Genomic DNA, 69392 nt, shown 5'->3' with positions numbered 1-69392 from the left:
GGCTCCGTTGTCACCTTTCTGCCCTTGTATCAAAGTGTTATTTACAGTTTCTGTCTCGGCTGAAATGTAAGTCACTGCCAGCAACGTCAGTCCTCAGTGTATGCTTGAATTCACGTTGCTAAGGAACTCTCTCATTTCTCCAAAGAATGGCTGTTTACACTTTGCACAGTAAGAGCACATCTGCCAAGTCCTGTCAGGATGATTTGTCCCAAAGCTCTTTAATGGTTTTCTTTTTGTTTCAAGACTTTTCAGTTAAAAGCAGCCTGACAAAAAAAATAATACACTGTTGTAATTTTTCACTTCCGTGGCTGCTTTCATTTGGCCTATCAGATGAGCTCAGGCTTAAAGTGGGAAAAAACACTGCTTTGGTTAAAATAGCGAGGCAACAATGTAAAAAGACTTAATTTAAGCTAATAAAAAAGTAAAAGTATTTTCTGTGGTGTAGCTGTGTGCCTGCAGATTTTAATTTAATCCCCACTATTCTTTCTAACAAAACAAAGTATATGGCCTGTGTTATAGACTTTAAAAATCATTTTGTGTTCTCACATTGTCTCCCAACCTCTGCTGCTTAACTTCAAGTAGAAAGAATCATTATGAATTTCCTTGAGATATTCCAGAGAGTTGTGTGTATGACCTGCCCTACTCTACGCCTGATTGGCTCAGCCTGATATTCACACCCAACAAGACAACTAAGGCAATTTCAAGTCTAAGCCAGTCACAGGCAGAGAAAGGTGGGGAATGCCATAGCCATTAAAGGAAAACCAAAATGCATCATACTACTGCATGATATTTATTAAAGAAGATTTAGAAGTGGGAATGCTTAATGTATACTGCAAAGAAGTGTGTATGGTGTATCTAAAAAATAGATTATTAGTAAAAGTTCACGTTTTCTTGTGATTTACTTCAGAAAGTTGAATTTCCATCTATTCTTGATTCATCTCATGCAAATTGAAACGTTTCAAGACTTTTTCGTTTAAAATCCATCATCTCAAAATATTAGAATATTGTGCAAAAGTACAATTAACAAAGGTTTCACTCTGGTTCAGTACACTAAACCACAATCATTGGGACAATCACTGACACCCTCAACAAGGGCAGAGTGCTGTGTCAAAGCATATTCATGGGCAGTTGAGGGGGGTGGGGAGGGGGGCTACAAGCAACAGGGATAAGCGCAGCCTTCAGAGGATTCTCAAACAAAGCAGATTCAAGAACTCAAGAGGAGCTTTACAAAGAGCTGACTGAGGCTGCAGTTTGTGTATCAAGTGCCACTACATACCAGTGTTAATTTTGTTGACTAAAACTATGACTAAAAATGTTCGTCGACAGCCTTTTTCCATGACAAAAACTAGACTAAAACTAACAGAAATAGATATGTGATGACTTAAACTGACAAAAAGTAAGTTCAGTTTTCATCAAGATGACTTACACTAGACTAAAATGTAATATATGTTTCGTTTGACATTCAAAATCCGTGATATTTCTTCACTGTGGGTAAATCTGTCAAAATACAATGCAGCTGTAGCTATTCTGCCTTTCAGCTGCATAGAACACACTACCATGATTTGGTACCAGATTTATGCAAGAAAATAAATGCTTGGACTAAAAGTAAAGCCTCAAATGTGAGGACTTTGATGGACTAAAACTAGACTAAAATGTTTTTGAGTTTTCATCGACTAAAACTAGACTAAAACTAAAAATGTAAGAGGATGACTAAAACTAAAATACATTTCATCTTAAGACTAAGGCTATGACTAAAATTGAAAATGGCTGCCAAAATTAACACTGCTACATACAGATGGGTCCAGGAAATGGACTACAAGTGTCATAGTGTTGAGCTATTCCTGAAGCTCCTGAGCTTCTCGCCTGGGCTAAGGAGAGAAAAAACTGGACCACTGCTCAGCAATCTAAAAACCTGCTTTCATATGAAAGCCAATTTTGCATTTCATTTGGAATATCAAGGTCCCAGAATCTGGAGGAAGATCTGAGAGGCACAGAATCCAAGGTGTTTGGAGTTCAGTGTTTTCAGTCTCCACAGTTAGTGGATGGTTTGGGTTTCATGTCATCTGCTGGTGTTGGTGCACTATGCTTTATCAAGTCCAGAGTCAACACTGCCAGCCATCTACAAGGAGATTTAGAGCATGTTGTGTCCATCTGCTCAGAAGCTTTATGGAGATGCTGATTTACCTTTCATTGAAGCCAAAATACCAGAAATAGTTTTGCTGACCATGGCATAACCATGCTTGATTCTGACCTGAACCCTGTAGAGAATGCCTGGGGAAATGTCAAGAGGAAGATGAGAAACACCAGACTCAACAATACAGATTAGCTGAAGGCTGCTTGTCTCAATGACACATTGTGTAAATGCAGTAATTTTTGCAAAAGGAGCTCCAACCACACACTGTATGCATAAATGAGCATAATTTTCCAGAAGGTCAACATTTCTGTGTTTTAAATCCTTTTTGGACTAATATTTGTGATTTTCTTATATTTTGAGATGATGGATTTTTGTGAGCTGTGATTGTAAACAATAAAACAAATAAAAAGGTCATGAAATATTTCACTTTGTATGAGATAATCTGGAATGAAAGTTTGAATTAAATCACAGGGAAAAAAAACTTTTTCTATGATGTTCTAATTTTTGTGAGATGCACCTGTATATACCCGTGTATACATTTCACTACACCACAGAACAGAATATTTGTATCATTGCAAACACAACAAATAAACTGCTTTAAAGCCCCCAAATTAACTGTTAAAGTTTGCATGGGGGCGTACTGTCATTGTTAAATGTTAAATAAATGTTGACTCTAATGTTAAGTATATTTACATTCAGTTTTTTTGGGCTGATGGGATCATAGTTTTTTTTAAATGAGAAATCCATTTTTAAGCAGCTTGTTAGTAATGCAGATGTACAACACCAATGCAAATGAAATAAAATCACTGCTGACAAAACAATATTTTTTATTGATATAAAAAAAATAAAAATTAGGAAATTCTTATGTGACAAAATTATGTTTTTTAAGTGCTTATGTTGCAAAAAAGCATAAAGAGAACAGTTTTATCAAGACTACTAAAAACAGTACAAACTGATTTTACCACAAATATAACCGATGTTACATTATTATTAGATGATGTACATTTAAGAGTCTACTGTAGTTTCAAAAACAAAAGGCTACAGTGTATGAGTTAAAAAAAAGTTAGTCAAAATGCAAATCACAACCTGATAAGAAAACAGGTTTGCACTGTAAAGTTCAGTTTTCTTCCTCTTCATGTTTGCAGTGATCAGACAAACTCCTTCCCTGGTGTTGTTGACTTTGGTGGGGAGTACTTTGCCCCACTGTAGCGGTCTCTTCCTGAGGGGCACTGACAGCAGAGAAGAGCCCCACCGATCAACAGTAGTCCTGATGCTCCCCAGCCCATGTACAAGCACGCACCCAGCTCCCTCCTCTGGGCGTCAGGAACCATGGGGTTATAAAAGTCCTTTATGATCGTATTAGCAGGCAGAGACACAGTCACCAGACACAGAGCCCCACTTAATATGAAGAACACACCAGCAGAGATCGCCACTTTTGCTTTTGCTACTTTGTCTCCAACACATGTGGTGCATTTCCCTCCAACCACTGACAGCAGCAGACCAAACAGAGAGAACAGGATGGCGATGACCACCATAGCCCGAGCTGCCTGGAGGTCCGGAGGCAGTGCCAGCAGGGAGTCGTAAACCTTGCACTGCATCTGGCCGGTGCTCTGCACCACACAGGTCATCCACAGACCTTCCCAGATAGTCTGAGCCACTACAATGTTGTTTCCAATGAAAGCGGACACCTTCCACAGAGGCAGCATGCAGATCAGTATGTTTCCAATCCAACCCAGCACCGCCAGCGCCACACCAAGAATTTGTAGCCCCAAAGATGCCATCTCTTTTAGCTCCTGCTCCTTCTTCTTTTAGTTCTAAACTGAACTGCCAACTAAAACCTCTCCCACTGGGGGAAGTTTTATATGACCTGCAAATGTCCCTGAGTAGCCCCCTCCTCTGCTAAGATATAAACATCCATCAAGCTGCCTCAGAGTTCAGAGGTGTTTCTTTTACACAAAGAGGCCCTCTGGTGCCCCAGCAGAGCTCTGTGGGAGAAAAGAAGATGAAACCAGTGTGGTTCAGTTTAGGTCTGAACTTATCAAAGCTTCAACAGTTAAATTAAGATTTAAAAAAAGAAAAAGTTATCTCTGGAATATTTGTATTGTTTAGAGTACTCAAAGCTCTTGCAAAGCAAATATGGTTGACAGTAGTACTGAAATAAAAAGTCTTCAGGGTTCCCCCTCTGGATATGTGTTTACCCTATTTAGACCCTGCATGCACCTATGAGGCCATTTCTGCTATTAAAAATGATTTAAGTTATTTTAAAGAATTTTCATAGAAGTTAAAATAATTTGAATGTTAAGGAAAATTGCTTTTAAATTGTCAGGAATTTTCGTGAAAACTTTTGAGGGTGTGTTTGCATATTTTAGAGTATTTTATGTGAGGAACTGGATGGATTAGCGCTTAAAGTTTTAGGTGTTTTGATGGAAAATTGGGGGATTTACTTGTAGATATTTGGAAATTTGATTAGAAATTTTGGGGGTGGGAGTATTGTTTTGACATTTTCCAAAATTTCCATGGAAATTTCAGAGAATTTGTATGTAAATTCTTGGCAAATTGTTAGGAAATTCTGGTTTGAAATTTTGGGAAATTTTCATGGAATTTTCATGAAGTTTATATTTTAACCTTTTAGAAAGTAGGCCAGAATCCTTTGGAAAATAATTTACTTAGTTTTTTATTTGTGGTATTTAAAAAAAGAAGTTAAGGAATTTTTACAGAAATGTTTGTCAATGTCTTGGAAGTTTGCAGGGATTATTATGTTCTGAAATCTCTGGTAATTTTAAAGGAAATTTTCCAAGACCTCCAGAACATTCAGTGGAAATTTAGTCCATACTTGGCCTGAATAAGTTCTTGTGGTCCATCATCAGAAAAATGGCACCACCATTTTTTAAATTAATTTTTTTTTTCTTTTTTGTGAAAATGACTTCCTACAGGCAAAGAAATAATATTTTTTGTGTTATACGTCTCAGGTACTCCAGCCAAATAAGTAGACAAAACTAAAAATGCATTCCAAACAGAAGACCGGGTCTCAGGAGGTTAGGCCATGATCAATAACAGAGTACGCACTCTTCTCCTCTCTACTTCTTTTGCACTTAATGTATTTTGACCTAAAATGATGAACACCATTCTTTAAATAAAAGTTAACCATAATATTAGGAATCCGTACAGTTTTTCTCATGTTCATTTTCTTTTTTTCAGCAAAAAAGTCAAAATAGAATCGTGGTTAATGTCTTTAGTGTTGCTGATCAAACAGCAATCTTCATATAAGTATCATAAAAGTAAGGGGCCAATCTGTGTAAGTTTGATTTTTGAGTTTTATTGGGTCGGCATGAGCAACTAGATAAAAATTATATGAAAGTCGCAATTGGATATAAAATTACAGATAGATACATGCAGGGATAAACCCCCAGCAAAAACATATAGACTAAAGCTTCAGCTTGTTACACCAGAAATGCACAATGCATAACCTTTAAGGCAATCTTTTAGCAACACACCACAAAGCAAAGCAGAGTTATATGCCAAATATTTCATATTAAAATAAATTAATAAAAGGGTACATTTTAAAGCATTTCATACTTAAACATGTAAGAATAAGAACAAGACATAGTGCTACATTCAACCTTTCACAAATACTTTGCAAAATACAATTCAGGCAGATTCACAATTTTGCAAGATTTTCTTTTCTTTGTTTTTGGCTTCTAGTGATGTGTTGTTTATGAACGAGCTGGTACAAAAAGCCAACTCATTTACAGGAACATTAAGATCCGATCCCGTTTAGGCATTTTATATTCTTCTTCTTATTATTATCATTATAATTATTGTAAGTATCATTACATTTTTTGTGTATGTCTGTGTGTTGTTTGATTGATTAGTAGGGACACGAGCTTGATGAAGTGACATTGTTTTATATCTGGCATGTCATACAGCCCAGCCAGTGAGCAGAATTCATCTGACTCATATGTATTTTCAGGAGACAACATGTTTTGAAAAATAGTTGCGTGATATTTTCATTAATCAAAAGATAAATGTAACTGGAGTGAAACATCAGCAAAAATATCAATCATAGTTCTTGCAAAATTTGGCAAGTCAAAGGAGGCAAAGCTGACACCCAAATGAACAGCTGATTGACAGCAGAAAGAGCCGACTCTTCTTGGTGACTTGAGCAAAATGACACAGATCACTATAAAGAGCTGTAATTCCCATCATTAGACTTTTTACCCAGAAGTCTGCACTGACTTTATATTTTGATATTAAGCATGCCTGTGAAGTCATATATGTTCTTTTCAGAATTGTATTAATGCATGGTATAGTTGCTGATTTTCTTTCAACAAAGATATGTTTGACAAACCAGTCTAGTCATCCATTCAGCTTCAGCTGCTGCATCACCAAGTAGCAGCAGTTTTACTGAAGAATGAAAGGAAAAAGGTCTTCATATTATCAGCTCATAAAGAATAACCTAAATTAATAAAAGCAGTTCAACTGTACACATGTAAAAACTTACTTAAACCACTGAAAACCTCCAAATATTCAATCTAGTATATTTAAATAGATTTAGTTTAAAAAAACTGCAGCAGTCAGAGGAAGAGTTCAAAGTTTGCAAAACACGTGTAAAAAATGATGGAGGTGTTTATAAAGGACCTTTTCAGGTAAATCTGAGATGAAAGCAGGAGACAATGTCTGATCTTATGATCCCAAAATACTTGAAGTGTTAAGTGCAAACATATAAAAAGAGCTAAATTTACATAGTTAACATGTAAATAATGCAATCCATCCCTGTGAGGTCTAATTTACAACATTAACCCACTGTGAATATGCTTCTTGAAACCGTTTTTATGTTTATTTGTTTATTTTGATGTGGACTTTGGGCCAGCGTTCAACTAACAAGCAGTGCAAACAGATCAGCTTGGGTTCACTGGCCAATTAAAACAGCTGAAATCAATCAGCTTGATTGCTACACAGCTAACAGAACATGAAAAAAAGCAGTGAACAGACTGTCAGTAGAGTACCATCTTCATTTATTATCATATGTGGCAAAATGAGAAAAAAAGAAAATGTTAAATGTGCTTCTTCATATTGAGAATTGTGGCTTTTACTCATTCAAATTTTAAACATTAGTTGTATGTGAAAATGAACCAGTGACATATGAATATGTTTCTAAATTTTCTTTATCTTAATCTCCATAAAAGTGTCAGAAAACAAGACTCAAATTATTAGAAAATGTAAATAACACTTAAGAACTGATAAGGAAACACGATTGTTTGGTTAATATTTGGACTAAATAAAAGTCAAAAGTACAGAGTATATCAGCTTAAAGTAAAAGACAGAAAAGAAGATCAGCCCCTTCCTTGCCATTAGGAGTCTAAATAAACCCTGTAAATGTACCAATGTGTGGTCATCACAGTGTGACTGGGTTAATGACAACAGGTGTTCCCAGTTGACCAATTTGGAACAACCAATCAGGAGAAACCACACCCACCATGTTGGTATTAAACTGCTGGTCACAAACTTTAGCTAGTATTGCACTGTGGTAGCAGCTGATTGTTTGCACTGGTTCTGCTCTTCGTCTAACAACCATGGCGTCTGCAGGCCTCCAGATTTTTGGCATCTTCCTGGCCTCCATTGGCTTTCTGGGAGACATCATCATCTGCGCCCTGCCCATGTGGAAGGTCTCTGCTTTCATCGGAAACAACATTGTGACAGCGCAGATCTTCTGGGAAGGCCTGTGGATGAACTGTGTGAAGCAGAGCACTGGACAGATGCAGTGTAAGGTCTATGACTCAATGCTGGCTCTACCTCGTGACCTGCAGGCGGCCCGGGCCCTGGTGGTCATCTCCATCTTGGTTGTTTTTATGGGAATCCTGTTTGCTGTCGCTGGGGGAAAGTGCACCAACTGCATTGAAGACGAGCTGGCGAAGAGCAGGGTGGCCATTGCTGCGGGGGTGCTGTTCATCATTGGTGGGATTCTGTGTATCATCCCCGTGTCCTGGTCTGCTCACGCTGTCATCAGGGACTTCTACAACCCTATCGTGAGTGACGCACAGAGAAGGGAGCTCGGAGCGTCGTTGTTCATTGGATGGGGATCTGCAGGACTCCTGCTCATCGGGGGAGCTCTTCTCTGCTGCTCTTGCCATGAACGTAAGGATAGCAGATACTCTGTGAAATATTCTGCCCCTCGTTCAGCAGCTAGTGGAGGAGCCTATGTTTGAATCCCAGCATGCCTAACATGCACTAACAAACTGAACTTAAGTCACATTTTAATGGTTCAAGTGTATGTATTTTACTGATTATTTTAATAAAACCTTTTATTCCTGACAAACTATTCTTGGTATTTGTGTTAGAATCAAATCTTACCTCTGAGGATGTTTTTTTTAAATGGGTCTTTATGATTTCACTGAGGCCTGTTAATTTTTGAGATGCTTTTACATCCAGCAGCAACTCTTTTGCTGTACATTTTTAGCTTAATTCAGTGCCAATGTTTAAATTGAAGGGATTTAGAGGGAGAGGTACTTGCATGTGTCTTAAACTTTAGCAAATGTTTTTCTGATGCAGTCTTTGCAAATGATTCAGCCTGAAAGTTCTTTAATGTAACTTATTGCAGATGTTTAAAGTGACCACACCAAAAAGGCTCAGCGCTACGAAACTAAAATGTAGTGCCTGAGTGCACCATTCATTGGCTATTTGCAATGACATTTAAGATCACTAATGAGACGAGTTGTAGTTGCCTCCTAAATGAACTGACTGATTTTGAGGCTTTTATTTCAACTAAACTTGTGCCCAAGCTATAACTGGTATCTTCATGGAAAACATTTCAGCGCTAATTAAAAGCCCCGTGCATAATGTTATTTAAAACCAGAGAAGTAATCTAACTGAACACTGAAATGAAATCTAACCCTAGTATATTTCTACAAATCTGCTTTAGCTCATTACAGACACAAATGGCTCAAATTGTTAAATGTGGCAACAGAATCTGAAACTAAAAATGTTTATTCCGTACTGCATTAGTTCTTTAACCACTAAGGTTCATAACAAACTCCTTATTCTAAAGTGATACCCAAAGTTTGTTTTCTGTGAAAATAAGTGAGTCTAAGTCAGGCGTGTCCAAACTATTGCCTGGGGGCCAGATGCGTCCCGTGGTTCATTTTTGATTGGCCCTGAGCAAATTCTCTAGATAAAATCAAACATGGCCCATATCATAGCATAAAAATAAAGTGTGTGCTCAAATGTATTGTACTGGTTAGATTCAGCACATGCTAATTCTGTAGACAAACATTTTGACAAGTCAGATTTAATGATGTTTTTGGGACTAAATTAGGACAACACTGTAAATAGTAAACATATTGTCAACCAAAATGATATCTTGATTTATAAAGCCATGATGAATGATGGCAGCAAATAGCAATACCAATGGCATTCAAGGGGTAGAGCCAGTGATGGCTGGGGCCAACCAGGGCCCACTAAAATGTGGCTGGACCTCTCAAAACCCGTAAAACTATTGTCTATTTGCATTTTCAGCCATTAACTAGTCCTTTAAGCATACCGAAGATATATTTTTGGGGGTTGTATGACTTTATTTTATAGAAGAGAACAGTTGATAGAGGCAGAAACAGGGATGAGAGAGCTGGGAAAAGAGGCCACATGCCAGACTTGAACCTGGGCTGCAGACGTACATTGGGGCACGACCTAACAGCTGGGCTATCTGTGCCCCACTGAGCATGTCCTACTTAGATTTACTTTAATACTTCAAGGCAAGGTATATGAAAGTGGCCTCACGATCCTCATATCTGTATTTGGCCCTCAGTGACAAAAGTTTGGATGCCCCTGATCCAAGTAAAAAAAAAGAAAAAAAAAAAATCATATTCTTTAAGACTGCATAAAAAAACAAGAACAGCTTAAAAAAGCCAAATAGGGAATTGTAAAAATTCAAAATATAAAACAGGATTAACTATAGAAATTACTCTACAGTTTGAATTAGCAGATTAGTACACTGGAGGTTTGGATTAAATACAAAATTACCACAGATTTGGTTATCTCCATGGACATTGGTAAGCCTTTCTTTGGGGAGGCTAGGGCTGAAGCCCCCCCAAAAGTTCCTAAGTCCCCCAACAATAATTACAGTCAAAGAATGGACTAAATTAATTAAGGAATGCACCACAGCAAAGAGCTGCATGTGGGTCTTCAGAGACCAGTTATGGTTCTTTTGAGGCTTACCTGGAAAAAAATAAAATCCGCCTAAAAACTTTTATAAAGATTAACACCGTCATCAGTAAAGATTAATTGCACATATCAGTAGATTTATTTCCTACACAAAGATGGCAGGCTTTCATTGGCAAATTTAAATGAAAACGTGTATTTTTAAATCTATATATTCCACAAGAGAAAGAGTAGAGGAAGTCCGCTGGTGGTGTGTCTCTGCAAAAAAGCTTATAATTGACGTTTGTAGTTTCATGTTCAAGTTGAAGCTTATGTCTGCATTTTAACAGTTTTCTTAAGTCACTTCATCCTGATGCTTTCCCACACTCATATTCATTGATGATTATTGTGATGCACATCATCAATGAACCTCACACACACGGATCATACGTCACATCTTGTGAAACTTGTCCAAATGTGTTTTATTTGATCTCTAAAGCACAACTAATTAAAAAAATGTCAAAAGAGTAGAAACATAAAGCCAGCTCCAAAGTGTGGCAGAGTGGATTGATGTTTCTGGGAAAGCCGTAGGTGTGAGTCAGGGTCGGTTTTAGTCATTTGAAGGCCCAGGGCAAAGACCAGTATGAGGCCTCTCCTCTTTTAGCTAAAAGCATCAATAATGAGTTGGAAAAATAAAAAGACTTTCTTTTAAGTTATCAGAGCCACAGAACTACAGTAAATGTCCATATCTGAGATTCAGATAATTAGTATATATGCTCATTTTAAGTGACATCTTTTCTTTTGACACTATACAGACATTTTTATGTAACCTATTGCATCCCATTTAACCCCACAATAATCCAACAATTCATCGTTCATATAATTTCAACTATGGATTAAATGATCTTTGGATCTACCTTGCATCCTGGTTTTGAATTGTGGCGCTTGCAAGAGTATTCTTCAGACAATGTGTCTCTGTGGTAGAGTAAGTTTGAGTACCACTGGTATAGACTGTCTTCAGACAGGGAATATCAGTGGTAGGCAGAAATAAAGTAGTTTTATTTGGAAAGCATGGACAGCCTGAAGGCAGAAAGAGAGAAGTTATAAAACTATTCATTTTTAGATATTATATACCACATTTATATTTTACTAAAGGCATTAAATTGATGTTTTCCAACATCTTTTCCATGAGTTCATTCCAAAATAGACTTTTAAGTATCAACGCCTGAACTTGCTCTGACTGTTATTAAAAAAGGAAGACCTCATGGAGGACAGGCAGAGGGTCTACCTAAGAAAGCAGAAAAAGAAAAGAGAGTAAGCAAGATGATAGGCCCTAAAAAATGCCCTACAACTTATAATAACATAAATCAATGAAGCCTTTTAAGAATTGATTTTAAAAAATGGTGCGCACATTATCTGCAATCCTTGGGGCTAAGCCCCCCTGACTTTCAATCCTAGTGACCTCCCTGGTTATCTCTCCTCTTCTGTTTCTTCTCACAAATCAAATTTCTGATTAAATATCTATATTACAGTCATGTTGATCACTTGTTTTCATAAACTACAGAGAGGCACATCACTTTAGTTAAAGTTGGCACAAAATTGTGGGTCAAATTTTTCACACTTTGAAAGGATGTTCTGGTGTATCATTTGCTGAAAGAGATAATAAAGGATGCAGTGATTTCGAGAGTTTGAACAGCTCTTACCATGGGTTTAATGCTTCAGGTTATATAACTCATTTTGTTATCTTAATCACCCAGTTGCATAAAAGTGGCCCTGCACTGATTCCAGCATGAGCCAGATCAATGTCAATCAAGACGTAACAGGCCACCCCCACAATGTCAAACGCGCCACAAGTGGTATGTGACCTGTTTTTTGAACAAGGGTTTCTGATGACTGTCAGTTGATTTTTTTCAATTTGATTTTGTGGATTCTCAATGAGATTATCATGCTGATGTAAAATACAAATCCGCTATTTTCTTTTATTGTTTGTTTGTATTTTCCAGACACTTCACTGTGCAGTAAGTCGGCATGTTCTGCAGGTGAATACCAAACTAGGATGATCAGTATTACAATCAGTCTTGGTTTCATAATGAAAAACAGTTGTGAGCATAAACAGAGCATGTGAGCATGTGTTGTTATTATCTTCCTTGTCCTTGTTTGCAGCTTTTATTTCTTTTTTCTCCTAACCTTAAACAGGTGTTATATAACCTTTAAGGCTGTATCTTGCATAAAGTCTAACTAAAATGTGAGGCAGTATTTTGCTGCAAATGATGAAATGATTCTTCAAACCATTCAAAATGTTTAAGAGAGGCCCTGTTTTCTGGGTCACAAAGCATTTTTTGATACAGAGCTGCTTTTGTTGGCAGCTGTCTCCTCCCACCTATTCATAGTGAGAAGGAATCAGGACAAGCAGGAAACCTGACCTGAAAAGTTGCACAGTCCCCTCCCTGATGCTCTGCCTTCCCACACCTGCTCTGAAAACCATGAAGCAAAACAACCAGCAGCTTTGACAGCCGAGTGAAAGCACTGGGGTAAAAATGATCTCAGTTCAGCTGAAGGTGGATTTTGTCATTGTCTCTGATTTTGTGGCAAACTCAAATACCTGCTGCTGATTTTTTTACTTGGTGCAAAAATGCGAACTCAGCTTGTTGGTGTGTTTTTAGCAGTCGTCGGCTTTCTTGGCACCATCCTCATCTGTGCACTGCCTGCATGGAAGGTGACAGCTTTTATTGGTGCAAACATCATCACAGCTCAAGTCTTCTGGGAAGGTTTGTGGATGAACTGCGTGATCCAGAGCACAGGACACTCACAGTGTAAAGCCTATGACTCTATCCTGGCTTTACAACAGGAGCTGCAGGCTTCTCGAGCTCTGATCTGTGTCTCCATCGCTGTCAGTGTGGTGGCGATCGGGCTCACTGTGGTTGGGGCCCACTGCACCAACTTCTTTCGTGACGACCAGCCGAAAAAAGGTCAGATCGGCGTGGCTGGAGGTGTGGTGTTCATAGTGGCGGGACTGCTATGCATCATTCCTGTTAGCTGGTCAGCTCACAGCATCATCACTGGTTTCTTCAACCCTTTGGCCACCAATGAGAGGAGGGGAGAACTTGGAGCTTCCATATATGTGGGATGGGCGTCTGGAGCTCTGCTCATCATTGGAGGAGTGGTCTTGTGTACCACCTACAGATGCTGAGGAGGACGCTGTGATGGGACCCATGGATCACAGACTGAAGAAAAACATGCATATCAAGAACTTGTTCACTGTGACTTAGTTCAGATTTGGATCAAGACTCTTTCATGAATCTTAGTTTCTTTTGTACTACATATATTTTGTTAAAAAAATTTAATATTGTGGAAAAAAATAGTAGCTTCTTGAAGTGCACATGACCAGGGCATGAATTTGAATAATTGTTTATAAATTGAAGACTTGATAAGCTTTTTGACATATAATGTGAAAGAAATGTTATTTGTTTAAAGCCAAGGTCAGACAACATGATTTTTTTTCAGTAAGCATGGTCAGTGTGTCTGATTAGGCGATCACAGAGCAATGAATTCATGCTTAAAGGACAGACATGACGACACAGAATGACATAATCAGTCGTTGAGACGTTGGAAGGACGAGGGCTGGGTTAGATCAGACCAAGATAAAGGACTGTTAACTAGACTTTTCAATCCTTCAAATAGGAATACTTAAATTTGATAGCAAACCCACATGTATGAACTCATGGTATGTGATTTTTTTGTCAGCGCACTTTCTGACATCACAGAAATAGCCTCAGCAGAAATTGTATCTTCCAAGACCAACTAAAACTTTTAAAAATGTTATTAATTAAGACTAGTTAACAATATAAAAGGCTGTGTTGGACAGTTTGGTGGCACCCGCTGTGACACATTCTTCAGGTTTATCAGTTTTTAAAAATGTATTATCATTACTTTAATACTTATCTTATAACTATGGGCTCTATGCACGAACTGCTTCCGCATTTGGCATTAGACCGCTCCCACACTTCCAGTCGGGAAAAGAGAATGGGGTATGATGGCAAAATCATTGCGGTTTACTCGTTTGCATGAGTTACCTGAGCTGACTGTCAATGACGAGTTAAATTTAGCTGAAGATGTACATTGCAGCACGCAGCAACGATGACCAGAAGTGCTCTTAACCTGTTTTTGAAACATCATTTTAGCATGTTTGGTTGCCCAGCGATGATGGTAGAGTAAACACAAACAGCAATCGAAACAAAAACAAAAAAAAACAACGAAACAGACAAATTAAGGTAGTATAGGAGGGTTTAGATTCCGTTTTGGCCTAGCACTTATCGTTAGGCGGAAGTTGAGAACCGGTCTTATTTTCCACCGGAAATACGCCACCCCCTGCGCCCATAATCATTATCATGATTGTTGTTTTACAAAATAAATGTGGGCCAAAAATTACACTGTAGCCTTTATCACTTAAAGAAATACATAAAAACATATACATTTGTGGTCTTGACAATGATTGACATTTCTACAGACTGATACAGAGAAAGTGAAGGTGGTGCAGTCATGGCGCATAGTGCAATGATGTTCACTGGCAGAACAAAAACAAGACACACTGGTGTTTTATTGATTTTTGTCAGGGCACAAAGCCTGAAAACAGTAATGTCCCAGGTAAATCTGGACTTATATGGTTACCCTACTGTAAACTAACTTGTTGCATTTACTCCACTACTGTAATTCTTTGACTGTTCAAACATTAGCTAGCTTAATGCTAATGCTAACAGCAGTGACTCACCAGTTGCCATTTCTGTCTTTTCAGTCTGCTGTAGTTCCTCAACAACACATTATAAAGGCAGGGATGTTGTTATCAGAGCTTGACAAGCTATTCCACTGTTAAATAGTTTAATCTCACAGCACCAACTCCTTCCCTCTTCTTTCACTCAAATATTTGTTTTGTTTACATTTGGGACTGCTGTATGAACCAAGCACTCTTATTGGTTAACATCACTGATGTCATGGGACAAACTGTAAAATGTGGAGCAAAAATTCAACATGGTAGACTTTGTGCCAGGAGGTCAAGAGGTGTTGAAATGGCAGATTTTCAGGCTGGCAGGCCCCAAAACCTGACAACTGCCAGATCTTGCTGAAAATTTGTAGTCTGACCTCGGCTTTGGTGTGCTCAGCACAAAGAGTGCTGCATGAAGGATTTCAGTCTTAAAAACCTTGGTGTCATGTGAAAGAAAATGTGTTTTAGTATCACAAAAGTTTTTTCTGTACTTAATAATATTTTCTATGAAAAACAGAGAAACGTTAAGGTTATTTTACAAGAATAAAGAAAAATAATTATCCTCACTTCATTCTACAACGTAAGAGTTACATTAGTGATTGAACTGTACAGAAAATCTAATAGAAATAATATCCACAGCACATCATATTAACAATGTTTTTTGTTTCTCTGCACATAAACAAATAAATTCTACATTTAGAATTTTGTGCATAAGTTCTGTTTCTTTTATTGTGTGTTATTAAATAAATTACAAATCACCAGGGCTGAAACTTTGAGACCCTCTGTGTTTGTGCATAAAAGCCTGAAAAACTGGACTTGGCTTTAGCTCAGAGATGTTTGAGCACACTTTGTGTATTTACAGAAAGCTGACAGGATGTTCATCTCTAAAGCACATTTGTGTTTCTGTTGATTTTTGTGTCATCTGACTGTTTAACAAAACAGGAAAACAAAAAGCCTACAAGAGCAGCTCACTCGCTATTTAACAGAAACCACACAAGAGGAATGTCACATATGTCTCTAGCTTCTTTACTTACCCGCCTTTAATTGCCTGTTTTTCTGAAGTCTCAGTGGATATTTTATTTTTCGTCCACTCTGGTGTTGGTTTACTGTTACATAGCTTTTAAATGGGGGGTCAGGGCAAGCAGATCGGGGGCCTGGCTCTGGCGCTGATGGGTGTTTTAGGAGTGTGTGTGACATGTGGACTACCAATGTGGCGGGAGACATCTTTTGTTGGAGCCAATATTGTGACAGCACAATCAGTAAGTTAAATTTTGAAAACACTGATTATTCACCACATTTATCCATGTAAGGCAAAAACAACTCATGCAAAGTATTTTACAAATATTCACCTTTTTTATCCTTATGCTAAACATGATGCACATATAAGATGCTTCTCCACACAAACAACAAACACCACGTCACCTCAGTCATGTGTGGGCTGATTCACTCCATCTGTGCTCCAGGTGTGGGACGGTCTGTGGTTTCACTGTATCCTTCAGGCCACAGGTCAGATGCAGTGCAGGAGACACAACAGCTATGTCACCATGACCTCCGACCTGGAGGCTGGACGTGCCCTCACACTGATCTCCATCATCGCTGGCTTCCTGGGCTTCATCATCACCCTCCTTGGAGGAGGCGTTGTCAATTGTAGTGGTGCCCCACAGGACCCCTACGAGTCACCGTCTAGCATATCCTCCAAAAAGAAGGTGCTGTAGCTGTGCCTAAGTGTCTGTTGTCTGTGTAGATACAGAGAATATCATGGCAGAAAAGGATTTCCGCATTTGTTGCAAAGAATGAGCATTTTGTGAACAGTAACTGGAGTGTCATAGATGAATCTACCTTCAAACCTTGTGGTTATTGGATGAACAAAGAGAACATGTGCTATTTGGACAATATGTTTGGGTTTTGATACATGTTCTACAGAAAGATAGAGCTTCAAAACAATTCTGTATGCCTTACTGTGCCTTTCTGTGAAGTGAAAAAAATTATCATTACAAGTTGCTTGGTGAAAAGATAAAGTAATGTTTACATCAGTCCTGCAACTAAAATTGATCAAATTAAATTAAATCTGCTTGGTAAACATTTAAAACAAAGTGATGCATTCACATTGGACAACAACAAACAGTCATCCACGAAGATTAAGGGAGGGTTCTGGCAGAAGACTGTAAATTTCTGACGGCTCCTCTCACAGACCATTCATCCAGGACACTGTGTATCTCCAAAAGAAAAAGATATCATTTGCTTTAGTTAAAGCCAACATAGCTACCCTAGCTACATAGGAAATGTTACTACATAGGTCAATGTAGCTAAGTAGGTCAACTTTAGCAATGCAAGCTTTAGCAAAAGTAGCTAGATAACTTAGCCATGTAGATAACATACCTACTTGGCTTACATAGCTGCTTTGTGAGTTTACCATTAGCTACATTAGCTACATAGCGTTGTTATCTATAACTAAGCTAGATTTAGCAACGTGAGCTTTAGCAAACTAAGCTAATGCTAACTTATCTCCATAGATAACCTTGACATCCATCTTACGTAGCTGCTTTGTGAGATTAGCTTTAGCTCAGGTAGCTACGTAGCTCCATTTTCTATGTAACTCATGTAGCTAGCAGAGCTAACAGAGCTTCATAAGCTTTGCTGGCTTTCTCAGAATGTTTTCATGAAGGATGAGCTTTGTTCCTGTAATCAGACACTTAACTTCTCTTTATTACCTTCGCCAAGGAGGTTATGTAATCGGGAGGGTTTGTTTGTTTGTTTGTTTGTTAGGAACATAACTCAAAAACTTATGGACAGATTTTGATGAAATTTTCAGGAAATGGCAGAAATGGCATAAGCAAGAACTGATTAGATTTTGGGAGTGATCCAGATCACTCTCTGGATCCACAAATTTTTAAAGGATTCTTTACTATTGGGAGATAGGGCTAATGGTGGAGGTCTGCGCTCTCCGAGTGCTTTTCTAGATATACATTTTATAATCAGGTTTTGCTGGTATCTTTCGGTATCCTAACCGTTAACTTAAACCTAAACAGAACTTTGATCTGATTTATTTTAAAACATTTTAGTAAGTATTTCATGATGAACAGACGTGAAAATGGCCGTCAGAGATGAACGGTCTGCAGCCAGACTGTCTTGAAGATTAAGATAAAGACAGATCATTTTAGATTAAATGTATTTTCACTTTTAAGAGGCCTTTCACCTTGAAACATTCCCAAAACAAGGTATTTTAGGTCTATAACCTCCATAATTCCCTGATGCAAAATAACTTTCATTTTCTTTACTTTAATTGTGGAAAATAGGCCACTGTATAGAGAGGATACATTCTTAAAGGTTTACTGGGAAATATCAAAGATAGGTAGTTGAAATGCCATGTATGTACATAAGAACCTGACAATGCTAATTTAAAAATTTTATCCATAAAATAATTTTCTGTTTGTGTTTTAACTAAAATTCTGGATATTTGTGGTCTAAACAAGACACTTCGAAAACAATTTCTGAAAAAAAAGGTCTTATAATCCAACCTAAGGCTATGAATAGATTTTTAAATGAGGTATAAAAGAAAGAAGTCATAGACAAACTGATTAAGAACCTTTTTGTTGCAGGCATGTCTTGTTGGTGGCGTTCTGTGTATCCTGGCAGGCATCCTGTGCCTGATTTCAGTCAGCTGGTCAGCTGCGGCAACCATTTCTGTTGCCAATGACCCCTTTGTGGCGCCAGCCATGAAGAGAGAGGTGGGTTCCTCTGTCTACATTGGCTTTGCCTCATCTGTGCTGCTCCTGCTTGGTGGTATCCTGATGTGCCTTGTCTGTGGGGAGGAGGAGAAACCCACACCCTCCTACTACTCCTATATGCCGTACACCACCAACTCTCAATACAGCGACACCTCATCCCGTGTGGCTATGCTGAGGCCTGACAATGCAAGACCAAACAGCTTGAGGATGGCTGATCGTCCGGTGTCAAGGGTGATGGAGCACACGGCACAGGTCCACAACAGTAACTCATTCAGGAGAACCCCGAATGAGGTTGGGGTGTATAACGCCTGAAAAAAAAAAAAACTGGGACACTGGGAAAGAGAGGGGGGGTATTCATAGGAAAGTGGCATAATTTATAGTTCTTTAGTTCTTGTTCTTGAGCAGTTTAAGCATACCACTTTGAGTAGGTTTATGACTATCATAATTTCTTTTGCAATAGAAAAATGGACTGGAGATTAGTTTTATACATGGTAGCCCATACGATATTACTGTGAGAAATGAAAGGATAAATCATACTGTAATAAAGATCTGCAATGATTTTTTCTTGACAAGATGTGTCTTACGTGTCATAAAAAAATCAATAATTTTAGCTAATTTTTTGGACATATAATATGTACTTAGTCCAGTTGAGCTTGTCATTGATAAGAACACTTAAAAACTTAACATATGAAACATGTTCAAGCACATTATTATCTATGGCTGGATATTACCTAACAGAGTTTTACATTTTGGATTGAAGATTATGTATGCACATTTTTTTTACATTATGAGATCATTTATTGCACTTGAACCAGTAGTCAATCTTAACTTAAACACTGCTCTCATCTGAGCAATCAACTCATGTCCATCTTTATCTGTGATGTAAATTTTAGCATCATCAGCATAGAAAATAAAAAAGACATCATTTGATCCAGTGGTTGCCATCCCAAAGCAAAGATTGCAAAGATGTAAAAAACAAATACAAGGGCTCAATGCATACTAGGTAAGGAACACGTTTAACAGGTTTTGGGGCTGAGAGGCCATTTAGTAGACAAAACATGTTCAAAGCTAAAAATGTTGAGTTGGCAGAAAACTTTTCCTTTACTTGAGATACACCGTAAATGATTTAAGAAATTTAATACAAATATTTTGGGTTAACTTGTTCAGTTATCAAAAGTCTAACCAACACTGCAGATTTTACTCATCAAACATTAATCTAGTTGGATTTTTTTTTTTTGAAGCTCAACAACACAGACTGCATTTACTAGAAAACCTCCCAAATTATTGTTTCCATTTACAGTAGATGTGAACCATAGATGTGAGTCTAAATATGTCTGTTTTAAAATAGGATGAAAAAAAGAATATTGTAAGAAAAAGTCAGGAAAAAAAAATCAGATACCTAGTATAAAATGTTGTAGAATATTGCACATGTATAGTCATAATGTTGCTTGAGCTTTGAAGACAATGAACATTATAAACTTCAAATAAACTGAAGATGATTAACAACATATGTAACACTAGAAAAGCACTCAGAGAGTGCAGACCTCCGCCATCAGCCCTATCTCCCAATAGTGAAGAATCCTTTAAAAACATTCCTGGATCCAGACAGTGATCTGGATCACTCCCAAAATCTAATTTGCCGATTACTCCCTCCCCGGTGGGGTAGAGACACAGTGAGGCAAAGCATTGGCTTCGCTACGTGTGGACTGTCATGGCAGAAGCACCCATGGTCTCACCGGATGACCGAAAGTCATTGCAGAGTGTGAATATTCCTCTATTCCTCCCAGCATTGTGAGTATTCTCGCTACAATTCACTGTCTTTCTCTCTGTTACGCTCCCACTCGTCTCCTCGACCTGGTGTGTGTCTTTCAAACTCTATAAACTCCAAAACTTTGAATAAGTTACTCATGTCTGCCATCTCCTGGTGTAAAGTGGTAACAGCGCAGACCTCTGCCATTAGAACTATCTCCCAATAGTAAAGAATCCTTTAAAAATTTGTGGATCCAGAGAGTGATCTGGATCACTCCCAAAATCTAATCAGTTCTTGCTTATGCCATTTCTGCCATTTCCTGAAAATTTCATCAAAATCTGTCCATAAGTTTTTGAGTTATGTTCCTAACAAACAAACAAACAAACCCTCCCGATTACATAACCTCCTTGGCGGAGGTAAAAAGTGGTTGAAACTGTGATCAATTTAAAAGCAGAATGCTATATGTTAAAGGGGAATGCAAAAAGATCACAAATACTCCCATTTTACTTCTGAATGATTTAATCTAATTTTTTATGTCTATTTGTATTCTGTAAATTGTTGTCATGGAAAATGTTCATGTGTTATAAGTAAAAATGTTAATGTGTATTTAAAAGCTACACTGGTAGCAGCCATTACTACCTGCATCCAGTGCAACTAAACCCCACCTAGCTATTGCCTCATTCTACTCGACGCTAATTGGTTAGGTCCATTCTCAGCAGTGTTCATTTTGGCAGCTGTTTTTAATTTCAATCTTAGTCTTAGTCATCGGATGAGATGTCTCTTAGTTTTAGTCACATTTTAGTCATTTCTACCCTTTTTAGTTTTAGTCGACAATGACTCAAAAGCATTTTCATCTAGTTTTAGTCCATAAAAAAATCCTCACATTTTATTCCTTACTTTTAGTCAGCATTTATTCTCCTGTCCTAATCTGGTATCAAATCATGGTAGTGTGTTCTATACACTCTGCCAAACCTGGGGTCCCTTTCTACTGCTGAGAGGCACACCATCTATAGATGCATTGTTTTTTGACAGATTTACCCAATGTGGAGAAATATCATGGGTTTTGAATGTCCGGTGAAAACTACTTTACATTTTAGTCTCGTTTTAAGCCTTGTGTGTTTTGAAAACAATCTCCATCTACACAAGAACGCAGGAAACACAATAACGCTGTAGTAACGTGATTTACTGCACAATGAAACTGTCTCTACAACAAGGACAGTACTGCACGTGTACTGGTTTTCATGGGTTTTGATAATACCTAACATTTTTATCATATATGGTGCATGAGAGTAAGTCCTTAGTAAGCCTTTGATTTATTGTGGATTTTCTTAGAAAGTGCAGTGCTTCCTGCTTTTAGCGCAGCAAAAGAATGAAGCCTTTTCAGAACAGTATTTCTACTTCCCCTTTTTCAATTTTATCTGCTTTTTAGAAGCGATGACAGATATCTTTTTGGCCTTCACACAGAAGCTTCAGCCCTGTCTCCTCCATCAGCTGTGCACTGATGTGCAGCTGATGGAGGAGACAGGAGAATCTACGGGCTGAAGTTTCCTTATTAAACCTTTAATAACATAGAAGAGTCTAAATCATTTCCATGAAACAGATATATAGAAAAATATAAATATCATTCTGAAAAAAAGGCTCCAGCTGCGCTTATGAGTAGTGCCACACTTCGTGAGAAAATCCACGAGTATTAAAGGCTGGAACTGAATTTGTCTGTAGGCGATTAATGATTCTCAGCGGATATCTACGTTATGACAAGGCTGATCTAACAAAGATTTTTTTGTGTTAGTATGAGCCGTGAAATTTCTCTGCTGCGCTACGATGATGACTGTAATTATCATGATGATCGATAAAAAAAGGTTAAAATAAGAATTTCCAAAATTAATAGCATGACTTTATCTAAAGACACTGGCACTGATAGCCCTCCAAACAAGAATAATGTGTCCCCTTTTCTAAATCAGCTGTGACTTGACAAGCTGAATCACAGTTAACTACATCAGATGGCTTGGCTTGGCCCGAGCGGCCACAGCTAAGCACGAGTGCTTCAGCATAGTGTGCATGTGCATTTTCAGAAAGTGCCCTTTTCCCTGTTTACACTGAGATGGAGATAGAGACGGGGGCATTTGGAAAAACTTCCACTCTGGAGCCCGTTTCCAAATTGTTCCGTTTTCACCAAAATGCCGTTCTCATGTAAACGGACTGCCAAAACGCTACAAAACTTTTGCGTTTTTACCTGAAAATGTTGTCATGGAAACAGGGCCTTAGTCATCTTGATGAAAACTAAACTTAGTTTTTGTCAGTTTTAGTCATCACAGATCTATTTTTGTTCGTCTTAATCTAGTTTTTGCCATGGAAAAACAGCTGTCAACAAACGTTTTTACTCATAGTTTTAGTCGACGATATCAACACTGGTTGTCAGACCAGGCACAGTCATTTTAGACTGGAGCTTTGTGTAGAACCTGGCTGTAGTGATTTTACCTCATGCTAGATGGAAACGGTAAGTAAATACACCATATGAACAGAGAAAATCAGACAATTGAGACATGTGAGTTAAGACATTTATGGAGTTATGAGGATATTTTTCTTCAGCATTTGTGTCAGAAGATGGTGTAAACTATTTTTTTGCTGGACTGTGTAGCACAGGATTGTTTTTTTTGTTTTGTTTTTTTTTGAGCCATAAATGTTTTGTTTGGATTGTCACTGAATCTCTTGTGAGTTTCATTTGGAATGTAGCATTTAAGCTAGCACTTAGCCACATGCTAACCATGATGTTAACCTATGAGACCACTGTTAAGTTATGTTCCTTACTTTTTTTTCAATACCATTAACCAATCTGAGATATTTCTTTGAAACTGTAGAAGTTGTTTCCTAAGCTTTATTCCAGTTTTGTCATGAGTATTAAAATCAAATGGTGTTTAAAACTGCGTTTACCCTTGTGTAGTCATGTGGCAGATTTGTGATGTAACTGAAAAGTGAATTTTGTCATTCAAAGAAAGTAAATTGTTTAAATGTGAGATAATATACAGTTTAAAGGTACATTTCATGTTAAAAAAGACATTTAATTAATTTTACCAGTAACTTAAATTTAAACTAGGTATTGAGCAAAGGTATTGGTAGTTGCAAAACTGCAGACTGTGGAAACTTGTGATATATCGCCATCGAGCAGAAAGCTGCTTCTTAAGTGCTCACTGCTTTTATATTGTTCTAGCAAAAGAGGATGGGATTATGCTTGGGGCTTAACTCATCAACTTCCCAGCCCCACCCCCCAAAATAAAATACACTCCCCACCAAAAGTATTGGGACACTAAGACCAATTCCTTTATTTTTGCTATAGACTGAAAATATTTGGGTTTGACATCAAAGATGAAAATGAGACAATAGATCAACATTTCAGCTTTTATTTCCAGCTATTTACATCAGGATCTGATATGCAACTCAGAAGATAGCACCTTTTATTTGATCCCACACATTTTCATGTGTGCAAAAGTATTAGAGCATGTGACTGACATGTGACTGATTATTCAAACAGTAAATAATGCTGAATGTCCACGCTCTGTTTCAGATTTGGGTTTTGCCTGTGCAGACTGCATTTATAGTTGAGAGGTGTAAACAACATGAAAACCAGAGAGCTGTCTATGGGTGAAAAACAAGCGACTGTGAGGCTGAGAGAAGATGGAAAATCAATCAGAGGCGTTGCACAAACATTGGCCAAAGCCAGTACAACCATCTGGAAAGCCCAGAAGGTGAAAGAAACCACTAGTGTACTCAGTAACAGATGTGAATGGGTAGACCAAGGAAAACAGCATCAGTTGATGACAGAAACATTGTGAGAACTGTAAAGAAAGACCCTAAAACAACTGTTAGTGACATTAGCAACAACCTCCAGAGGGCAGGAGTGAAGGTATCACCATCTACTGTTCACAGAAGACTTCATGAACAAAAGTACAGAGACTACACCAGAAGATGCAAACCACTCATCAAGAATAGGTAGATCAGGTTGGAATTTGCCAAAAAAGTACAGAGACGAGCTTTAGGCATTCTGGGGCAAAGTTTAATGGACTGATGAGACAAAAATGAACCTTTACCAAAGTGATGGAAAGACTAAAGTTTTGAGAAAGAAAGGATCTGCTCATGATCACAAACATACAAGCTCATCTGTGACACACAGACAAATATTTTGTCTGGTTGAGAGATCCAAAAAACACTGCCAAAACAACAAAGGAGTTGGTCAAGGGCAAGAAGTGGAAGGTTTTAGACTGGCCAAGTCACTCTCCAGACATGAACCCTATAGAGCATTTTACATGCTAAAGACAAGACTGAAGAAAGTAACCCTCCAAAACAAACAACAACTGCAGTGAAATCCTGAAAAAGTGTCACAGAAGAAGAATGGAAAATTTTGGTGATATCAGTGGGCCACAGGCTTGCTGCAGTTACTGTAAGAAAATGATTTCTACTAAATATAAAATCTTATTCACTTTAGTCTATTTTAGGTCTAACTGTTCTAATCATTTTGCTCACCTAATAATTTGGTGTTCAGTTTCAAATAATGCTATCAAATTTGTGTACTAGATCCAGACGTGAATACCTGGGAAAAAAAAGCTGACATGTTGATCTCTAGTCTCATATTCATCTTTTGATGTCAAACCCAAATGTTTTCAGTCTACAGTAAAAATAAAGGAAATGACATTACTGTTCCAGTACATTTGGAGGGGTGTGTTCTTGCCCTACAGTGATGGGGCCACGGTGGCCTAGTGGTTTGAGGCATGCCCCACTTACGTGGGTGGCCGGGGTTCGAATCTGGCCAGAGGTCCTTTGCCGCGTGTCTCTCCCCCACTCTTGTCCCTGTTTCCGACTCTATCCACTGTCCTCCTTCATCAAATAAAGGCACAAAAATGCCAAAAATAAATCTTAACACACAAAAATAATTCTCCAGTAAAAGGCTGGGAACTAAAGTGGGCTGGTCTGAGCCATGAAACTCCAGGGCTGAAAGAGTGTCCCACTCTGGCCCAGGTCTTTTTTACATTAATACCAGAGATACCAGAGTGCTTTTGTTTCAAGTTTTATGTTCAAGAACGCTTAATCTTGAAATGTCTTCTGTGACACAACACGTGATTACATCAAGATTTCTACATCTCTGCAGTGAAGAGGACAAAAGGGAATTTTGCTGCGGGGATATTTTAATGTGTTACAGAGCCGATGGTATCAGCTGGCACGGTGGTCAGTGTGGAGATGACAGAACTATTTCATTGATCTTTGCAACACAGAGAAACACCTGCTCACTGAGATTCATTCTCTAAGACTGTCACACAGATTATGAAGATATTTCATTATGCTTATTAAAAGTTACATGACTTGTTAATCCAGAAATGTATAAGCAATAAAGAACAAAATGGAACAGATAGTAGAGCTGAGGTTACCATAGTGCAGTGACATTGTTTCAGTGTTATTCACTTGGTACAGTATGTCCCTCTTTGCATAGTCAGCATCTAATAAATACCTCACTGCCTTTATAATATGTTTTAAAAATATTTTCACAGTAACAGAACACCAGTGCTCATGCTGATTGTTGATATAAATCTCATGTTCTCTCTAGTTTTTTTCTCTTCAAGTGTTTCTTTGAGTCTGAAACTCTGTTGTCCTGTAAAAGCAAAGTGGTCAGACAACATTTCATCACAAACCAGTTTCAGCTCAGAAAACCCCTCCTCCGACCACAACATAAAACCTATAAGTGGGAAGCCACCTTCAGCTTGTCTTCTGAGAGGGCAATAAAAACCAAAACCTCCTCTTTTGTCTCTCACTTGACTAAATTCTTCCAGCTTTCAGCAGCACACAACCTTTGGAGAGATCCACACTTTCAGCATGGTGTCTGCAGGGAGACAGATGCTGGGTTTAGCTCTGGCCATCATCGGCTTTCTGGGGAGTATCATAATCTGCGCTCTCCCCACGTGGAAAGTCACGGCCTTCATCGGTGCCAACATTGTCACCTCTCAGGTGACCTGGGAGGGTTTGTGGATGAACTGTGTGACCCAGAGCACAGGCCAGATGCAGTGTAAGGTCTACGACTCGCTCCTGGCTTTACCTCAAGACCTGCAGGCTGCCAGAGCTCTCACCGTCATCGCCATCATCGTTGGGGTCTTTGGGATCCTTCTCGGTGTGGTTGGGGGCAAGTGCACCAACTTTGTGGAAGACGAAAGGCAGAAGAGTAAAGTAGCCGTTGCCTCTGGAATCACCTTCATTGTCGCTGGACTGATGGTGCTCATCCCCGTCTGCTGGACTGCCAACACGATAATTCGGGATTTCTACAACCCGATCTTGACCAGCGCTCAGAAGAGGGAGCTGGGGGCCTCGCTCTACATTGGCTGGGGGGCGGCAGGGCTGCTGTTCCTGGGCGGGGGCCTCCTTTGCAGCTCCTGTCCCCCAAGAGATGAGAACGAGTATGATGTGAAGTACTCAAAGGCTCGGTCAATGGAGAGCAGCAAGGCCTACGTTTAGATTTCAGCTGAAAGAAGAAATGGGACAGTACACTTAAAAAAAAGAAGACTGAGAGTTCATCTCAATCTCTATTTTGAGCCATGAAGGTTAATTTCACCTTTAGAATAGATGTGGTCAACTGTAAGTTCAGCAAATGTTGAATGATGCTGGAATGTTCTCAAAACCGTGATATTGATGTATTTTGTTTAATGTGCATTTTTCGTTTCTCTTTGTTTTTACATCCCAAAATGTTTTAAATTCTGCCTCTGTTTTTATTCTATTTTATCTTCTTCTATTTATCATATCACTACTCAGGCTGTTCTCTATGACTTATACTGATAAGGTGTTCAACTTCGAAGCATTATATTTTTTCAGATTTGCCTGATTGGTTATCATTTGCATCTGAGCCCAATACTATGCCTTCTTTCTATTCTACCGATGATTTTTAATATGACTGTACATTACTGATTTAGTTATAAGACTGGAATTGTTTCAGTGTTGGAGCATGTGAGACATATTTCTCTTAAGCCTTTCCCCATTTTGATGGTTTAAGATTGTCAAATGGAGCAACAGCATGACAAATGCCAAAACATTCAGGTTGTGCACCACAATATAACCTTTCAAACAAGTTTTGTAATAATGTGTGTCCTTAATGCCAAAAAACTGGGCTGAATAAATGAACTGAATAATAAAAAATTGTGTTTGTTTTTGTTCTAAGTTGCAGTGAATCCATTTAATCTTTTCATTGCTTACAATAGCTCAGGTGTGAGAGATTTACAGAAATGTATTGCATTCATTTGGGAAATAAAGTTTTGCTTTTTTTTCAGAGTCAGGGACGTCATTATTATATTAAATGATTAAAACATATAAAGATCTGAAATTATCTAGAGTAAGCATAGAAATCTGAAATTTTTGTTTTGTCTTCTAAGACAGCGTTTGTCAAACTTTCCTGTCAAGGTTCCCTTAAAAAAATGTTTAAAATCTCAAGTCACCTATGTCAAAATGTGACAGTGTACATCCCTATGGCTAAGGAGGATTCATGTGATAGAATTTACTAAATAAATTCCTTGGTCACTTTTGCTGAATGGTCGTGTAAAAAAAAAACTTTGACGTGCAGTAGGAAATCACATACACCTTAAAAATGTACTTTGACTCCTAAACCATATTTTTGAACATTGCTTACTAATGTAGGTCTGATTCTGACAGGGTTTCAGAGAAGGGGCAAGTGAGATAAGTCTGACTAATTTTGCCAGGGTAGCCAATGATCTGCATATCACTGGTAGCCTCTCTCCTTATCCTTTTTAGTCCACTGGCATTTTTACCACTTTGTTAATACTTTTCTTTTGACAATATAAACCGCTCAGAAAATGTTTACCATGCTCTTATTTAGTATTATTTTTTTCAGCACAACCTCAACTATATTAAATGAAAACTATTTTTTAACTGTAACAAACTGTATTAGATACAGGATCTCCAAAAACAACCCTCAAAAATGGGTTCATAGAGATTGCTATAAAATGTATATATCAAAATAGCCAAGACTGTCATGCATGTCTGTTACACTGGTTCTGAAAGTGCACTGTAAAAGCGGGGGGTTCTATAACTTTTCAGCCTCCAACCCCCAAAATAAAGGTCCCAGAGACCGAGGAACCCCACCAGACCCAATTGAAGATTAATTGAACACAACTGTGCACATTTAATAATAGTCATGTGCAGACTAACAGTTAGAGGATTTCAGCATAACTCTCACTAAATGACCATTTTTTAAAATTAACATTTAGCTTATTTTATGCGTTTTTCTTAAAAAAAAAAAATAGATAAATAAATATGTATATATATATATATTTGTCGTTTTTTCAGAGGTAGAAAAAGTACAAAAGTATTGTACTCGAGTAAAAGTACAGTTGCACTGGTTAAAACTGACTTAAGTACAAGCAAAAGTATCAGGCTAAATGTATACATGTAAAAGTAAAAAGTATTACATTTAAAGTTTACCTGAAATACTGAACATTGAGTAGCAAATAGGGCCGAACAATATCGGAAAATAATCTAATCTGCAATTTTTTTTTCCCAGTATTGCATTTGTGATTCTATATACAGTTGTTTTCTCAACAAACACATGCAGTAAATCATTCTATAATACAGTATAACCAACACAGTATTTATTAGATTAAACATTAACTGTTCTTTCCTGTAGGCCAGGCAGATATCACAGCAAATCATGAATGTTAATTCAACTCCCATAGTGTTAAGATTTAACAGTTTTTCCTGAGTTTTTAGAATTCTCACAGGTTCTGACTTAAATCTGCACTTTGGAAAGTATTACTCTAGCATTTACAGGGTTGTGGTTTTTCTACACTTTAAAGTACACTTTTAACACAACAAAGTGGCCTTTCCTTTCACTATGGGTGTAGATTTTTAAGGATGAACAATTTAATTATTAATGCAATGCAATGCTCCTTTCATACCTAAGATTGCCAACACCTATGGCAAAGTCACATGTCTGAAAATCAGAACACTACCCCAGCCTGCAGACTCTAGGTGGGCAGTAGCTAACTTGGCGGATAACTTCACTCATGGTGCAAAAGTACCTGAAATCATAAACAACAATAATACAGTAATCACCGTATAACAGGCAACATCTAAACACATGTTAATGACTCTGCCCAAGGACATGATGGGAAAATTCTGCTCTGATTTGAATTGGCGGTGAGCAAAGAAGGAATCAGTTGACTCTCTACAGAGCTGAACTAAAACTGATACTTACTACTGTCAAATAACTCCAACACTAAAGCCACTTAACTCAGGATGGAGTTAAAATTATAATGTGGGAGTTAAAATTAACTCTGAAATGTTTAACACTGAGACTACAACACTACAGTTTTGCTGTGTATGTCAAGATCTAACATGATGCATGAATCAGTATGAATTACATACCTTTAATTACCTACCCTGATCACAGCAGTAAATGTGCTTAACTTAAAGCCATGTAGCAATCATCAGAATGTATTGAATGGAATTAGCATTTAATGTAATTTATTGCTATTTAATCTAAACTACAATTTTACTATTGTGCAGTTTAATATGATCTTTCCTTAGTGGCAGTAACAACTTGAGAACATGGATCTCCAGCCAGGTTGTTCAGGTAAAGTCACTCCTGTGATGTGGAATCATTCTCTTAATATGCTACTGTGTAGTCAAAAGAAGTGGAAAAAGTACATTAGTACTGTACTCAAGTAAAAGTACATTTACTTTGGTCAAAATTTACTTAAGTTAAAGTCTGGAGGTAAACATTTTGAAACTATTCTGTCAGCTGACACACCTCTAGACCATGAAAGATGATGATCCTAGGTTTTACCCAGCGGTCTTGTTTCATGCACTTGCTCAGTAGTTTTAAATGTGCAGCTAATGCATTATTATGAAGTCTTGTTTCCTTTAAATTTTCAATTGTATCACCAAGTGTGAATCTTTCCTGTTAATGCCAGGTTTTATGAAACCACCTCGAGTGGCACCCACCCTGCCGTGGAAATTTAGCCATAAAACAGCGTATTGTATCACCTAAACTTGAGTAGACAGTGGTGTGAGATTGGGAGCTCAGTTTAGCTGTGACATTTTGGAGAAACATAAATGAAAACAAAAGTATCTCTCTGTACTTTATAAGGACGGCAAGATTAGAGATTATTCTGAGCCTAATTGAAGAGTAGGTCTCTCTGTGTGTATCAAACAGGTTTTTCTGCTGGAGGAATGAAACTGGTTTTGGGAGATTGCATTTCACATCCCCCTTTGTTAGTAGAATACACTCTGCATGCACACACCTCCATTCACATGCACATATGCATCGCCAGAGGGTGTGTGTTCACTTAAAACTCTACTCACACAAGAGTTAACCACAGAGTGACATCTTTTTATTAAGAAATATGCAGTCTAATCCATGGTTTCTCAGAAAGATGTCTACAGAATTACAACAACCCTTCTGCACCTCTTGATTATGCATCCTGTAAACAAATTGGATGCCCAGAGGCCTCTCATTCTTCCTGTTTTATCCAAAGCCTATATTGTTTCTAAAATAATCTCTCCTGATGAAGATAATGAGTTAGGGATGAGGTGATGTCACCGTTTCACAGCAACCTCTCTCTCCTTTGTTTTTTCATGTCAACCTCCTCCCCTCTCTTTTTCCCAATAGAGTAGGTGTGGTGCATCTACACCTGACCAGTAGCACTCAGGCAGCCGCTCAGGTGACAGAGAGGAAAGAGCACTCTCAGGTGAAGAAACAAAGAGAGAAGACACAGGTGAGAGAGGCAGAGGGGGGAGGAGAGGACAGCAGTTTGGCGTATGAAAGAGGAGGAGGGCATAGAGGGAAAGTAGGCTGTAAACAAATGAACAGAGGATGAAGTGAGACACGCCTCGAGTCTAAGTATTTGGAAGCTTGACGGACAACAGAAATAGTCAGACAGGATTCAGAAAAGAACGTTGAAACCACAGCAAGAAAAGCTGAAGAAACATGCAAAGATGGAGACACGTGAAACCAGCAGCTGCAATTGTTAAAAGACAGAAGGAAGAAGAGAAGAGACTAGAGGTGAAAGCTACAGGAGAGACTCTACAGAATTGTGTGAGGATTCTTTAACATTGCAGATCTTCCTTCCACCTCTCCATCATGGCCTCCCTGGGGATCCAGATGCTTGCCAGCGCCCTGTGCCTCCTAGGTTGGGCTGGAGTCATCATCAGTTGTGTCCTGCCCATGTGGCGGGTCACGGCCTTTGTGGGCACCACCATCGTCACCTCTCAGACCATCTGGGAGGGGATCTGGATGAACTGTGTGGTCCAGAGCACAGGACAGATAATGTGTAAACCTTATGAGTCTCTCCTTGCTCTCAGCGCAGATTTGCAAGCCGCCAGGGCTCTCACCGTCCTCGCCATCGCCATTGGAGGCATAGGCCTCATTCTGGCCTTTGTTGGAGGAAAATGCACCCGCTTTTTGGATGAAGAAGGAGGCGGGGTTAAAGGAAAGGTGGCTGTAGCAGCAGGGGCAGTGTTGGTTGCCACAGGGCTGCTGTGTTTCATCCCAACGTCGTGGGCAGCTGGAGCAGTTGTGAGGAAGTTCTACAGCGCCTCCAACGATGCCCAGCGGAGAGAGATTGGAGCCAGCCTCTACATCGGATGGGGAGCATCTCTCCTTCTTATGCTTGGAGGGGGGTTGTTCATAAGCTCACATTGCCCTTTGAAAACTCACAATGAAGACAAAAGCCCCTCTGTCCGCTACCTGGTGGTACGCTCCTCCAATGGATCGACCTCCACTGGTCATCACGGCACAGTGCCATCTGCAAAGGCTCAGCCTGTTGGAGCCGTGTTTCCCAGGTCTCAAAGCTATGATGGGGCATCGACAAAGTCTCAGATGTACACAAGGCCCCCCTGGGAGGATGGGCCTGGGTCAGGCTCCAGGTTGCAGTCAGAGAGATCGTGGGCACCGTCAACAAAGTCTCAGATGAAAAAACCTGAATCAACTAAATCTGAAAACAGTGAGGCACCTTCTACAAAGTCTCAGCTGAAACGAGCAGAAATGGAAGATAATTTATCAGTTAAGAGTGACAATGAGGATGCATCCTTGAATCCGGCTAAAACATACCTGTAAGACTCTCCCTCTCTCACACAGCATGTGCACTTAAGCTGATGGATATTTTACTCACTAAGACTCGCTGAAAAGTACAAGTTTGCTTAGTTTGTGTGGGCTTACTGAGTCTGAATACTTAATGAAGTCGATTAAGCATTTATCTGTAGTTATCTTTATACTCCAGCATGTTGATTTGATCAATGGACAGAGGGAAATGGCAAGCTGCTGTCATCAATATGCAGGAGAATAAGAGCTTGCATATGTTTTGCACTAAAAATTAAATACTGCAAAAAAACTGAGTCCAGGTGCAAGTGAAGTGTGCTTTTGTTGTTTTCTCTTTCAGAAATGTACTCTCTAATATGACACTGTGATGAACTACTTTTTTAAACTCTTTATATGCACTGAATGAGGATAAATCCGTCCACTTTACCTCAAACTTTCTTGCTTGTTTGCTACTGCTGGACAAATAGCAACCTTAATCTGAGTGCATTTTTAATGCCTGCTCATATGAGAATCTTTACAGCCTTGAAACTTTGTATTTTTTGTGTGTGTGTGATGAAAAGTTATACTTTTTGGGTCATGCCAGTTGATTTATCAACAGTTGTTTCTTTATGTTTATGTAGGCTTTTCCTGCAACTATGAATGTGATTTTATGTGTACTGTATTTAGATATTATTAAAGATTTGTACTTATTAAACTACTGTGATTTGATTTGGCAAGTTTTTCCTTTATAATTATCTTAAATCTGCTAGCACGTGACACATGAGCTGAAAAGATCCGGTCCTCTAACCTTTACAGCATCCCCCTGGACTCTCAGTCATCTATCTGACAATTAAAACTCACAGGACAAACTGGTTTGACAGAGAGTCAGCTTAAGTAGGAAGCGTGCAGTGTTAGAGGAGGGAGGTATGATGTGTTTGTAAAGGATTCAAACTTAGTTTCAGTCTATCATGTTTACAGGACATGTGTTCCAGCTCAGCTATGTTTGTTCTCATGTGTAGGTTCAGCATTATCCAGACAAAATCTAATTCTCTTGGTTTTCTTAAATGGTAAACATATTTAAGTGCATAAGAACATAAAATATATACTGCAGCAGTTTAACTTTAGAAAACACCTTATTTAGGAAAGCCACATGCACTTAATATTGAAGGCAAACATTTACTAAAGCATTGAAATTTCATAAAATAAAGCAACAGTTAAGTTAATCTTGGTTGGGGGGATTCATCTTTTGTGTTTCCCTTTACTTCAGTGAAACCTTATGAAGTCTTGGGAACTTGCATTTACATAGCAGTAAATATCCAGTTAAATTAAATAAAGCAGGTATTGGATTTGACTCAACTTTAAGTTCTTACAATTTACCCTGGCCAAAAGTATCATAAATAATGATATCATTTTAAAAATGGCAGTGGTTTTACTGCATCAATTTTAAATGTTCTTGGTGACTTATCCATAATTTTTCATGTTTTCCATAAAACTCACGTTTGCTATGTTGATTTATAATATATAGTTCTGTGGATTTGATCAATGTTGATCAGCCCAAGTGGTCCTGTAGTGTGCATTTTTTAGAATTCATGATAATTTTCATCCCAAAATCCTGCGAAACAGTGCTACCTTGTGGCAAAAGGTTTATATGAAATATATACAGTTATATGGACTTGAAAAATCTGAAAAATAGAACAAATAGATAAACTTGAAATTAAAAATCTACATCCAATATAAATTTTCTCACATGGGATCAGTACCTCTGTTTTGCTGCTGCCCTATCTCATCCTGATTAAAATGAGTTAAAGCAGGGTTCATATTTTATGGCTGGATGGATGGATAGATTAACCCCAAGGGAAATTCAGTTTTATTGATATACTGAGAGATTTGGCAGAAATTTTTGTAGCCTTCTCCACATCCCAGATGCCCTGTAAATGTTCAAACTTAAAAAGAAACCTCAAGTTTGGCAACAAAACGTATTCACAGATCCCCTGATAATCAATAGAAACTTTCCATACAACTGAACATCTTCTTTATAAAGCTTAACCATATGCAACCTAAAGTTATTTTATGGATTATGTTAACCTAGGGTGGTGCACTGAAAAATACTTCATAAAGATTGTCACTCTTATGAAGAGTTCAGCTATCTCCTTGGTACCTTTAGAGCTTGCATCACATTGCTGTGTCAGAGCTAAGCATGTAAATCTTCTGCCTATTTTTTTGCCTGTGGTCAAGCTGCAATTTCAGGGTGCAACACTGCCATCTTAAGATCTATGCTGGATCTTACACTTCAGTCCATTGAAAATATATATTTTTTTCAACATTTATATTCATTAATCTGCAAATACAGACAGTAACTTTTTCTTTCTGCTTGGTAGATCACATGATCACATGATCACATGATCATGCTTTGTCTTTGGATTTCATGGAAGCACATATTTGTCAGAGAGAGGGAAAGGATTTATTTGGCATGTTTATTCAGGCATTAACATTTATTGTAAACAGTCAGTTCATTTTCCTTGTTCCATGAGTTGCTTGTATTTTCTTTATCTCTTGTTGAGATTTGTGTTGATATATAACATAACATGGCTACTGTATGGTGTTTTATTCTACAGTTTTTTGTAAAGGTAAATAGATCCAGATATGTAGCTGCCTCCTGCGTCTGTCACTGATCTTGACCAGTTTTTCACCTCAGTTACAGCTACACAACTCCACAGTCCCTCCTCTTCCATCTGCTTATGCTCACGCTCCAGGGCTGCTTTGTATTCCAGATTGTCTTCACCATGTCTGCATGTCATACAGATCAAGCCACCTGAAGAGAACGAGTGACAGTGAGGCAGTGTGAGGCAGAAAACAATGTAAAACTACAACATACATTACAGTATGGATTTAAGCCTCCATTGTGGTATTTTTACCTGGTTTGCAGGCATTGCACAGCTCTCTGATCACACTTATAGCAACATGATCCACCGTCAGGGCTCCACAGATTGTAACCACATCATATGATCCTGCAGGAGAAAGTTAATCTAGTGAAGGTTCACTAAGAAAATTATTTTATTGTATGGCATTATAAAACAGATTTGTTTTTGGTCATGGTAATATTTAAATGAAAAAATGTTATATAGGCTCAAGATACCACTTTGCACTGGAAGAGGCTCTTGCACCAAAATGCATTGCTTCAGCTCTTGGTATAGCTCTTTCTTTTTGGCCTCCTCCAACATTAACGCGCTCCCATCGATGCCCACAAAATGCACAAATCCAGCATGTTTCATCTGTAAACACAGGTTGTGTTAGATACATGTTATGATGAGCACACCATCCTTAATAATCTCTGTTTTTATGAGGCTGCCCTTTGACCTGCTTTGCCACTAGGCCTGTACCACAGGCCACATCCAACACAACAGCAGCTTCACAGTCACCGGTGAAATGGGATGAGATGATGTCTGTTACAAGAGATGGGGCGTGGTAGTCGAGGATGGACAAATCCTTTCAGAGGAAAGAATAAAAGATCAGTTGTTTCTAAACAGCCAATGTGAACCAAACCTCAACACAGATATTGAATTAATTTGTTTACATGCATCCATTTAACAGAGTCCTGCAGTGAGACAAACGCCTATTTGTTGTTGTATTTAAAAGTAAGGAAGAGTTCCTTTGCACCCACTAATGCAGGGCAACTTTTTCTATTTTACTTGCATTTTGACTCTGAAAATATTTTGAAAACCCTCTGACATTTGATCATGTTTCATCAAGTCATGTTTTCATTGATACAGGGGTGTCAAACTCAAGGCCCAGGGGCCAAATCCGGCCCATGGTACCGTTGTACCCGGCCCGCAAGATCATATCATATTTCTATTGTAATTTGCCCGCTGGTATGAGGTCTGCAGATTTACTACAGTATAAACATGTAAACTTAACCTTTGAAAGGTGAAAAAGTAAAAAGTAAGAATATTTAGACAGAAAAGTCAGGAATGTGGGAAAGAAATCAATTTGTTTGAATTTCATATTTTTAATTTTGCATCTCACAATCAAATTCATTGTTTGACTTTTTATTTCATATTTTGACTTTTTAAATTCATAGTTGTGCGTTTAAAGTCATATTTGGACCGTTTAAACTCACTGTGTCAAATTTGATCTCACCTTTTGACATTTCAACTCCTAACTTTGACTTTTAATCCCACATTTTGACCTTTCAGACTCGCAATTCAAAATTTTAACTCATGTTTTTACCTTTCAAACTCATGATTTTGAATTTTATGTAATACTTCCATTCTTAACACTCCCAACTTTGACATTCTCTCTCATACATTTGTCCTTTACAAATCATTATTGTGACTTTGAATTTTGTGTTTTAACCTTTTGAACCAATAAGTTTGACTTCCATCTCAGATTTTGAGCCATTAAACTTCTTTTAAATCTGAAAACCATTCATCATCAGGGCTCAGTTAGTTTAACCCAACGTTTTTTTACTGGTGCAAATGACAGTTTATGGTTAAAAGTTGACCCCAATAGGCTCTCAGGTTAGACCTAAATTCAGAATCCATCCCCTGCTGTGATTGAGTTTGACACCCCCGCATTAATATGTTTGCTTTAAATCTGTCCTTTTTCATCCTTTCTGATTTATTTTACCTTGACTAATACCTTTTCCCATTACAGAAACAGAAAATATACAGAACTCATTCTCTTATTTTATGTTTTATTATCAGCAATTATCTGAACCTCATTGAAGTTAAGTTAACACGGGAATGAGGGGGTTATTAGTGGAATAAGGAATAAACTTTTCCTTTAACAGCGTCATTTATGTTGCAACCATGTAAAGTCAGCCAACCTGCTCGTAGGTGTCTGCCCAGGCATCGTACCGCCTCATTTTTTCACCAGGATTGGTGTTTGCACGAATTGATCTAACCACCTCACTCACAGAGCCAAATGTTTTTTGTGTTGATGACATTTTGTTGTCCAGCTGTAAGAGAAGAGAACAAATCAGATCAATCCGCTGTTATCCACAGGAGAACAGAATCACCGCAAAGAGAAATATCTTGGGGGTGGAAAAAGAGTACAAATCCAAAAGATAAAAGAGGCAAAAGTTTAAGCAATTGGCCAATCCTATCTCAGTATCATCCTGGAAAGGTCATATGTGTGATGCTTCTAGTGCTTGATGGGAAAATCTAATGTACAATCATGAAGTGTTAGGACTAAGGTAACTATGCAGGTGCATCTCAATGAATAAGAAAATCATGGGAAAGTCCATTTATTTCAGTAGATCAATTCAAAAAGAGAAACTCAAATAAATTCAGAAAAAGGTCTTTATTTCTTTTCATTTTGATGATTAAAAAGAATATTACATAAGACCAATAAAAAATGAGTTTCAATTCAGAAATGTTGGCCTTCTTAAAAGTATGTTCATTAACGTGTTCTTGTGGCTTATTGTTGGGGCTCCTTTTGCATGAATTGCTGCATCAGTGCAGTGTGCCAATCAGTCTGTGACACTATAAAGGCGCTATTGAAGTCTGGGTTGCTTTAATAGCAGTCTTCAGCTAGTCCATGTTTTTGGGTCCAGTGTCTCAATCTTCCTCTTGGCAATACACCACAGATTCTCTATGGGGTTCAGATCCATGCACTGGAATATCATGGTCATTTAACCAGCTTGGTACTTTTAGCAGTGTGGCAGGTCCTGCTGGGAAATGAAATCAGCATCTCCTAAAAGCAGGTCAGCAGGAGGAAGCATGAGGTGCTCTAAAATCTCCCTTTTTTTCTTTTTGTCCTGAGCCCAGGTGAGACGCCTCTGATGTGCTTGGATATAGCATTCTGTGAAAAGCCAGCCTCTTTAGCAATAACCTTTTGTAGCTTATTCTCCTTGTGCAGGGTGTCAATGATTGTCTTCGGGACATCAGTAAAGTCAGCAGTCTTCTCCATGATGTGTAGCCTACTGACCCAGACTGAGAGACCATTTAAAGGACCAGGGGTGTCAAACTCAATCACAGCAGGGGCCGGATTCTGGATTCAGGTGTAAGGCTCACCCTTTTAACCATAAACTGTCAATGTCATTTCACTAGTAATAAAATATGGGAAAAAAAAACAGATTTTGAGGTTGAAAAAGTAAAAAAGATAAGTTTAAAGGCTCATAGTCTGAGAAAAGTAAATGTGTTGGTTTAAAAAGGTCAAAACATGAAATTTAAATTGAAAAAATATGTTTTTAAAAGGCAGATATATTAGAAAGAAAGTCAAACTTATGAACTTAAAAGGTCAAAATATGAAATAAAATTTGTAATCATGAAATTGAAAGCTCATACTATGATTCAAAATTTTAAATTGTGAGTCTAAAAGGTTAAACTATGGGATAATGAAGTCAAAGTAAGGAGTTGAAAATATGAGATAAAATACAAAGTAATTAGTTAGAAAGTTCAAAACATGACTTAAATGTTTAAATTATGAATCTAAAAGCCCAAAATATTATATAAGAAATCAAAATTATGAGTTGAAATGCTCAAAGTATGAAATAAAAAGTCAAAATCCCAAGTTTGAGTCCTTATTATGAGATGCAAAATTGAAAATATGAAATTAAAACACAAATCAATTGATTTTCCCATATTCCTGACTTTTCATCTAATCATTTTTACTCCTCACTTTTTAGATTTAATGACTTAACAAAGATATCTTAAATCATCAAGGATAAGTTGACATTTTTATACTTGAATCTGAACTTAAATCTGCATATTGATGGGCCAGTTATGACAGAAATATCATATGATCTTGCGGGCCGGATTTAACTGTTCCACAGGCCGGATTTAGCCCCCGGGCCTTGAGTTTGACACCCCCTGTTTTAAATGGTATTTTGAGTTAATTAGCTGATTAGAGTGTGACACCATTAGTTCACAATATTGAACTTTTTCCTCAATATTTTTTATTTTATGAGATGAGGGTTAGTATTAGCTGTAAACCTTAATCATTACACACAAAAAATAAAGACTTTAGATTTTTATTTCTGTGGAATGATGCATGCAGTCCCTATTCAGAGTGAGCTTTTGGGGCCCCACCTCTGGCCAAGGGGCCCTAAACAGTAGCCTGCCTGCAATGAGTACCTCTGTGTGAACAAGTGAGATGGCATGAAGATGTGTCTGAACAAAGCTCATCAGTGGAATCCCACTTAATTTTGCTGTTATTTGAATACCATCAAAAGCCTTAATGGATTTTTATGTTGGTTGAGATAAGTTAATGAGGATTTGATCATCATGTTTGTTTTAATGGGTCCCCTAGGTCTTCGGCAGATCACTGTTTGTCATCAGTCTGGTGTGGGTCTTCTCTCAAGCAATCAGTAACTGAAGATTTAGGGTAAAACAAGTTATTCTTAAAATCTTAACCATCCAGAGTCTACTCATAAACTGAACAGCAGGGCTCAGGTGACTGCAAATAAAGAAAATGTCAGGCTTATAAGAACGTCTTATCATGCCCTCATTTCTTGATGACAAAAACCTGCCAAACATGTTAGGTGAGAGTTGCTGACAAGATGTCTCTAAACACCCTAGGGTCCTTCTATGTGAAATGACAGATAAGGGTGCAAGACAGCCTGGATTTTAATACCAAACCTGTGAAATGTCTTTGTTCTTGGGTGTGTTTTACTGCTCTGATGGCTACAGCCTTCATGGCTCATCTTCAGAATTGAACAATAAGTTGTTGCTTCGCTAACTTTGTATTAGTAAAACAGCCTGCCTCTATCTCTATACTTGTTTGTGCACACAGAAAATCAGACTATCAGCAGAATTCATTTACAACCTGCATGGTCCATGTGATGATGTTACTATGGGACATTAAAGCTACTGACAATTGAATGTTTAGAAATTCACTAACCGGTATTTTTAATCTATCAGGCACATTCGCCCTCCTAATCGTAGCACGCTGCACCGTTTACACCAATCTTACATATTTTCTAAATCAACCACTCATCTTAAACCATATATATATATATATATACCATATATATACATGTATCCTGATCGTAGAAAAGAGTAAATGGGAACTTACATCTCAGAGGCGCTCCTTTTTGTTTGCTTAAAATAATTGAAAAACAAAACCACTCTATGGTGAAAAGAAAAAACTAAAAACAAAATTAAAATGTCTTACATTTGAGGCTTGCTCAAGAACAGATGTCTATAATGTGATCTTGGGGTTTTACACAGTCATGCTCTGTCTTGTCATTGTTGGCTCTAACTGAACTGCAACATCATCTCAGCCAATAGCTAAAGCTCAAACACTGTTTAGGGGGAGGATACTTTAATGTGAGAACGTGTACTCTTTTACTTAACCCATTAAATCCCAGTTTATTTTTCAGGCATGTTTTCTGCATTGGAGCAACACTCATTTTCTTTGAGATTAAAAAAGCTCTGTCTCTTCTTCAAATCTGTAAAGTAAACTTATTGATCTAATACGTCTCAATTAAAGCTTCTCATAGGGGTTTTAGCAGGTCTGGATACAGATTGTTGTCCCTTTATGAGCCAAAACAAGTCATTGATGACAAGATTGTCAATATAGTTCTTTTAAATGTCTGCTACTGCTAACATGTCAAGCGAGGTATTTACTAAGTTGCTGCAGAAACAGCCACAGGGGTCGCCAAAATCAACATGACTGAGAAATTCCTCACTGGAGTTTTACCAGCTATGTCCACAGGATCTATGTCTGCTGTGATCTGTCCGTGCCACAACTTTGATCCTTTATGGCTTTGTTTCCATGTGTCGTCCTGTTGGGGTGAGAGGGGTCTGGCTGCAGACAGTACATTTCTGACATCCACATTCACAGACCGTTCATCTGAGACATCATATATGTCAGTAAAAGATGCCGTCATTTACCAGTACTATTTCCAGTTTTAGATTTTTTCTTTTAAATTCAACTTTATTCATAAACAAAGTCAGGCAGTCAAATCTGTGAATACCTACATACAGATTACAGACTTAACAACATTTCATAAACATAACAGAGAAAAAGGTCAGAGGTTCAATCCTGTATAAATAGTTTTAGAGGTATTTACATGAGCAGTAGCTTGCTTTAGCTTTGTTAGCTTTAGGTAAAGCTAACATAGCTATGCTGGCTAAATATATAACTTTACTACATAAGCCAAGGTAGGTAAGGTAGCTTTAGCAAAGTGAGCTTTAGCAAACTAAAGCTAATGTCGCTACAAAGATAACATACCTACTAAGATTACATAGCTGTGAGCTTAGCTACATTAGCTAAGTAGCTAAGTTTGTTTTAGCAATGTGAGCTTTAGCAAACATAGCTAAAACTAACTTAGTTACGCTGACAACGTAGGTACATAGCTTACTATGTGAGCTTAGCTTTAGCTCTGTTTAAAATGTAGCTGTTAGTGTTGTTAGCAATGTTTTAATGGAGGATGAGGTTTTTCCCATAAGCAGACTGTTAACCTGGTTTTATTAAACATTTTGTAATCAGGTTTTGCAGGTCAGGTTTTTACGTTTATCCTAACCCTTATTTAAACCCTTATGCTAACACTAACAGGTGTTTAATCTGGTTCCATTTAAAAAGTTTTGGAGTGTATTTCAATTCTGACATATATGGTGTCTTGAGAGTGGCCATCAGAAATGTACAGTCTGGAGAAAAACTGTCTTGGTTTGGGTTGTTTAGCTCTGTGCAAACTGATACATGTTGGCAGACAGCCCCGCTGATAAAAACACAGCAGAGCAGAGTGCAGAGTTCTACCGCGCGCAGGAGACGGATCACAGTGAATTCTGTGGAAACCAAGGATTGACAGGAAAGGGTCCCGAGTGCATGGTGCAGATTAACTGTGTGGACATCAGTGGTTACTCTAATGGGACGTTTTCTAATTGTTGTAATATCATCAATTTTACGGTTGACAGTATCCATGAACTCTTTCACAACATAGTTTTTCTAATCAATGTAAATGTCAGTGTAGAGACAGGCAGCGAACATACAAAGGTTGCATATTCATTTATTACTCATTCGTCATGGCTGAACTGTAATGCTTGTTAACAAAATACCCACATGTAAAACTAATTTCTCAGAGCTGTATTGCTGTGCTTGTTAAAAACACATTTTTGTTCAATGTTCAGATCTCAGGGGTAAATTGTAATGCTTATTAGATGCTTTATTAGAAAAGTAACCAAAAAAAAAAATCTTATTTTTACATCTGAAAATTCAGCTCACAATCTTAAACTTATGAGACATTCAAAACTCTGACACATTCCTTCTGAGGTGTATGGTAATTCATTTGACTGTGTATTACACTGAATAACATTTTTCAGGTGGAATGTCTGATCTTTTGTCCTGAGATGTTCCATCACTATAGTTTCTTATAGAGATAAACAGCACCAGGTATGTAGCCATCCTCCTTCTCTGACACCCCTCTCTCCCATTTTTCCACCTCAGTCACCTCCACACAAGACCAGACCCCCTCTGCCTCCATCTGCTTCAGCTCGCTCACCAGAGCTGCTTTGTAGTCCAGATTCTCTTGGTTACCTCTGGTTGTCATGCAAATGTAGCCACCTAGTGGACGCAGGGTGACAGTGCAGTGATGCGTTACACTCAGATACAGTTTAGAGATGCTGGCTGTCATGACTCCAAATGAAATGGTGGGTAACTAATAAAAAAGATTTCTCACCTGGTTTGGTGGACTTGCACAGCTCTCTGACAACACAAACCGGGACTTGACCAGCACTGAGAGCTCCGATGATCACAACCACATCAAACGAACCTGCTGAGGTTACAAAAAGGATGAAAAAGGGACAAATATTACTCAATATTGACATTTGATAGCCCTAATATTTAGAGAGTTTTTCTCATTTTATTGCAGACATTCAAGATTGACAATAAAACAAACAAAATATGCAACAATAATGACAGTGATGAGTAAGCATGTCATTATCAACCACAGATGGGAAAATGTATAGAAGGTCTATGCTATCTATTGTTGGAACATAAAGCAGAGTAATTCAGCCTGCGGGAAAATCCTAAAGTTCAACAACGCACATAAAACAATCAAGCATCAAAATACCCCACTGGACTGGAAGAGGCTCCTTTCCCAGCACGCACTGCTTCAGTTCTTCATACAGCTCACTCTCTTGAGCCACCTTCATCATCCCCATGCTTCCATCAACACCCACAAAATGTCCAAACCCCTGATTCTTCATCTGTTCAAAAAAGGCAATAAGACTAATCAGTTGTACACAAGGCCGCCCTTAAGTGGGGTAAAGAAGAGAGCTCTCTGGGACACAGCCAAATCAAGGGCCCATGGAGGTCAGGAAAAAATCATGATCCATTGTAAAGTTAGGCTGTGATTACCATATTTTATATTCAACCTGAATAATAACCATTCAAAGCAGCAAAATTTGATTGATTTATTAATTTTTTAGTACAATATAGCCTTTTCAAAATATAAATCCCTTTTCCTTAAACAGAAATAGCTTTTCAGTGGTGATGTGAACAATGTGGATGGCACACTGAGCTAAATGGTTAGAACAGTAATGACAGACATTAAGGGAAAAAAAATCTGAAAAAGACAAAAAGGGTTTAAAGTGTCGAAAATTGGCAGAGAGAAAGTGGTGAGAAGTGGTAATAAAGTGAACAAAACTGGTTCAGGACACAAAAAAATGAATCAAAGGTTCAAAACAGACTATTATCGGCAAAAAGTGGTTTAAAGTGGCAGAAACTTGCAAAAAAATAGACAGACAGACCGATATAGATAGATAAATAGATAGAATCAAAAATGGACAAAAGGCGGTGACAATGGGTGGCTCAAGTAGTGAAATTTGATTAATAAGTAGAAACAATTGGTTAAACAAAGCAAACATGGGTAATTGTGGAAAAATGTGGGGGAAATTGGCAGAAACATTGGTGAAAGGGTTTAAAAGTGGCATGATCAGACAATTTCAAAATCAGACCCAATAAAAGTTTGACATGTTTTTTAGCTCCAAAAAGAATTAACTGTTAGCAAGAATAATGGCACCAATGCTACTGACCCAACACACATGCATTGACATCATAAATAAATCCCAACTGAGGAGGGCCCATTTACTGGGTGTCAGGGGCCCAGACAATTATGTGGGCAGGCCTAGTTGTATATAAAACCAAGGACTGGTGCACAAGGAGTTTGTGCTGTTCTGGTTCATGGGAACGAGAAAGGAGAACAAAGGTATTATACACTAGACTTTAATGGGAATATTTTGTAAATGACATATAACTTAGACGAGACATCCATACAGATTTATTATTCAAACATAATGTACTCTTCCAAGACTGTTAATATCTAACCGCACTTCTTGTTTTAGTGTCCTTTAGCCAGGCTGTCAGCACAGACGTTTGCTCCCTCTCTTGTGAGTTTACCTGCTTGGCCATCAGTCCTGTACCACAGGCCACATCCAACACAACAGCTGCTTCACGGTCACCGCTAAAATGAGAGGAGATCCTGCTTGCTGCCAGACCTGGTGCACGGTAGTCAAGAAGAACAAGATCCTATTCACACAAATTTAAAGGAATTACTAGTGACTAAAAGCATACAGAAAGGGTCCTACTAAACAGATTTTTGCTATAGACTATATAAAAAGGAAACAAACTATGTTTTATCATTGATGTGACTGGATTGCATTTGAATAATTTTCAAACATTAATCACCTTTCTTTAATTTTCAGATACCATATCATGTCCTTATCACCTGTTCATAGTTCTCCGCCCAAGAGTCATAAAATGTGATCTTGTCCTCTAAGGTGGAGCCCTTGTGAGCTGATAAGATTGTCGATCTGACATCGTCTAATGTCTTATTACCAGCTGACATTTTTGACAAATCTGTTGAAAAAGAAAGGCAGACATATGTTTTAATATGCTATCAACTATTTCACTTGTAATCATAAGATGTAGCTATGCATGCAGTGTGACTAAACAACCTCGATATACCATACTAAGTCCTCTAATCCCAGTACACTACTGGTATTCTAACAATCTGGTATTCTAACAAATTTTAATTCTGAAACCTTACTATGTGGTTTTAGGTTGTCCCTACAATGATCTGAAATCAGATTCATATCCAAATCAGTGTTTGATACACTCCAAATCAAATCTGAAAATCGCAGGCATGCTTTTAATAAGTGATGTTAATAAAATATAGAAAATTGATAAATCTGATACTCAGAAACACACTGGTTACTGTTAAACAATGCCATTACATGTCTTCAAAATCAGCACAGGAGTTTCACGTGAGTAACAGGCACATTTACCTACAGCAAAGTCTTTTTTTTCAGATAGTTTCCGTCACAGGGTCACACTGTGATATGTTGCTGGTATCTTGAGCAGTAACTATATTGTGGCATAACCTTTAAAACCTCCTGCACACATAATGGAGCATGGTCATAATGTAAAGACCAGGAAGGAGTACGACGCATTGCTCGATTACTCCCTAAGTAAGGACTTCCAGGGGAAGTAACTTTCATGCACGTTTCTGTTTTATCCTTTATTAGAGTCATATATATATATATATATATTCTCATCTCTCGTAATTTAAATATTGATATACCGACCAGAAAACCCCGCATCAAACGTTTGCGTCTGAGTTGAAGCTACTCTGGGTTTACGGGTTTACGTTCTGTGATTTCAAAAACGTCCTTGAACACAACGTTTCTAACTACCCCTGAAGTCGGCATTTGTGCTTCGAATCATGCGCATGCGCAGTATACGTTATCCAGGCTGCTATTCATGCTCCCACCTGTAGAGCGTCCAGGAGTCAAAACAAAAATCTTCTGGAAAGTCCTCCTCATATTAAACAGCAGAGCTAACAAGCTAAAGCATTTAGCTGTCGATAACGCTTGATAAGTTGTTCTCAAGTTTTTTTTACACAACTTTGTTAGTTACAAAGTCTTTTGCCCGATACATTTCATCATGGATAACCTCCAGAAGTTCCGCTGTTTCTGTAGATTGTTTTGGTCCGTTTTCGTGGCATAGTTTGAAGCTAACGCTTTTAGCCAAGCAGTAGTCTGCTAACAAAAGCCTAGCCTTCTTTGAGCCTTGGACGGCAGAAGTTTGTAACTGTGTCCGCTGGTAATTAAATTTATCTGCATTTCAGATTCCTGTTGCCATTAATCATGCTTGTAGTAATAAAGTACCTGATAACTGCTTGAAAAGTTAGTTTTTTATCGCCTGGTAGCTACGGTTAACTCCCAGATCCAGTAACTCATTAATTATGCATTTATATTTTCACTTGTTAAGTGTCACTGTTTGTGCTAAATGCAGGTATATTGTTCAATACTTATTTTTCCTTTTCCCCGCAGGTTTCCTGATAGCAACTCCACCAAAATGTCAATATTAGGACTGAAAAAGAAACAGCCGAAGACTTTTAAAGTCAAAGTTATCACCATGGATGCTGAGATGGAGTTCAGCTGCGAGGTACTACATTTGATGTCACTTTTTATCCATCCTCATGAAAGAGTCTTATTTTTATGTCCTTATTAATGTTGCTTAGCCATGTGCTGCGTTTGTATGAATGACCATTATTGGCCTACATTAGTTAGATTCCTGTATAAGTATACTGAAAATGGTCTGAAGCATCCTTGCACATAATATAAAACTAGTTTTATCAAAGCATGGCGTACTTTGTAGGGACAGCAGGCATTGGGTTTGTAGTTCTGGCAAGTGGCAAGTTGGAGGGAAAGGAGAAGAGTTGAGCAGGAAACAAACAACAAACGGTATTATACTGAAGTATACATCTTACATTGCCTCTTCTAGCACTTGTCTCGGTATACGTTTAAGTATATGATGATGTATTTTTTGAATAAAATGCCACTGTTCTATTTTTGATACTTTATCTTACCATGTCATTTGCATCTTTTTAGTCTAGGGTTAAAGACATCTTCATTATTGTCAAAGTGACCCAACTCCATTATGACTAACTTAAAAACCCCCGAAATTTAGTCAATGGCTTAAATATTTTCCACCAACCGTTAATTGTATTGTCTGTTTTTCCACCGAAAGCATGTGGTCAGAACAGCAGCTGAAACCTAAACTGTTTTCAATTTCATTTATATCTCTCTTCACCCCTGTCTGATCTTCTCAGGTGAAGTGGAAAGGTAAAGACCTGTTTGACCTGGTGTGTCGCACTGTTGGTTTGAGGGAGACCTGGTTCTTTGGACTCAGGTACACAGTAAAGGACACCTACGCTTGGCTGAAACAAGAGAAACGGGTGAGCGAAGAAGAAGCTTCCTATGGTTAATGATGATTCAAAAACACTCAGGGTTTTTTTTTATTTTATTTGTCAGAGTTACATTAAACAAAGAGAAATAAAGAGTTTGTGTTAATCCTTGTAGATTGACAACTTGACCTAGAAATCTTAATCACATAAATCACATAAATAGATAGTTTGATACAATAGATCATTTAAAGATAATTTGATAACAAATATAAAAACAATCCCAGCATAAATAAGGGAATAATGGTCAAATGAATAAAAGGGCGTGGCGAATAAAAGAGTGTGACACAATTTTCTGATGAAAACTCATCTTAGTTAAAAGCAGAGATGGTCATATAGATCACATGACCTACATGAGCAGTTTTTAAAGATTTTCTATATATAAGTAGTTAACAGTAAGTGTTTTATTATTGACATAAAATTAACATCCATTAAAGGAATGGTTCTGAGTGTGCATGGTACCACCTCTGCCTCAATTTTAACCCAGAAAAAACTCTTGACAACATATGACATTAATTACAACCCAGATACTCTGTGGCTTAAATGTTCTGCACACTGCAGAATATTTTAGGTTGTTTATTGCAATTATGAGGCAAATCCAGCATTACATCTTGGAACATGCTGTTTTATCCAGATCCAAATACGTACATTTAAGGATGAACGGGAGCAGCATTTTTAAATTGGTGTTGGCCAATGTCGACCCTTTTGACATCATTGTTTTAGGCAGAGGAAGTGATGTGTCGGACAAATCTTGATCTGTTTTTGTGGTCAAAGATAGAAGAAAATGTAGACATTGTAGGAGTTTTACATCAAAAGAAGTGATGAAAAATCATTGGCTTGGCCAAATCTTGATCTGTTTTTGTGGTCAAAGATAGAAGAAAATGTAGACATTGTAGGAGTTTTACATCAAAAGAAGTGATGAAAAATCATTGGCTTGGCCCTGATTTTTACACTCAGTATATCTCTAACTTCAATAATGTAAAAGAGGAAAAATCCTCATATCTGAAAGGCCTGAATTTATTTTTATTCCTTGTCTGATAAGTTATCTATTGCAAATTTATCACTGATTAAACACAAGTTAAGTTTTATATTGTGCCACTAATTACAATGATCCTGACTTTACACCACAGTTAAAGTGTGTTTCTGATCAAATTAAGACATTATCATGCCATTTTACTGTTTTATTTTTCACCAAGGTTTTGGATCAGGAGGTTCCCAAGGACTCTCCCATAACATTTCATTTCCTGGCGAAATTCTTCCCAGAAAAAGTCGAAGAAGAGCTGGTCCAAGAAATAACTCAACACCTTTTCTTCTTACAAGTAATTTAGTTGATAACCTCTCTTTGAAAGCATAATTTGGTCTGAAACATCAGATTTTGTTGACAGATGTAAATGCTTTAATTGAGCAAAATGTTGTGTACGATTGAATTAAGAATTTTCCTGTGTTCATATTTTTCTCAGGTGAAGAAACAGATTTTAGATGAAGAGATATTCTGTTCCCCTGAAGCATCTGTTCTGTTGGCATCATATGCTGTTCAAGCCAAGGTGAGAAAAACATTTCATGTGCTGCTGCTGTTTGCTTTTCCTTGCTGTTTATATGAAACATTGAATATGATTTATTTTTAAGTTTTTGTGACATGAAAAATTTACATCCTCATCTCTCACTGTCTTTCTTCTTGTCTTTTTCAACCCTTCCTCCTCATTTCCAACCAACTTTTCTTGTATCTCTCTCACAGTATGGGGACTATGACCCAAATTTTCACAAGCCGGGGTTCTTGGCACAAGATGAGCTTTTGCCAAAAAGAGTGAGTTTACAGTGCTACTTTTTCTTCACATTATACTTTAAGCTAAAGCTGGATATAATGGGCTTTTTTTTCTTCATTGTCTACTATCTTTGCTTTTTCACATGACTGAGCAATGTTTGTATGACTTTGTAATTCAATTTAATATTTTTAAAGGATTTTTCCAGATATATCCAGAATACTGGACCTAAGACCTTACAAGTTGATGAACAACACTTCCAAATACCACTGACAGTGCTTCAAATTATACCTGTCTTCTAAGTACATTTATGGTCACTCATGTAGATTTGCTGACCATTTTCTCTCTGTTGGCGAAAAGAAATAAGGGAATGACACGTGTGAAATGAGCTGTAGGTCTGACTTGATCCCAGACTGCCTGCTTGGGAGGCTTCAGCTTCTGTACAGGACATGAAGACTGGGCACCAGTGGCTTAGTTTTCTCTCTTTTTAATGCCAACTTGTGGACAGTCTGCTCTCTCTTTCCCAAACCCTCTGTGTTATAGCAGGGCTCCTGTGGATCCTTGAAAAGTCTTGAAAAGTCTTAAAGAGTCTTAAGCCCAGTTCAGATCAAAGATTTGCGACATGACGAGACCGCGTTGGAATGTCACTAGCAACAGTCACAGCAGTCTGGACCGATACATTGCAGCTTGAATCAAGCCGTCTGATGTAGTTGCCTGTGACTCACCTTGTTTAGTCGCACACAGCTGGTTTTAGAACTTTGCAGACAGATAAATGTGAAAAAGGGAATCAAAGTATTAATTTTGGAAATGAACACCTATCTTTTTATTTAATTGATCATTATGGTAATCACTTGTCATCATTTCCAAGAAGCAGAGAAGTTTGAAAAGGGAAAATAGAAAGGTTTGAAAAGACTCTCTTTTATCCAGCAGCACTTTATAATATAATACATGAGATATTCAAGACTGTAGGAGCTAAATTTGTGGAAAAGTAATTATTCTGAGCAAAGAGCTTCATTATAATAAGACTGATGCAGCAAAGCATTTTTGTGTTTACATGTGCTGTGAAATTTTTGTGTTTGTGATGACAAGGATTATTTAGTGATGAATCACGCTTGTGCACCTGTGTAGGATTAAAAAAATGTTGCACGTTAGGATGATACAAAAACACAAAAAAGTGAATGTGCAGTACTGTCCCTGTTATAAAGTCAGATTTATTGTGTAGTAACTTCAGAAATAAATCATTTTAAAGTCCGTTGCAGCAGTGTGAACAGCAGGTGTTTACATTGTGACAAAGAGGACCGTTGTAAGCAGTTGAGTTTCTACTCATTGCGTTGCAAATCTGTGAACTGGGCTTTAATTGAAGTTTTGAAATTTAAGGCAATTAAAAGTCTTTAAAAGTCAGATTTTAGATGACACATCTGTAGCCGTTCTTAGTTTTCTACCTACATTTATTGGATTTTCAGCCTTCTTTTTGCCTGTATGCTTGTCTACGTCAAGATTAACAGTATTTAAAACAAGCATTGTTTTCCTTTTTCCATGATTAAACTGTTTAGGATCAACTTTTGACATCAGCTAAAATGTGTCATGATAAATATCAGTATATGACACTGATATAATAGACATTTAATGTGCCAGAAATCTTAGAATGTGGGTGTGTATTAACAAAAAGATTGTTTGTCCTATCCCTTTTGACTAACAGGACATTTAATCAGAAAATTCAGTCTGTGTCCCTGTACCAAGAATCCCAACATGCCTTTAATTTTTGCTGCAAAAAGAGGCTTTGATATTTCTAAGAAAAGATCTTAAAATGTCTTAAATTTAGTTTTTAATAGTGTGTAGCAACCCTGTATAAGAGATCATTAGAGTTTCGATTTAGTTCTTCAGTCCATCCATTTTTTCTGGACTTTTATTTATTTATGATATTGGACATTAAAGATTAGGATTATTTTTTGGAGGACCTTTTGCTTGTAACTGATCGTAAAGCTGAAGAGAGACAGGGAATACAGGGAGAGAGAGATGGGAAAGACATGCACCAAGCATGCGCCGAGACCGTGTATCTACCCACGATCGGCACGCAGAGGACTACAGCTTTAGTGAATGGGAACCTGCTCTACCAACTGAGCCAAACCAAAGCCCTGCTCATCCATTTTCGAACATAAATCATTGTATTTCAAATTTAATTTTTTAAAATGCAAAAATGAAATTTGGAAAACGATTCATGTTCAAAAATGGATGAGCAAAGTTAAAAATTGGTTGATTAAATTTTTTTTAAAGAAGGGAAGTGAAACAAGCTTTGGCCACAAAAAAGAAAAATCTCCTTGTTTTTCAGTTTTGATTTTTTGTTTTGTTTTGTTTTTCAATAAAACAGCAGAAGTATAGAAGGAGTATAGCCCTAGTAAACGGGCGCCAGCTCTACCAACTGAGCTCAACTGTCACCTGGATGCAAAACTCTTTAAGCAGTTGTGTTTGTGGGTGTACTTTATGAATGTCATTATTCTGCTGATGATGAATGTTAATGGAGCATACATCCATGTCAGGTGACCTGGATGTATGCTCTGTTTTTTTAATCATACAAAAAAAATGTGTTATCTAGAGTGTAACCAGAACAAAGTCAGTGGGATCACAGGGAAGGAGTATGATAATAATTTCACTGTGATAATGTGTTTTTCCAGGTATTAATGCAATACCAAATGACAGCTGACATGTGGGAGGAGAAGATTACAGCTTGGTATGCAGAGCATAGAGGCATTGCCAGGTATGACTAACCTATAGGACCTTCTGAAATCTAGCATGTAAAACATTAACACCTTCAAGGAAAGGTGCAATCCTAGATTCAGGATTTGCAGAGCTATAAATGTATCTTGAGTTTGATATATCTGTCTTTCTTGTTTTCTGACATCTACTCAGAGATGAAGCTGAGATGGAATATCTAAAAATTGCTCAAGACCTTGAGATGTATGGGGTCAGCTACTTTGCCATAACTGTGAGTATAAATAAACACCTCCTCATTCTGTCAATCTAGGTCAATTTTACAGACAACTTTGCACATTAGGTTGATTCACAGTGCAGTTTTAGGGCATGATATTTAGTCCCCTGTGATGTTTTGCCTTCACTGTGGACATCGCAGTGGTGTTATCAGGGGCAAAGTGAGAGGCACAGATATTGATACTTCATTCTGATACCCTGCCATTCAATGAGAACCCCTGCCACACCAAATAAAAGGCATCGGTATCAGACAAAACACAAACGATAACCCAACCCTAGACGCAGAATCAATGTGAATATCTTTGGGTGTAATGATGGCAGAGCTTTGTTACAGTAGAAATGCACAGAATATAGAAATGCACTGTGAAAACACCTCTTGGTGTCATGCAGGTTAACAGCCTTGATTTTACACTAACAGCAAAACAAGAGGGACACAGACCTGCTGCTTGGAGTTGATGCCCAGGGCCTTCACATCTACAGCCCCAACAGCAAACTCAACCCAAACAAGTCCTTCCCTTGGAGCGGCATCCGCAACATCTCTTACAGCGAAAAAGAGGTGAGAACAAACAAATGCGACATTCTGAGATTACTTTTATCACTAAACTGTGTAAGAAACGTGTATCACAGTTTGTGGCAACAGCTTTTATTAAGTGTTATACTGGATTAAAATTGTGTAAGTTTTCTGCCCCTATCAGCACCTCAGTTGAGACTCTTCTGTTGTTTGTTATGCCAGCATACAGCCGCCCATGAAACTGACAAATAAAGTATTCAACCTTACTGTGGTAAAAGCATCATGGTGGTTTTGTTGTGTCAGAATGATATGATATGAACTGTGCAGAGATCAGGACAAGTGACCTTTGTTAATTTCCTATGTTTCAGTTCACCATCAAACCCCTGGACAAGAAGAAAGATGTTTTCAAGTTCTACTCATCTCAACTGCGTGTCAACAAACTGGTTGGTTCACCTCTTTGTCCAATCTAAAGATCAGCTCATAAATTTAGTTTCCTAACCACAGATATCTTGCTTGTCAAAAGTCCCGAATGATTAAAAGATGTGGGCTGTCTCTCTCTTAAAGCAGTGGCCTATACTCCCTACTCTCTGCTAGAGTTGCTGAGGTAAAGTTAAGGCGAGTGCCCGATGATACACATTCTTTTTACATCAAATTTTTCACAATAACAGACTCTGCCTCTCATTATCATTGAATACTTTTATTTTGAAAAGCAACATGAACTGGAGTGTATTCAGCAGCAATTCAACAGCTCAAGAGTAAGGGGAAACATGAGTTCACACCACACAGCAAATTAAATATTAGGAAGTCTGAAGTCCTTAAATGCAGAATGAGAAAAATTAAACTCAGACTTTTAAGCACTGAACTTCCTGTCATCACATTGATGTAATTGTGACTCTGGTGGTTTAAACATATAGGTCCAGGAGGACAGACGGATGAGTTTTCCATTTAGGTTGAATTTTTTAAATTTGAGACATGATCATCCACATGATCCTAGAGCAGATATTACAGACTCATTTTTCATGGTTTTGAAACTTAATTTCACACTTAATGATATTTTTCATGGCTGAATTGTGGAAAGATTGCTATTAACAGCCTCCTGTAATACAACAAACATAAAATAAATAAATTGTTTACTGAGATTTTAAATTCAGCTAAAATCAGGATTTACAAGAAAATAGCTAACTTATGCTGCATTTTGTGTTTCCCAAACTAACTTTTACGAAATTAAGTCAAACACGAAATGTTCATAGTTTTAGTCTCTGACAAAAGCATACAGAGTTACACATCTTAATTTGTCTGATCAGTGATTTACCATTTTGATGAGCTAGTTAACTACAAGTTAAATCTTTTTGTTCACCTGCAGACTATAATAAGGCTGCTCTTATTATGCAAAAATAGCGTCCTGTTTTATGTTATGTCTTAAATTGTATTTCTGTATAAAATTTAAATGATCAAAATAGAACTTAAGAGTTTATTTCCTCCAGGTAATACCATATAGGCTAATCATAAAAGTGGGCTGACCCAGGCCTGCAAGGCCCACTTAGTGCCATGGCTAGTTTATCTTTGGTGGATGGCAGTGGTTTTTCATCCTTTTTTTTATTTAAATTATTCTTATTGTTATTTTTCTGGCCCTTTTTGAGCCTACCTCAGACAAATATTCCATGTTACAAAAACAAACAAACAAAAACAAAACTTTGTCACAAAGTAAAAACTAAACTAACAAATTAAGATGATATTGACAACAGGAAAGTCAAAAGCTAATGTATAAAACTATTTCAACATCCCAAACTGTTCTAGCCTGGCTCAGTAGTTTGTGTCCCCTGTGTCTCTAGATCCTGCAGTTGTGCATTGGTAACCATGACCTGTTCATGAGGCGGAGGAAGGTTGACTCCATTGAAGTGCAGCAGATGAAAGCTCAAGCTAAAGAGGAGAAGGCCCGAAAGAAGGTTAGCCCTCTTTCTTCTCTACTGGAGTAGTAAAATTAACAAACAAGACAGGATCAACTATAACATGAAAACTACAATCATAGTTACTCAAACATTATTGTTTGTCTTGGTCTAGATGGAACGGCAGATCCTGGCTCGTGAAAAACAGATGAGGGAGGAAGCAGAACGAGCAAAAGAAGAGATGGAACGAAGACTCTTCCAGCTGCAAGACGAGGCGCGACTGGCCAACGAGGCACTGGTGAGAGTTTCATTATAGGTTATGAACTGTTGAACATTTTTGTAAGTAAAGCAATAATATTATGATAGATATAGTCATAGGAAAACGACAAACCTATGTGAGCATAAACATCTGGCAGTCACTCACCTTTTCCTCATCAGTTTAGGTCCAGACCCTGTTCATAGTGCATCTGTTTCCGGTTTTTAAATGCACTTTATTTTTTGATTAATGGTGCATTTTCTCTAGTTGCGCTCTGAGGAGACAGCTGACCTCCTGGCAGAGAAGGCTCAGATTGCTGAGGAGGAGGCCAAGTTGTTGGCTCACAAGGCAGCAGAAGCTGAGCAGGAAAGGCAGAGATTAGAGGTCACTGCCATGAAGACCAAGGAGGAGAAGAGGCTGATGGAGCAGAAAATGAGGGAGGCAGAGCAGCTGGCTGTTAAACTGGTGGAGCAGTCAGAGAGGAGGTATGACATCAGCTCGACCAGTGTTGCATTTGAAATAGCAAATAATAAATTCACATAAATAATCCTTCTGTGTGTAAATACTTACCGTGATTTACTTTAAGTTCAAAATGAGGTGTGAAGGCTAAAATCCTTCCTCGCTGAGGTATTTTCTGCTTGAACTGAAAGGAAAATCTGCAAGATTCACAGCTTTACCAAAAAAATAGAGGGATGCCAAAACTAATAAATCTTAAGTTTAAATTTTTAATCTAATCAATCTGCAGTAAAGGCCATCTTTGGTTCCCACTTTAAGTAATTTGTGGGTCATGCAGATGAATGAAAAACATACTGCATTATTCTGCTCACTTGTTCTCGACTATGCACTCCATATTAATCCAGCAGTGCCTTTAATGATTTCCAGCATCCTTAAACAAACCAAACCTCTGGTTTTAGGTTAAAAGAGGCGGATCACCTAAAACAGGACCTGACTGAGGCGAAGGACGCTGAGCGGAGAGCCAAACAGAAGCTGCTGGAGATCACCAAAACAACATATCCTGTATGTTTTACATTGTTTTACATTGTTGCCTAATAGAAAATTTAGATGAAAAACTTAAAATCTAAATCTATTTGCTATAATATGTGATTTATCATCATGAGTGTATAATCTGTTGTGTGTCATTCAGCTCATAGCAGCCTACTCGACCCCTCCTGCTCCCCCTGCCCCTCCAGAAGCCGTGGACTGTGCCTATGACTCGGCATCAACGCGCCTTGACTTTAAAGACTCTGATATGAAAAGACTGTCAATGGAGATTGAGAGAGAAAGGCTAGTTTAAAATCCCAGCACACTTTTCTGGTTAGACTTTATAGCTCCGCTTGTTAATGATGTGTTGTTGTCCATTCATGCAGGCTGGAGTACATGGAGAAGAGTAAACACCTGCAGGATCAGCTGAAGGAGCTGAAGACAGAGATTGAGTCTCTGAAGCTGGAGGAGCAGCAGCAGCAGGCCGGCCTCTACAACCTCCGCTGTGAGGCAAGGGGATACATTCAGGAGCCTCCTGTGTACATACCTCACAGCAATGTATGTATGAGAGCTTCACATATTTTCTTTTTTGAGTAAAGATAGCAAAAGACTTAGGCAGAGTATAGATTTACTAAGATGCCAAATAGGGCTATTATCAATATCAATCTAAGTCTTATCAAAATATTTGGGATGCTGAAACATTTTGAAAAATCTGCTGAAATCAAGCCAGCACGTTGAATTGTGAGAGAGAGAGAGGGAGAGAGAGAGAGAACAGGGTTGGGAGGGGAAAGAATTTGAGTTCATGGCCCATTTTTGATTACATCAGTTTGAGATTTCTGAGTTCCAAGATTAAATGGAAGACACCTTAGAAATGTTCATCGACCACCATTTTTCCATGAGAAAGACAAGACTAAGACTAGCTAAAAATAGGTATTTGATGACTAAAACTCTGACTAAAAGTACGTTTAGTTTCCATCAAGGAGACCAATATGAGAGTAAGATGGAAGTTGGTTTTCATTGGACATTCAAAATCTGTAATATTTTTGAAACTGTGGGTAAATGTATCAAAACACAGTGCATATTTAGCCTTCCTGCCTCTCAGATAAAGAAAGCCTTTATTCCAGGTTTGGCAGAGTGCATAGACAACACATATGATTTGGAAACAGAATCAGGCAAAGACAACAAATCTTTTGACAAAAGGTAAAAACTAAAATGTGAGGACTTTTTATGCTTAACACTGGACTAAAATGTTATTGAGTTTCCATAGACTAAAAGTAGACTAGAAACTATAAGGGTAGAAATGATTAAATGTGATTAAACCTAATGAGCATTTTAATCTGAAGACTAAAATTAGAAATACCTGCCAAAATTAACCCTGAATCAAACAGTGTTAAAGTTCAGTTTCTGATTAGTTGGGCCCGCCCTTTCCCAAGAAACTTTTGTGTAATGCTGCCATGAATGCATGACACTGATATCTTACAAAAAACTATGTACAAGGGGGAAACAAAAGGAAAAACATAATTTAATCGCAATATTGGGTAAAGCACTACACTACCCAGAAGTATCACAGCAACTTTTTGATCTGTGGACCTGGACATTTCTGCTATCAGATGCTACAACTAAAATTACCTGTTGTGGAAAAAGTAGGTGGTAACTGAGATTTGTGTAGACGAGAACTGGCACTACATGTCACTTGCCACCAGATAAGCCAGTAGAAAATTTTCATCTGCAGTGGCCGGTTTCAACCTGAAGAGGACAGTCAATATACATATTATTAGAGCAGACTGCAGGATTCAAATACTTAATGTTTAAATGTTGAGATTTGGACCGTAACTGATCAGTATTATTAAATACCCAAATACAAATGTTTTCATCTGAAAAAGGTGAATTACTCCTTAAGTAACTATCAAGCAAGTAAATGAAAGTTGGGGCAAAAAACAGTTTATATAGTTAAATTTTTCATTATTTTTCTGGGGATTAAAAAAAATTAAACATGGTGGCCATGAAATACAGTTAGTACTGAAGGTATTAATTACATCTTGTCTTGTTTTGCAGCGAAACTCTGCGTACATGTCTCAGATGGCCTTCTTTGAAGAAGTTTGAATTCAGTCCTACAGAATGAGGGAGGAGGACACAAGCGGATGAGGCTCAGTGCTCTAGACTGTATGGGTAATTCCCATGGTTTAAAGTAACGGACAGACACAGAAACACCCTGACAGTGTGTTCTTGAAAGACTTTGACTTTGTCCTAAACAGCAGCATCTACTGCTGCTTTGGCTGCAGTCACAGGCTGTCCTGCTTGATGCTAACCATCTGCTACACTACAGAGCCTTTCACATGCCATTTATATTTTATGAACACCTTAACATGTGTGACACAGATCAAGGATCCGGTGCTGACGGTGGCCGTAGAAATAAGTTCTGATTTGCCATTGGTGTTTTATTGTGCTTTAAGGGATATGTAGTTGTCACATAGCCAGATAATACCTTAGCTAAAGTGGTTACAGCATTTTAGAGAGGAACTGAATTAAATATGTCATAACAAGCTTTAGGTCAGTTACCTGCATTAGGTCTAATTCTGTTATCTGGTTACAGTAATTTCAAGGATTAGGGTCATTTTATTTCACATTTTATTTTATTTAACTAACAAAGGGATTCTCAAACTTGGCTTTTCAAAGTAATACCTCAAAGAAAACCAAATGCCACTGTTATTGATCATACATCACCAAGCTATTGTTGTTGTAGCTCTAAAACAGATAGAAACAGCTAAAATCACTCCTGATTAATGGGATGAAATGTGAAAATCAAGATGGTAAACTTGCTCATACTTTATAAAAGTGGGAGGTCAAAAGTTGACAAGCAGGCGAGTGCAGGGAAAGTGTCGCAATGTGACACCATAAGAATTTCAAATGCAGTGTTGTTTTTTTTTGTTTTTCATTTGTCTTCCTGTTCATGAAAATGCCTTAACTGACATTATGCCCATACTTTTTTCAGTTTTATTCTTCATTATGATAGTTACAACTCTTACTCTGCCATTTCAACTTCTTGTGTTTTGTGCTCTTGACTGATCAGTGCCTTAAACTTTTTTATGTTATTAACTGAGTTTCTTGGGTTTCAGTTTGTTCTGTTTTTATTATTTTCTAGGCTTAGAGTTACATTCATTCGGGGGGTTTTGTCACATCCTGACTGTTTGAAAATACAGCTGATTGATGGCTTTCCATTGTGCCTTTTATCCTCAGCTTATGTCCTTCTCAGGGTGTTGGAGACAATCACTGCAGCTAGAGTCTCTTTGTGTGTTTTCCCCTGAGTTATGGCTCAATATCTGCTAATGTTTACTCTTAAAAAGGTTATTTTTAAGCCCCAAAGTAGGCCATGTTTTGAAAACAGTGCATGCACTTCATTTGAAAAATGCAGATTGATCAACCTGAGTAAACATCTATTCTCGACACTCCTCATTAGATCCTATAAAAGGGAGAGGCTGAATGCTAGTTGCCCATCCAGAGACCCTTAACATTTGCTTATTTGGACCTGTATAACTTGTATAACATTGTTATAAACTGAACATTGATGTTTTTTCTGGCGATAAATGAGTAATGTTGGTCACATGTTAATGAAAATGTGTTGAAAGCCAGATGGGAATTTTCTTTTTTCTTAATGTGCATATGGCTTACATGCTTTAGCTTGTATCTTTAACTTTATTTATTTGTGCTTTTAAATCCCTTAATGGCATCACCATACACATTCTATCAGATCTATCCTCATGGGAGACTCTTTACATTTAATATTTGTTTTTCTTTTAGTTCTGCCAAATTTACATCCAGTAAGAACTATTTAATCTCAGTGTTGTACTTTAAGGGATTTGGTTTACTTTAATGTGGCATCAATTCTCATGCTCAACTAAGTGCTTTTTAAATGTTTTGTAACCACAAGTTATTTGTATTTGTCTTGTTATTTCAGCAGTGATTTTACTGTGTATGATTCTTACTTTTTTCTGATGAGTTGCAGACAAAAGGAGCTTTTTTTCAGTTTTTGCTTCTTTGTGCCAGAAATACATAGGCAACACCCTACAAGGCCACACAATGCTCTATATGGGGTGTTTCAGTTTCAGGGCATGATTAGACATTTATAATTTTCATCTAAATATGCATTAAATTCCATATACTGCTTTTCAAAAAGTATGCTGGTTGGCTGATGTGAACCTTTTAGCAGGATATCTGACTCATTGCTAGTTTATCAGCCATCTGGACAAGGATTGAGTGTGCCATATTTCATTGAAGTTTTGCTCTCTTTCAGTGATGAATGGATACATATATCACAGTAGTTCAAATAAAGATTTCAGGATTTGAATGTTTTTTGGAGATCTGCTCACTTGGACTTAAAACTAGAGCTAACTGAAGGTAATCGGTGTACATCTAGTCCACTGTTACATGTGGTTGCAAATCAAATAAATCCAGTTGTCACCTGTAATTAGGGCCAGAGCCTCACAAACGGTATGGAGGACCCACTTATAATTCAAAGGACTCTTTAATTTTTTTTTCTCTGTGTTTTCTCAGTTTTTAGTGCCTAAACATGCTCAAAAGCTCCCAAGACTTGGCAGGTTCATCAGGACTGGTAAAATGTGATTCTGCAGATCTGCAGTCGAGGTGGGAGAAATTGTCTAAATAGCGCCTCCTATCAGCATTCAGAATGAGACGAGTTGGGCTGCAGACCGTACATCTCTGATGGCCAGTGTGACAGACTGTTGGTCTGATACTCTGCCAGAAAGGAAATATAGACTAAAACTTAACTTAAAACCTGACCTGTAAAAACCTAATTACAAAACATTTAATGAAGTTGAGTAAACCATCTTCTTACAGTAAAAAAGCTTGTCTACGTAGCTTTAGTAGCTGTGTTAGCTATGTAGCTAACATAGCAAAAGCTAAGTTCATAAAGCTGCTACGTTGTTATGTCATCTATGTAGCTCCATTAGATTTGGCTATGTTAACTAACTCACATTGCTAAAGCAAACTTTGTTACTTTGCCTCATGCAGTAACCTTAATTACGCACCTAGGTTAGTTTTGGATTGAGCTGAGCTTTAAGCAAGCCACTGTTCAAGTAAATACTTCTTAAATAGGTCCATGATTTAATCCGGGGTTAGACCTCTAAACTTTCTCTACCTTTTCTTGATGAAATGTTTTTCAGACTGTAATGTTTGCAATATTGTTAACTCATCTAACTTCATGAAATGTAATTTCATGAATAAAATGTAATTATTTAATTTTCAGTCTTAAACTAGAAATATATTTTAACCGAAAAGTACGGTATGCCCGTTCTCAGGTACACGGTGTCACAGATGAATCGTCTGTAAGAGTGGTCTGCAGCCAGATTGTCTTGTCTACAAAGTGGCATCCCCTTCAGTGAGTTTCTCCCTTAATGATGAAATTTGGTACGCATAGCTGGCATCCTGAGACCTTAAAAGTTGTTATGGTGAATTCCCAAGAAGAAGTCTACTATTTTGAATAAAGTAGAATTTTTTACTGACCATTTTCAAGGGATCTTCTGGGTTTAATTCTTCATTGGAGGTTTGTCCAATCCAGCTAAATTTTGTTTTACAGCTTAAAGAGACCATCATTATAAAAGATTATTCTGTTTTTATACCAAAGCTCAATGGACAAGCATATTTGAAATGGCATATTTGACAAGTAAAGGGAATAGTTTTTATCTCAGCTGTAAATGGTCAGATCTTACCCAAACTTCATGTAGATTCAAGGCTCTGGCCCTGTACCAATTCACACAGTTGCCGTTTCTCAAAGTCCAGGATAATTGCTCTGTAAGAAGGATCCTTCTAAGTCAGGTCCTTTGAAGGTGAAGCAAGAGTCCTCCCTGGCAGCTGTTAGACACACATTTAGAAGAGGCTAGCGACTGTGCGTGATTACGTCATGGATATGGATATATACCCAGCAGCAGCAGAAGCCAAATTGGAAAGGGTACTGACAACAGCACTGTAACTTTGTTACAGAACATTATTCATATACAGCAATTGAAAGTGCTTTACAGAGCCAAAACAAGGCATCTCAAACATCAAGAGCATCAAAAAAAATCCCTGAATATATAAAACACTACATAAAAAAATCAAAATACAGGATTAAAAAATCATATAATTAGCTGAAATTTGAGAAAATATTACAGCTGTTGAAATCAAAATTCATAAAGACAGCAAAAAGGGTCATTTTCAAATAATAGCTCAATTAGAAACCAATACTAATTAAATTAAAACAGGGTTTAAAGAAGATCTGGGGGAACTGGACTTAAATGCAGTGAATGAAATAGGTTTAAGATCCGTTTCGAAAGAGCTAAGAGATTTGGAAAGGCTCAGCTTCTCTGGTCTTTGTTCCACTGGTGTGGGACATACAAACTAAAAGTTCATTCACACTGCTTGGTTTTGGTTCCTGGAACAGTTGGTATACCAGTCCCAGAAGACCAAAGGGGGTCAGGATACTTCATAAGGAACTTAAAAAAATCAGATTGGTATTTTGGCCAAGTGTGTTTAATGCTTTATGTACTACCATCAGGATTTAAGAATCTATCGTTTGACTCACAGGAGGCCAGCGTACAGATCTGGGGACAGGTGTAATGGGTTCTGATGTGTTTAGGACTCTGGGTGCAGCTTTCTGAAGGATTTTTTTTAACAGACCCCTGAAAACACCATTACCAGTCAGATAAGCATGCTGTCCACTTTATCAAGGACTACACAGAACTTGTAAAAAGGAAAAAAAGAAACATTTCACTGTTGTTCAGTTAGCTTTAATGAGATTAACACTTTATGCAGCATTGTCTGTTGACATACTTGATTTTCATTGGCTGTAGAGTGACTGTAGTTCACTAAAATGATTCGGTCAGTGTTAAAGGCATAGTTTAAGTAAGCTGGTCACCAGCGGGCTCAAGAGAACAAATATTTACTTTCACTGGGCCTCAGTGGCCTACCAAATAATTTACATGACACATTTTTTGGCAGATGAAGTAAAGACTTAAGTTTTGCTCTTTGAATTTTTATCAGACAATCCTCAGTCATACTAAAAGCTGTCAGGATTAGTGTGTTTCTCTCTGTGTTTATATCAGCTTGCGATTTCTCACCAGAGTTCATATCACATCATCCAAGGCCTTAATTTAGACTGCCAAACAGAAAAACATGTGCTGCTTTTCCCATTCATCCATCCAGATGAACCTTGAATACCAAATAAAACTAGCCAACTCTTCCTCCGCCTGTCTGTGGAGACATCTAGTGTGATGATGAGGGTTGCTGTAGGTTTGCTGTTTCTGCTGCACTGCCTGTCAGGCTCACAGGCTCAGGGGGAGGATGGACGCCTCTCTGAGGGAGGGAATACCTCAAAGCAAACCACCCCTGATATCTGGGCAGAGGTAAAGGCATTGAGAGACATGGTGGTACAGCTCAATGTAGAGCAGAGGTACCTGGAGGCCATAGTGAAGGAAAGTGAGAGCCAGGTGGAGGAACTGAGAGTAGAGCTGATCATCACCAAGATGCATGTGGAGCAGCTGCAGACAGAGAATTCAGGTAAAGACTTCTAAATCCCAGAAAATGTTGACGATGGTGACTTATGAACTCTAAGAGACTCATTTTAAGTGTGTCAGATAGGATGATTTAAATAACTTTACTGAAGCCAACAGAAGCTAATGTGTCTTTTAAAATGTTTATGAACTCAACAAAATCCAAACCCTTTTTCAGCCCAGGCTGCAGGACTGCAGTCTTTGGAAACTATGCTGTCGGCCACTGAGAGCAGAACATCAGCATTAGAAAAGGAGAGTACAGGTATTTCACTGATAAACAGTATAGTTTAAAAGCTCTTACATGTTTCCCTTAGGTGTTATTTTTTCTTGTGTAGAACATTGCATATGCACCGTGATGAATGCAGTTTTGTTCAAATTCAGTTGAGAATTACTTGGGGCTCCAGGCCAGTAGGGGGCTCTCAAGGGCTACAATCTTCAAACCACAGCAGTGTCTAAAGTTTGTTATGACTGAAACCTTTCTAGACAGCCCAATCTGACAGCATTCAGTCTCAGTGCAATGCTGGTTGTCACATACATTAGTCACTAAAAGTCACCAAAGAGAAATAAGGAGGTGGTAGATACCTGGGAGAAAGCAAGATTAATGTTTGTCAGTATGTTTTTATGTGGCAATGTCTAAGCTGAGCAACCACCTTGTGCACATTACATGTTTTTTTTAATAACACTTCTTTTTAGTGAGCCCTAATTACCTTACCTTAGTAATTAAAAAGTCATTTTAGTGTAACAAGTATCATTTAGTATAATTACTCAAGAGTGAGGTGGTAATACCCTAGTAATAACTTGGCAATATTAAGTACATATTTACCTAGTAATGATGTATTAATTATACAGTAATTCCTTCTAATATTGTGGCAATATCCCAGTCATTAGGGGGTATTTTACCAAGTAATTTCTTAGACATTAGATTTTTTAATTTTCTGTATAAGTTGCTGTATTATTTTCAAGCAAATTTTAGGTAATTTCTGAATGCCTTCATTCCTAATAAAAAAAAACTTGTAGTTATTTCTAGTAATTTTTCTGTCACTTAAAAAAATGGATTGGAATTTAATAGGACAAAATCTGGATTAAAAGTGGCAAAAACCATCAGACAAATGCTGAAAATGGGTTTAAAGTGGCAAAAATGGGCATAACAAACAGTGAAACGCAGTTAAACCAGCAGAAATGGACTTGAGAAGTAATGAAAAGTGATAAATAGTGGCAAATATGAGTAAATAGGCAACAATCGGGGGAAAGTGGCAAAAATGGGCAGAAAGTGAGATAAGATAGGAAAAAAGTGGTGAGTGGTAGAAATGGGTGGAAAAGGTGGTTTAAAAACTGGCACAAAAAATAGTTTCAACATTAATAGACATCAATAAATCACATTTTCAGCTCCAAATGAAGTTACTGTAGCCAGGACATTTACACCAATGCCCCTGATCCTAAACACGTTAATACCATCAATAAATCACAACTGGGGAGGGCTAATTTTTATGAGACTTAAAGTCTCAGTGGTTTTAACAGCTGCTTTGGCTGAGCAGCTTGAAATAATGGTGTTCTCTCTACTTACCTGTTTCAGACATTGCCCTGGTGCGCTTGTGAAGACATCTGAAGTACAAATGAGAATAATCTTTAGTCTTTCTTAAGACAAACATTTGATGAAAGTTTATGTTGTAGTTTTACTGAATGATAAAGGTGAATTAGCAATAAGCCTCCTGAGTTTTAAAGCAAGGTGGTCTTCAGCTGTTTTTAACAAAACAAACCTCTAAACTGAAATCTGAAAACAAAACATTATTAATAATATATCATTGGCAAAAAACTCTTATTTCCAAAATCAACACTCTACAGGGAATTTTTTAAAATGCTGTATTTTTCATTATATTTTCACTCTGAATAGTCAAAGTCAGGCAAATTGTGACATCAGAAAGAATCCTCTGCAAGTCACATTGATCAGTTTGTTTCCCATACTTAAACAGTAAACTTTGTCAAATTTAAATGCCAGCCTTATTTTTTGTCCTTATATTTCCATCAGATTTGTGCAAGAAAGAACATGCTGGATAAATATCACTGGTTCTTGAGAAAAAGAACAAAACAGATTCAAAATTTGACTTTGTACTTTTGTTTTACTTTTTCAAACTGGATATTTGTGTAGGTTAAAGTCTCAACTAGCAGTTGTTAAGGAGCAGATTTTTGATTCAACACTTTTTTTCCAAAATAAGAATTTTTTGCCCATCATATCTTGATTTTTGTGAAGTCTTTAGACACACTGCAGTGTATTTGATTCTTATTTTATTGATTCGAGAGAAATGTCAAGTTTTTACTTATGTAATACTGATATTCAGTTATGACATTTAGTAAAAAAATTAATTATTCAAAACTTTTTAAAAAATCTTAGGATTTAAAAATGTTTTGATTTTAACTTTATGTTTTATTAACCAATTTATATTAAACCAATGTTTTAAATAAACAAGTTAATATTGCTTATATGATTAGCTGTTACTTTGACAAATAAGTAGGAGAAACTCAAAAGAGGATAATGCATTTTGTAGAACAAGCAAACCATCATCTGACAGAGTTGACAAACTTCTGACAGAGTACCAACATCTGACAGAGTATACAAAGGATATAAAAAGTATGGCTTAACCTAGCCCAGATAATGATCTTAATTGACTATAGATAAAGAAAGATAATGAAAATGAAAGGTAAACCAGGCTCTCTGCATGCTCTTCTAGATATTTTTATATATTTAGTATTTTTTGGACCCCCCCGGTTTGGATTGTGACTTTGGCAACTTTTTTTTTTTTTTTTTTTTTTTTTTTTTTAAGAATTTGACTTTTCAGTTGAGCAAAGCTGAGTAACATTGAAGTAGATGTTTGGGTTATGAAAAATAAAGGTTTTCTCCCTATAAAATAACACAAATAGCTGTTAATATCAAACATAAAACATGAAGAATGAAAAGCAGTTGTAGACAGTGATCATCATTTTGTGAATTTTTAGGAACCTTTGTAGCATGAATCAGAATTTGACTCTTAAAGACTGTTACATTGATGGCTGCTGTGTTCTCCACTGTCCTCACATATTTTAGACTTGGAGGCCAGACTGAGGCACACTGAGAGTGAACTCGTCACTAGCAAGTCCAGGATCGACCAGCTGGAAAGAGAAAATGCAGGTGATGATACATGAACAAAAAGAACAAAATTACAGGATACAAAGTCCAGTCCAAATCTGATGTCTTGTTACACATTTTTCTTGTGTTGGCAGAGAAACCAAAGGTGGCGTTTTTTGCAGGTTTGAAAAATGCAGGACTTGTTGGCCCGTTCAACACAGAGATCACACTAAAATACAGCAAGGTCTTCACCAACATCGGCAATGCTTACAATCCGGCTACAGGTAATAAGTGCTATGTAAATGAACTAGAGATGTTGTTTAATGTTCACTTAGGGTTCTTATTGATCTAAATGTTTCTGCTGTTGCTGTTTCTCATATTTCTGTGTAGGTTTCTTCACGGCACCAGTCCAAGGGGTCTACCAACTCCAGTTCACTTTGTATGGCGGCAGAACAAGTTATTCTGCCGTATCTTTGATCAAGAACGGTGAAAGTATTATGTACAATGGAGTGGATCAATATGGCGATTATTTTACTAACTTTGTTGTCTTGGAGCTCTTAGCCGGAGATGAAATTCACCTGGTTCTTCCAGCAAATAATGTTGTCTATGATAGTACAGGTAACCACACCACCTTCAGTGGCTCTCTCCTCTTCCCTCTTTAAGAATACAACAGGACTGATTTGTTTTAATGGGCTAATCTTTATAGAATATTGATTTATCTCAGCATCCATGTAAGTAACAAATAATATGACTTTAATTTTGAATAAAGTCTATTTTCCCTCATCCAGTAAAAAAATTCACATATTATTTCATATCTCTTTAAAACTTCACAGACAACTCAGTGGACAAGTCAGAACTCATCTGAACCCTGCGTTATCAAACATTCATCCTTTTACTGTTCACTTATTTCCTTTAAGATCCATGAAAAGTTCCTTTTTTGTATTTTGTATTTAAGTTCACGTTAAAATCTTCTTCGCATCCAAAAAGGAAGTCAATTACCCTTTGGTTCCAAAATGACACAAAAACTGTTTTTAAAAGCAAAATACTGGAATTTCAAGATGCGATTAAAAAAAGGTGCAATTAGCGCGATTACCTACATGAAATATTAGATGAATCATGATTTGAAGATCTTCTGTGGTATTGAAAGAGGCATTGAAAGTTTGACTTTTACTAGTATCATATAAAAACTTTAAATCCTGGTGTTATGACTCACTGAAATAACCTTATTACACAACTGTGTATCACTCAGTTGATGACCATCAGCAAGAAGAACACACCGTTACCAAGAAGGAATAATTGATGTTTGGTTGGAAATCACAGTTCATTTAATGAACAATACCAGTACAGAACAAGAGAGTTAATGTGCCAAATTAAAGCTGGTGGCTAATTTCTCTCTATAGGTTTTTTTTTTGTTTGTTTGTTTTAGATGACGCCACACAGCAGTGGAGAACTCCCCTTTGGGGAGTTTTGGGGCTTTAAGCAGTTAGCTGCTGTATGTCAAGCATTCAAAGTGCAAAAATAAAACACTCTTTATTCTTAAATGGTCATGGTTTCAGGGGTTTCTTAGCGGATGTCTGTCCAGTCTTGCTCATTGTGACAGGAAATCTGCCTCTTTTAAGAGATCTGGATTTTCTGATTTTCTGGAAAAAAAAAAAAAAGAAATAAAAAAATTTAAAAAACAGGCAAAGGCTTTTTAAATGAACAGTAATTATGGACTTGGCTCCAATCAGACTTTGAATGACCAACTGTGATCATATCAAAACCACAGCTAGGAGTGTGATTGGGTTGATGTCGGTCTGTTTACCGTGGGAGGAGAACAGAGAGGACAACAGTGGTTAAAAAACAAAAAGAAGAAGAAACAGAAAATACATCTACACTCTAGATTACAAGTAAACATGTAATGTTTAAAGGCTGCTGAATGGAAAAGGAAATGTCAACAGACTGGAATGATGAGGCAGAAAAACTTAGTCAGGTACTGTGCTGATTCATTCAGATCAGATGTGGTCATCATGTCTCACTTCACCATCAGTGGAAAAGTTCAGCTTATTATGAGTAATGAAAGCTATTTCACCTCATTTTATGAAGGCTACAGAAGTAAGCATTGCTAGAGATACAACTCTAACTGTAGAGACAGGCTGTGTTTTGCAGCACGCCCCCAGCCGTTCATGTCCGCTTGGCTCCTGCTTTTACCTCAATACTACCCCCTCCAAGTAACTTCATTTAATATATAATGGAACTTGCACTATACGTCCACTGTGGAAGTGTGTCCAGAACTTTTCATCTCCTTCATCTCCTCAAATGCGTCAAGCATAACACAGGCTTCACTGTGTTGTGGCAGTCTGAAATGGGCTTAAGGGACTATTTGTTTTTGAAGGGAAAAAAACATTATTTTTGAAACAATAAAATATTTTTTCATTAATATTGTGTGTGTATATTGTGTATTCTGTGTTTCTCACTGGTGAATCCATCTTGCAAAGCTCCCGTCTGAACCATCTGGGCCCCGTTAGAAAGTGACAGGACCAATCAGCGTTGAGGGGCAGTACTTTCGAGCGCTGTAGAGTCATGGTGTAAGCAAGCAGCAACAAGAGGCCTGTGCAATTATGGAGGAAGACATTAA

At 37.7% G+C, this 69392-nt stretch overlaps 10 protein-coding genes across 13 annotated transcripts; 7 read left to right on the top strand and 3 right to left on the bottom strand.

The window, feature by feature from the left end:
* Window positions 1-3282: 3282 nt before the first annotated feature.
* On the bottom strand, window positions 3283-3915 carry LOC121518733 (claudin-4-like). The gene has a single exon (XM_041801275.1). The coding sequence runs from the start codon at window positions 3913-3915 to the stop codon at window positions 3283-3285; it is 633 nt and encodes a 210-aa protein (XP_041657209.1).
* A 3724-nt stretch (window positions 3916-7639) lies between these two features.
* Window positions 7640-8446, top strand: LOC121518705 (claudin-like protein ZF-A89). The gene has a single exon (XM_041801219.1). The coding sequence runs from the start codon at window positions 7708-7710 to the stop codon at window positions 8338-8340; it is 633 nt and encodes a 210-aa protein (XP_041657153.1). The 5' UTR covers window positions 7640-7707; the 3' UTR covers window positions 8341-8446.
* Window positions 8447-12887: 4441 nt separating this feature from the next.
* LOC121518706 (claudin-4-like) lies at window positions 12888-13454 on the top strand. Its single transcript, XM_041801220.1, has one exon. The coding sequence runs from the start codon at window positions 12897-12899 to the stop codon at window positions 13452-13454; it is 558 nt and encodes a 185-aa protein (XP_041657154.1). The 5' UTR covers window positions 12888-12896.
* Window positions 13455-16147: 2693 nt separating this feature from the next.
* LOC121519225 (claudin-4-like) lies at window positions 16148-19063 on the top strand. Its single transcript, XM_041802066.1, has 3 exons — window positions 16148-16282; window positions 16487-16731; window positions 18607-19063. Exons 1-3 carry the CDS (start codon window positions 16148-16150, stop codon window positions 19061-19063), a joined length of 837 nt encoding a protein of 278 aa, XP_041658000.1.
* A 7297-nt stretch (window positions 19064-26360) lies between these two features.
* LOC121519125 (claudin-4-like) lies at window positions 26361-26993 on the top strand. The gene has a single exon (XM_041801920.1). The coding sequence runs from the start codon at window positions 26361-26363 to the stop codon at window positions 26991-26993; it is 633 nt and encodes a 210-aa protein (XP_041657854.1).
* Window positions 26994-31626: 4633 nt separating this feature from the next.
* Window positions 31627-32601, top strand: LOC121519124 (claudin-4-like). The gene has a single exon (XM_041801919.1). It carries the CDS (start codon window positions 31627-31629, stop codon window positions 32599-32601), a length of 975 nt encoding a protein of 324 aa, XP_041657853.1.
* A 2506-nt stretch (window positions 32602-35107) lies between these two features.
* Window positions 35108-40729, bottom strand: LOC121519278 (methyltransferase-like protein 27). Of its 2 annotated transcripts, none has more exons than XM_041802149.1 (6): window positions 40678-40729; window positions 37388-37519; window positions 35920-36048; window positions 35699-35834; window positions 35478-35570; window positions 35108-35374 (listed from the first exon to the last, which is right to left on the bottom strand). In XM_041802149.1, the coding sequence occupies exons 2-6, from the start codon at window positions 37505-37507 to the stop codon at window positions 35172-35174; spliced, it is 681 nt and encodes a 226-aa protein (XP_041658083.1). In that variant the 5' UTR covers window positions 37508-37519; window positions 40678-40729; the 3' UTR covers window positions 35108-35171. The 2 variants fall into 2 exon arrangements, with proteins under 2 accessions (XP_041658083.1, XP_041658082.1); XM_041802148.1 differs by lacking the exon at window positions 40678-40729 and adding an exon at window positions 40579-40668.
* A 1780-nt stretch (window positions 40730-42509) lies between these two features.
* On the bottom strand, window positions 42510-45927 carry mettl27 (methyltransferase like 27). Of its 3 annotated transcripts, none has more exons than XM_041801772.1 (6): window positions 45796-45927; window positions 45233-45363; window positions 44905-45033; window positions 43577-43712; window positions 43184-43279; window positions 42510-43068 (listed from the first exon to the last, which is right to left on the bottom strand). In XM_041801772.1, the coding sequence occupies exons 2-6, from the start codon at window positions 45350-45352 to the stop codon at window positions 42866-42868; spliced, it is 684 nt and encodes a 227-aa protein (XP_041657706.1). In that variant the 5' UTR covers window positions 45353-45363; window positions 45796-45927; the 3' UTR covers window positions 42510-42865. The 3 variants fall into 3 exon arrangements, with proteins under 3 accessions (XP_041657706.1, XP_041657708.1, XP_041657707.1); XM_041801774.1 differs by having other exon boundaries at window positions 43184-43276; XM_041801773.1 differs by having other exon boundaries at window positions 45792-45924.
* Window positions 45928-46306: 379 nt separating this feature from the next.
* On the top strand, window positions 46307-60476 carry nf2b (neurofibromin 2b (merlin)). Its single transcript, XM_041801641.1, has 17 exons — window positions 46307-46608; window positions 46839-46953; window positions 47621-47746; window positions 48949-49071; window positions 49213-49296; window positions 49488-49556; window positions 52185-52267; window positions 52420-52495; window positions 52916-53053; window positions 53377-53451; window positions 54841-54954; window positions 55070-55192; window positions 55418-55635; window positions 56065-56167; window positions 56295-56434; window positions 56518-56689; window positions 58187-60476. Exons 2-17 carry the CDS (start codon window positions 46864-46866, stop codon window positions 58232-58234), a joined length of 1782 nt encoding a protein of 593 aa, XP_041657575.1. The 5' UTR covers window positions 46307-46608; window positions 46839-46863; the 3' UTR covers window positions 58235-60476.
* A 2921-nt stretch (window positions 60477-63397) lies between these two features.
* On the top strand, window positions 63398-68326 carry LOC121519184 (heavy metal-binding protein HIP-like). The gene is made up of 5 exons (XM_041802012.1): window positions 63398-63682; window positions 63854-63937; window positions 66755-66838; window positions 66931-67059; window positions 67166-68326. The coding sequence occupies exons 1-5, from the start codon at window positions 63400-63402 to the stop codon at window positions 67435-67437; spliced, it is 852 nt and encodes a 283-aa protein (XP_041657946.1). The 5' UTR covers window positions 63398-63399; the 3' UTR covers window positions 67438-68326.
* Window positions 68327-69392: the final 1066 nt, after the last annotated feature.

Source organism: Cheilinus undulatus, linkage group 12 (genome assembly GCF_018320785.1).
Source record: "Cheilinus undulatus linkage group 12, ASM1832078v1, whole genome shotgun sequence".
Taxonomy (NCBI): Eukaryota; Metazoa; Chordata; class Actinopteri; order Labriformes; family Labridae; genus Cheilinus; species Cheilinus undulatus.
The sequence above is the reverse complement of the archived record's forward strand: the minus strand, read 5'-3'. Positions and strand labels throughout refer to the sequence as shown.

Bases quoted from the DNA above. Each gene is read 5' to 3' on its own strand.
- LOC121519278 (XM_041802149.1), bottom strand. From the start codon at position 37,507: ATGTCATCAACACAAAAAACATTTGGCTCTGTGAGTGAGGTGGTTAGA. The intron at 36,049-37,387 runs GTTGGCTGACTT...TTCCTCTGAAAG, and splicing joins GGGCAGACACCTACGAGCAG to GATTTGTCCATCCTCGACTA. The intron at 35,835-35,919 runs GTCAAAGGGCAG...CTGTGTTTACAG, and splicing joins CAGGCCTAGTGGCAAAGCAG to ATGAAACATGCTGGATTTGT.
- LOC121519184 (XM_041802012.1), top strand. From the start codon at position 63,400: ATGAGGGTTGCTGTAGGTTTGCTGTTTCTGCTGCACTGCCTGTCAGGC. The intron at 63,683-63,853 runs GTAAAGACTTCT...ACCCTTTTTCAG, and splicing joins GCTGCAGACAGAGAATTCAG to CCCAGGCTGCAGGACTGCAG. The intron at 67,060-67,165 runs GTAATAAGTGCT...ATTTCTGTGTAG, and splicing joins TGCTTACAATCCGGCTACAG to GTTTCTTCACGGCACCAGTC.
- LOC121519124 (XM_041801919.1), top strand. From the start codon at position 31,627: ATGGCCTCCCTGGGGATCCAGATGCTTGCCAGCGCCCTGTGCCTCCTA.
- mettl27 (XM_041801772.1), bottom strand. From the start codon at position 45,352: ATGTCAGCTGGTAATAAGACATTAGACGATGTCAGATCGACAATCTTA. The intron at 43,713-44,904 runs GTAAACTCACAA...TTTTTTGAACAG, and splicing joins CAGGACTGATGGCCAAGCAG to ATGAAGAATCAGGGGTTTGG. The intron at 43,069-43,183 runs GTGAGAAATCTT...TGCGTCCACTAG, and splicing joins GTGCAAGTCCACCAAACCAG to GTGGCTACATTTGCATGACA.
- nf2b (XM_041801641.1), top strand. From the start codon at position 46,864: ATGTCAATATTAGGACTGAAAAAGAAACAGCCGAAGACTTTTAAAGTC. The intron at 47,747-48,948 runs GTGAGCGAAGAA...TTTTTCACCAAG, and splicing joins GGCTGAAACAAGAGAAACGG to GTTTTGGATCAGGAGGTTCC. The intron at 55,193-55,417 runs GTGAGAGTTTCA...CATTTTCTCTAG, and splicing joins GACTGGCCAACGAGGCACTG to TTGCGCTCTGAGGAGACAGC.
- LOC121519125 (XM_041801920.1), top strand. From the start codon at position 26,361: ATGGTGTCTGCAGGGAGACAGATGCTGGGTTTAGCTCTGGCCATCATC.
- LOC121518733 (XM_041801275.1), bottom strand. From the start codon at position 3,915: ATGGCATCTTTGGGGCTACAAATTCTTGGTGTGGCGCTGGCGGTGCTG.
- LOC121518706 (XM_041801220.1), top strand. From the start codon at position 12,897: ATGCGAACTCAGCTTGTTGGTGTGTTTTTAGCAGTCGTCGGCTTTCTT.
- LOC121518705 (XM_041801219.1), top strand. From the start codon at position 7,708: ATGGCGTCTGCAGGCCTCCAGATTTTTGGCATCTTCCTGGCCTCCATT.
- LOC121519225 (XM_041802066.1), top strand. From the start codon at position 16,148: ATGGGGGGTCAGGGCAAGCAGATCGGGGGCCTGGCTCTGGCGCTGATG. The intron at 16,283-16,486 runs GTAAGTTAAATT...TCTGTGCTCCAG, and splicing joins ATATTGTGACAGCACAATCA to GTGTGGGACGGTCTGTGGTT. The intron at 16,732-18,606 runs GCTGTAGCTGTG...AAACTGATTAAG, and splicing joins ATATCCTCCAAAAAGAAGGT to AACCTTTTTGTTGCAGGCAT.